Source organism: Zingiber officinale, chromosome 5A (genome assembly GCF_018446385.1).
Source record: "Zingiber officinale cultivar Zhangliang chromosome 5A, Zo_v1.1, whole genome shotgun sequence".
Lineage (NCBI taxonomy): Eukaryota > Viridiplantae > Streptophyta > Magnoliopsida > Zingiberales > Zingiberaceae > Zingiber > Zingiber officinale.
The window spans coordinates 127,129,983-127,190,930 of NC_055994.1; the positions used below are offsets into that span (position 1 = coordinate 127,129,983).

Genomic DNA, 60,948 nt, shown 5'->3' on the forward strand with positions numbered 1-60,948 from the left:
TTATGCTCATTCTTTTATCTTTCTTTAAAGATTGGTTTAGAGTGATATCTCTTATTGTAAATATATATTCTATGGTGTGCACCTTTTGGATTAATCAACTTAAGTAAGATGACCAATTCATATCAGGGATATTTGTTTTTCCACTTTGAAAAATGTGTTTATTTGGGCCGGGAGAATATAAAATACATATAATTATCTCACAATCTTATATTTACGTGGGAGGTTTCAAGAGATATTTGATATTCTTTAAAAATATCCCTTAGTTTACAATTATACTCTTGGTAGCATTGCTCTTTTCTTTATTTGAATTCTACGGTGACATTTGATTTAGAGATTTGGGAATAAAAAAATAAAAAAAATAGAAATATAAAATATTTGATTAATGGGTTTTGGAATAATAATTTTAGAATCATTCCTAAATAATCAGAAATAGACAAAACCCAATAAAAGTGATGGATTTAGAATTCATTTTCGTATTATTTTTGTCACTCGTTTCTCTCCGCGCAAACAAGGCATGCCTCCGCCATGCCACTGTCGCACATGTCGTAGAGGTGATAGCAGGCCGATCAACCCCATCAATCGCAAGTGCATGCAAAATCCTTTCCCTTCAATCTCTAGTTCGTCGAAGACAAACCAGTTTAAAGGAATGGGATACTTCAGGGAAGCCATTGGAATCCATAGGCCGAGTGACTTTAGCTCCCAATCGACCTCCGAGTAGGTCACCAACGACATCGACGCCTCTGATCGCACCGTCATCATCATCGGTTCCCCTCCCATTCCCTCTGATTTCCCATCGAAGTCCTTAACTATTCCATCAAAAGCTCAAGCTTTTCTGACTCGGATTTGATCGATTCCAGGTGGGAGCAGCGGGATCAGAGCGGAGAAGGCGAGGGTGATGGCCCTCCACAACACCCACATGATCATTACAACGAGCAACCTTAAGGCCGATGACACCGCCAAGCAGTGCATCCTTCAGAACACTCCCTCTGCTACGATCGACATCATCAAGCTTGAACTCAACTCACAGAAATCAGTGTGTGCCTTCACCAACAAGTTCCTCGTCATGAATCTTCCCCTCAACATCTTCATGTAAGCAATTCACGCAACTTCAATTTTGTCCTAAAATCTTATCTCTTTTTTTTTTCTCGGAAACATTGTAGAAATTATGAACTGCCTTATTTTGCCCTAAAACCTCATTTTCTCCTAATTTTTTTTTATCAGAAATAATGCTAAAGTTATAAATTGTACTTACAATCGTTCATAAGATGGAATAGAGTTGCAGTTGCCACGAATCATATCGATTTAGGTGGCAATTTGGCAAGCATACCTAATCCTAGTTTATAAACCAAACTGTAGTATTAAAATGACTAAACACATTTTTATTCCAGTCTCCTATCAAATTTATTTTCATTCTGATTCCTACCTCCAAACCAAACGCGACGTAAGAGTTCTGAAATTTTGACAATGTTAGTTGATATATATATTCATGTGTAATTTTGATATTAAATTTTGGCAATGTTGGTTGATATATTCATGTGTAATTTTCATATTAAAATTTTGATCCTCATGGTTGATGCCTAACTCTAATTTATTATCTATTATTGCGTGGAAACTTATAATAAAAAAAATCACTACTATAGTGTTAATTAATGTTGATAAAGTGTAGTAACCCAAGCTACTATAGTGTTTTGTTTGGCATGTGCAAACCTAAATTAAGTACTATTTTGTTTTCCTATTTATTTTTTTTATTTTTATCCCCGGCCCGGGACAAGATGTCATGGTTAGATCCTCCAGTAATAGATCAAGAATCTAGCATATTGTTAAAAAAAAATTCATAATGACTAACGGACTTGAGAATGTTAGCTATCAGAATGAGTCTTCATATGTACTTTTTCGATTTATGTTAGCGGTCGGTGGAAAATTTTCGTAAGATCAAGTTCAACATTACCTAACCTGTTAATGCTTTTTTTTAATCCAAGTTGGAGACACTAAAATAAAGATTGATTCAAGCAAGCGAATAGATAAACAAAATCCGAGCAAAGTTTTCACCAAGTGGAAGATCAGAAAATAGTGATGACAATCATGCTAAAGTCGAAAGCCCTCAGTAGTACTTTTAAACTTCACATTGCCATTAACTACTGCTGCATGGACATCCAAGAAACTTAAAAATCTTCAAAACTTGTCGCCAAAAGGATGCTGGAAAGCAAAATACCTAAAATAAAGATTCCAAATAACAGGGCAGTTGAGCAATAATTAGTTGTGGATTGTGGTGGTTTCTCCCGTTTCAGTCTATCCCACATTAAGAATGAGTTTGAAACTCATGAGTAGATAGGAAATCGAACCTTTGTAGACGATGTAGAATGAGTTTGAAACTCTTGAAGCCTCCCACATATATGTATTTTATGATCACCAAAGTTCATGTACCTATGCTATCTGTTTCATGTTCTGGTAAAATAGAGGCTAAGGTCTTTGTATTAGTTTATTTAGCTCTTTGTTTAGTGGTTTTTGTGAAAAGTAGAAGTTGAATAATTTACTCGTTTGCAGAAGAATTTTCCTAGAACTACATATTGGCTGACAGTTATGTAGAGGTATATTAGTTATACTTTTGTTACTGCCTCATTGAATCTACTTTAGTTGTAATGGTCGTTCTTATAGCCACTTAGTTTGGAAAATCGAATATTTTATTTCTTCTTATATAATTGTTTTCTTCTATAATATCTTTCTGATATTATATGTGTATTTATTATTTTTAATTAAGATTACATGTGTTTCTATTATATTGTTATTATAAATTTATTTTAATTTTTCTTATGACAATATATGAGAGATTTGATGAGTTATCACATAGAAGTTCAGTTGCTAGTGATGATAATGACGAATCTGAATCCTCTGTTAGTAATAATATAAGTCTATAAATCGAGGCTACTAGAGAATCGAAACGGGGAAGAATAGTTGGAATGAGTTGTTTGAGTAGAAATAGTAGAGTCGCTAGTGCATCTCTTCCACCCACAATAAAGACACAAACAAATTAATTAAGTGAATAAGTTAGTTGTTTGAAGGAGTTATTAATGCAAAAGGACAATGAAATTCAAAAGGTCCGTACAATCTATAGGCAAAGGAATAGTGAATTTCAAGAGGTTCGTACCTTGGCTTTCCATCAACAATAGATGTTGATAATGCACATCTTCAATTATCTCCTCTAGGTGATGCTTTATTTATTATGATGATGATGGTGATGGTGATGGTACTTCTTGATTTTAGTGTATGAATGTTATTTGATCATGCCCCCATAGGTTGATAAAGTTGGCAAATATATGAGTGATTGTTTCAATAAATTTTGAGGTCAATTTTTAACAGATACAAAATGTTCTGTTGGATGCCAAATCTCATTCATGCAAAGAGCCCCTATACTAAGATAAAATGTCCCTCGTAATTTATGTACCTATATCTAGTAGGGGTCGATGATATTATACTGCTTTTGAATATTTATTATTTGATCGAGTTGTGTTTTTTTCCTTCATCTTTGTGTTTTGATTAGTACTTTTAATTTGTTTTGAACATGATTAGTGAGACCAAGGAAGATGGTGAAAAATGGAAATCTATGTCAGAAGTAAGTGTTTACATATTTAGTTTCGTGTTAGTTTAGAGGATTTTCGTTCTTGTTAAGAATTCAATTTTTTATTTGTTTATTTTCTGACGTAAGAAAAGAAGAAAAAGAAGTATGGAAGGAGGAGGAAGTGGTGCCAAGGAAGAAAAGGACGATGATATCTTTTTGTAAATTTGAATAAATTCAATTCATAGTCCTCTCCTTTTGAGACATTTGTTTATAGGATATTTTTGATATGATGACCTGTTAAACTTGAAGAATGTTATTGGATCTTTTGTTTGTTATAAGATATTTGAATTTGTATCTATTGTTAGATTATTTAAGTGTGTTTGTTTTGAATTTGTGTGTTGTATATGATTACATGAGAATATATGTATGTATTTAAACTTGAATTATGTGTATGTCTATATTGGAAAAAATCAGTTTTATGACAAATTTAATGACAAAAATTTATGACAAATTTTGCAAATCTACAACGAAAAAAGCTTTCATCTCAAATCTGGGACGAAAACTTTTCCAACATGAATATGCGACGAAATGTTTTTTTCATCGTTAATTTGTGTTTGGGACGAGTTGAATTTCGATGTAAATTTTATGATGAAATGTATTTTAGTCATAAAATTACAATAAATTTTATGACAAAAAAATGTTTTGCTGCAAATTTTGCGACAAATCAATATTTATTTGATGCATAAATTTGTGACAACCTATTTGTAACGAAAAAATCATCACAAATATTTTTTTTGATGAACTTTGTTTTGTAATGAGTCCGCTCTTGCGAACGGAGGTATATTTTTATGCACGTGTTCACAATTATATGCATCTACTTCTCTGCACTGTCGTTTTCTCGATTTTCCCCTTTTGTCGCAGACTGATTTGAGTATCGAAGTGGCTAAGTCAAGGTACTCCCTATCCTCCATTTTGACCCTCTTCTTCTCATTGTCCCTCTTTTAGGTTTTGCCAAGTCTCACAATGATACTCTTCCTTGAAGTTCGACGACTTTGTCAACATCCAAGATAGTTCACCGGTGGTTTACCCGTTGATGATCTCAGGCAAGAATATATATGTTAAAGATCTTTCAAGGCTTTCAAATACTAGGATGAAGTTTGATGATTAAATTTCAAACAAGAAAATCAATAATATGGGGACTATTAAAAGTTACCACAGGTACGAAGAAGGTCAATTGGCATGTCGAGCTGGGTTAAAGTCAAGGGAGATTAACGAGACCCTCTCTTCTCGACCGAGCCAATATACTAGTCAGTCCAGTCAAGCCAACCTACCGGTCATTCCAACTGAGTTGATTCACACTCTTCCCCACCAAAGCACAGCTCTTCCCGGTCGAGTGAATTGTCGCTCTTCTCGGCTGAGCCAATCCATTCTTCCCAATCAAGCCACAAATCTTCTCGGCCGAGCCATTAGTCATTCCGCCTGAACTGACCTACCAGTCATTCTAGCGAAGCTAACCTGCTAGTCATTCCGTCCCAGCCGACCCGCAGTCATTCCGGTCGAATTGACCCACCAATCATTCCTACCGAACTGACTCACCACTCATTCAACTGCTTATTCAACCCCTCTCCGGTCGATCCTATACTGACAAACTCTTCAATCTCATCCTCCCGACTGACTAGCAGCACGTAGGCCCCCATGTGGGTTTTCAGAACCCCAGCTGGTCAATAGCACATGGGACAACATGTGGTACCATAGCACGTGGAGTAGCTTGATTAACATATCATTGTGGCAAAAGGTGATTTGCTCGCTCTCAGCGCATCCGCCAATACGTCTCTAGGCCAACAAGGTGGAGGTACATCACGGGGCCTACTAGCCCAGACAATGACTAGTGCATAGGGGAGGGCAGGAACCTGGCTACTAACCAGGATTTGACCCCCAAACCTCATTGTGGCAACATCCCATGTACTAGCCACTAGTTCATCCCGAGGGGACTTGATTAACATATCATGATCCCACAAGAACTTCTACAATACAAGACGTGGGGCAACATGATCTTTTGATACTTTTGACATGACATATTCTTTACTGTGGATATGACATCTTTTCAGGAATACTTCTCATAAAAGACCCGCTCCTACGGGTCAAGGTATATCGGATCCTCATTTTTATATCTTGGGATATCTGACTTGAACATCAGAGTGGAAGGACGAGACTGGTCTGCATTTGAATCCTCTCTCTTTCTCTTTTACCCTTTGCAGACTCTCCATACGATTTAGTCTAATCCACGACAACTTAGTCAACCTTGAGAATAGCTCACCGACATCTTCGGCAACCCTACCTTCCTCTTGGTCATGGAGATTTGATCAACATTAGCAACACCTCACGTGTAGTCCAACTTTCACCAATTGAAGACCAGATCAACAATTAAACATCGATTGAAAGTGAACGAATTAAACTTTTGAAAAACAACTATTTTTTTCTCTGTTTTTGGCAAAAGTCATCGTTCTAACTGAGCTATTTTGGCAATTCGGGAAATGAACGACTTGAAGGCGCATTCAGGGCCGGCCCTGGTTTTTGTTGATTGATTCTTGGGAAATTAAAGTTTTTTCCCCTGAAAATTAAGAAACTGCGTGATTAAATCAAGTAAAGTACACGAGAGAGAGAGACTGAGAGAGGCAGAGAGCTGCTAATATGGTTGCTGTACAAATCTGTTCCGATTTGGTAATTGCAAAATCTAAAGATAATTTTGAATTCGGTCGCCAAGATTTGATTTGGTGGATCGCCGATCGATCAAGCGGCGGCGTTTTCAGATCCGTCAGACCACTCGATGTCCTTGAGCGCTGGCCGAAGCAGGTCGCAGCAGAAGTTGAGGTACTCGAGTGTGTCGCCGCCGGCCTTCGTCACCTCTACCAGCCGCACCGATGGTGCCACCGTGAGGATCTCGGCGGCCACTGCCAGCTTCCCCTTCCGCCCGATCTCTTTCTTCTCCATCCGCACTCCTGCCGCGCCGCTCCGCGTCACCAGGAACCTCCCTCCCGTCACATCCTCCAGCTTCGCCACCACCCCCTCGGCGGTCTCCCGCGTCGCGAATCGCATTCCCTCGCTTCTCCGCCCTCGGCCCTGCTCGAACAGGGGCGACAGGTCGAACCCCTCTGACAGCGAGATGAGGTGGAACGCGTTGAGCGTTTTCTCTTCCTCCTCCGCCGCCACCGGCTCGTCATGCTTATTTTCCCCCTTCGACGACGACCCCACCACCGGAGTACGGAGGATACGGGTCTTCTTGAACCAGGGCATCTCCGCCAGCCTCGCCACCGTGAGCCGCGTGGCGGGGTTGGGGTCGAGCAGCTTGGTGACCACGCGTCGCGTTTCGGCAGAGAACCACGGCGGGCACCTGAAGTCGGCGCGGTGGATCTTTTGGTACATGGTGATGAGGTTGTCGTCCTGGAAGGGGAGATACCCCGCGAGCATCACGAACAGGATAATGCCGCAAGACCAGAGGTCGGCCTTCGCACCGTCGTATCCCTTTTTCCTGAGGACCTCCGGCGCCACGTACGCCGGCGTGCCGCACGCGGTGTGGAGGAGCCCGTCGTCAGCGCTGGCAAAGGCGCTGAGCCCGAAGTCGGCGACTTTAAGGTCGCCGGCCTCGTCCAGGAGGAGGTTCTCCAGCTTGAGGTCGCGGTGGTACACGCCACGGCTGTGGCAAAAGTCGACGGCCGAGATGAGTTGGCCGAAGTAGCGGCGCGCAGCGTCGTCATGGAGGCGTCCGTGGCTGGCGATGCGCGCGAAGAGCTCGCCGCCGCGGACGAGCTCCATGGCGAAGAAGATGCGGGAGCGGGTGGCCATCACCTCGTGGAGCTCGACGATGTTCGGGTGCCGGACCGCCCGCATGACGGCGATCTCGCGCTTCAGTTGCTCTTCCATGCCGGCGCGGAGCACCTTGTCCTTGGCCACCACCTTCACAGCCACCCCCTTACCGCTGCGCACGTCCCGCGCCAGATAGACCTTGGCGAAGGTGCCGTAGCCCAGCACGGGCCCGAGCTCGTAGCGGCCGTGAAGGGGACGTTTTCCCTCCGGCGACGCCGTCTCCGGAAGCAGCTCCTCCATTGAATTTCTCTCGTAATTAATTCACAAACAAAGGAATCAAAGTGACTAGGAAAAGTAAAAGATTAAGATAGGCGGCTACCCGCCTTCGACTTGCTTGCGGTGGCAGCTCCGGCCATCGTGCTGCTTGCGGTGGCCGGCGAGATCAGGACTCGTTCTCCTCGTCGTCATGGCGACGACGGCGCTGCGACATTCCCAGTTTGGAGTCACTTACTCTCTCACTCTGCCCAACGAACCTTATAATTCACAGATGAGTCTGCTCGAACAGTAGCTAAAACACTTGTCGCCATCTCCTCTCTGCTTCACACGTTTCTGTATTTCGATCCAAGAATGTAATCGCAAATTAATTTCTGCAAATTACTCGTTTATGTTTCATATTATCCAGATCGCATATTACTTTGAAAATATTTAAATCATGAATCCAATTTATATTTTACCCTCTGCTCATATGTCATTTTTAGCTTTCTAGAATTGATTTGGATCAAAATTGATTGATGGACTTATAAAACTTTGAATAACATGAAACAATTGATTTCTAGTTCTTCTAATTATATTCATACTTTTAAACATTATATTCACATGCATACAGCAATAATTTTTTAAATACAAATAAGATTTTTTTAACAATATATATTTATATGACCATGAATAATAATTTTAATTAATTAAATTTTGTTTAAAAATAATTAAAAAGATTTTATAATTAAACATTTACTATTATAAATTGGTATATCGAATTGATGTTTGAGTACATAAATATAATTAGAAAAATTAGATGAGTAGAACTTAGTTGCATATCATTCCGAGTTTTTTTACGTACATTGATCAATTTTGATCAAAACTAATTGATAGATTTAGACCGTTTGATCCTAAATGATATAAATCATGTACTATGTATTTATTAAAAAATTTTATTCTATTTACATCTTGAAATATTAAGTTGATGCACTTTATTGGGATCCATACATTTTTTTGTTATTTATTTTTTTAAATAAAATTAATCTATTGTTATAGTATAATAATTAATTATGTTTTTCTAAAAACATACCGAATTGATTGCTATGCTCTAGTAATTTGATTCGCGGAGTGGAACTAATGAATGAGTAAAATGAGTATCAAGCATATGATTTGGTATTTTTAAAGTTGCTTGTGTAATTTGAGTTATGTAAAATTTTAACTACATTGTAATTTACTCGGCAACAATTTTTATTTTTATTTTAAATTTTATTTTTATTTTATAGTTCACATAATGATGATCTTACTTCTTAGTCTCTGTGTACTTGTTTTTTTAGTGTCGTTGTGGTAGAGGGTTCGATGGTATTCCTACCATATGAATAGTGATAGTGCCTAACCAAACAGTCACGGCGAGTAACAACAGTTGTTCGTATCACATCATCTGTCACATCACACACTGCATAATTGAACACTTATTTTCAATTATTGCGGTATTTTTATGCATTATTATTCCTCGACAAAATCCTCCGCCACAAAATAGCGATTTATGTCGATGTGACAGAGTGTTTTTATTAAGTTCAGTTGTTTGTTAAACTTAATTTCACCTGAATAAATTGAATCTTATTATTAAATTAAATATTGAAAATAAAAGAGCAATAAGAAAGGATGTTTTTTTTTTTGAATTATGAGATGGTGTATCTTTCTTTATTTTTTATTATCAAAAGGCTTTCCACCTATTAGTTGATTGTAAAATTATACCCATCTTCTCAAGTACATTTTCCAGTATTATATTTTTCTGTTAATACGTTAAATTCTTAATCTGTCGGACAGTTATTTGAATAGAACAAATCCGTCCACATGGTAATAATTATGAACCATAGTTATTCTAGATATTAGAGTAGTTATAAAATCGTTTTTTTTTGGAGATAATAATACCGAATAGTTTGTTTGAAGATAACTATATAAAAATATGTAGGAGAGATGGAGTGCGTCTTCTCGTAGCACATGAGATGTTGTCATATGAAGTCATAGGATCAAAGTGAATCATCTTTTGTCACGTGAAATGAAGTGTCCTATAATAATAATAATAATTAATAATAATAATAATAATAATTAATAATAATAATAATAATATATGATGATTAATAGAAATAGAGATACCCTGCCCAAATAAAAAACAATCAATAAAATGATCCTCCTCCTTTATATTTTGAAATAATTTAGATACTTAAAAAAGGATATTAAAGATGTATTAATATAAAAAATTACAACGATATATCTTTTATGATAAAACAGATCTCCATATAAAATTGAAGGACGGCGATGACTAAGCCAGCGGTACTTAAGTTCTGCGCACACTCAGACAAGTATACAGAACGTTAGAGATCAGATACCAAGCAAAAACTCCTCGGCGCAGGTCCTCCGACGCTCAAGTCAAGTATTTTTTTCCCTGAAGAACAGTGTACGAAGGAAAAAATAAGTGTAAAGGACAAGTGCGAATGTGTGAGAAAGCGTCCCTGCTCAAGGGAGAGAATCTCCCTTTTAATATGACCGTGCGTACCTCTAGAGCATGACCGATGTCAGAGAATGTCGGGTGTTAGGATCTATCGGGTGATGGAGGACGCGTGGCACCCTCTCATGGACTGGAAGAAGGTTCCATTCGCAGATGACCATCGACCGTTGAAATATTCTCTGACATATAGTAATTATTCTCTGATAGGTGGTTATGATTCTCTGATCTTGTCGTCGCCTAGTGTCTTCTGTCTCGCCCGGGTGTGACTAGGGGTAGCTCGGGATGATCTGTCAGGTATAACACCTGGCTCGAGTCTTGATGAGAAGGACGAGTTGTGGCAAGAGCCTCATCTTACCTTTTGGATTGCCCAAGAGTCGACAAGGAGTCGGCCTACCGAAAATATCAGGTCTAGATATGTAAACCGTGCTGAGGAAACCCGACTAGTTAGAGCAGGTCAGGCATTACCCCTGGTCGCACCCCATGTCTCAGATTTGGGATCATGATCTGTAAGCACCCGACCGGGCATCATGCGGTTGATGAGGTCAGGCGGCCCGACTTCTTCTTTCCCTAACGGTTGATTATCGCGTCCCCTTGACTTCTAATTGTTACATCCTGACTATCACATCTACTTAACTCCTGACAGTTTGACTTTTTCAGACTCTACTGTTATGCACCGTATCACTTTACATTTAACAAAATAAAATAAAAATACATTGTTTTTATAGCCCTGAAACAATGCATATGAATTTTTTTTTTAAAGAAAACTTATGCTCACTAAAATAAATTACGAGTTTTTGAGACTTGAAAATTGAAAAGTCACATGGAGAAAATGAAAGAGGTAAATGGATTGAAAGGGATCAAGCTTGATAATATTTTTAATAAAATGGTTACGAATTAATATCTCAAATTAATTCTTTCACCAAACTGAGTTTTGATAGATCCCAAGCCTCTCATATTATTTAAACATGTTAATTGAGTATTCTTCGTTACGTTTGCGATAACAATCAATCTTAATAATTAAGGAATCTTTTCTGTTTCTTTTGTCAAATCCTTCATATCCTATGCTGTCGTTTAATTATTGGTTGTAGAGAAATCATTTTGAGTGCTTATCGCAACTGCTATTGCAAAAGTATTCAATATGGAATAATTTGTAGTACCTTTTCTATTCACATGAGCGATTGGAACTGGAAGCTACTGTTTAGGGTCATGAAAATATTCAGGACAAAGAGAAAGTAGACCATGAACAAATATGTGAAAATCATGAATGTGACTCACCAGCTCCATTATTGAAGGAAGAATGTGCACTTGTATTACAAGCCTCTGCTACACCATGCAAAATGACAAAACTCAGATACGTACACCGCCAACCTGTCACCCTACGTTATATATATTATATATCAAAGAAATGATAACATGCACATCCCGTCTGTAAACGACCATGGACAATTGAGTGTGTCGTGGGATGCCTGGATTATTTTTGGACATCCAAAGTACTTGAAATTGACTTCGGGTGCCCGAATGTACACTCATTCCATCATGCATGCTTCGCGTATAGACGGTTGTGTATATTATCATTTATATATATATATATAAATAATATTCTTGTACATTTTTACTTGAGCGACTATGGATGATATCCAATATAAGAGGGCGTTTGGTTTAGGGTAATAGGAGTGGGGAATGGGAATAGGAATCATTGATTCCCATTGTTAATGTTTGGATTATAGGAATAGGAATACAAATAAGGGAATGAATCCTTGAAATTGGGTAATAACTCATTCCCATGTAACTCCCCTTCAATGAGCCATTACCCTATTTTCATCAATCAAAATATTCCTTTATTCCAAAAATACCCTCAACTTAAAACTAAAATTTTCTCCATTAATATCAAATATCAAAATATATTTATTTATTTTTTCTTTCATATCACTTATCTCTCCTTATTCTCTCTCATTATATTTTCTCTCTCATCATAGTTTCTCTCTCATCATTTTATCACGCACTTTCTCTCTCCTTAATCTCTCCTATCACACTCTCTTTCCTCTTTTTTTCTCATTACACTTTCTCTCTCATCGTACTTTCTCTCTCCTCAATCTCTTCCATCACACTCTCTTCCTTCTTTTTTTCCTCATCACACTTTCTCTCTCATCACACTTTCTCTCTCCTCAATCTCTCTTATCACACTTACTCTTTTTGTCCTCAACACACTTTCTCTCTCATCATACTTTCTCTCATCATACTTTCTCTCCCATCATATTCACTGTTCTCTTTTTCTCTCACCATACTTTCTCTCTCCTCAATCTCTCTCATGACACTCTCTCTCCTTATTTTTTTCTCACTATATTTTCTCTCTCTTCATCCTCTCCTATCATACTTTCTCTCACATCATATTTTCTCTCATCATGCTCTCTCCAATCACTCTCTTTTTTCATTTTCTCTCATCAGACTTTCTCTCTCTTCATTCTTTCTTATCACACTTTCTCTCTCATAATATTTTCTCTCTCATCATTCTCTTTCATCATATTTTTCTCTCACATTCATCTTTCTCTCACATCTAATTTTTTCTCTTATTTTCCTTTAAGGATAAAAAATGAAACTTTGATTTATTCCGATAGAAGATATACAACTAACCAAACATTACTTTTAAGAGTGATATCCATGCTCATACCCATTCCCATTCCACAATACAATGATTCCCATTCCGATTCCTATTCTTAGGAAAGAACCAAACACCCCCTAAATGATTTAACAGGGTTAAAAAAAAAATTTCCTCTTTTAGTTGTATGTAATATTTTTCTCTTTTCTGTCAACGTTAGTACTGATTCTTAAAATTCAACATCAATGTTGATTTGAAATCAGTATCATGTTGATATTGACTTCAAACTAGATTTATATGGTCTAGATTATGTGTTGATCTTTAAAAACTAGCATCGTGTTCGTGTAGTATTGATTTGAAATCAGTATCAACCAACATTAATGTTGATTTTAATTTGTACAAATTAATATCATCGTATATATAAGAGAGAGAAAATTATTTACTTATAGAGAAAAAAATAAATTTTAACCGCATTAAATCATTCCGGATGTCGTCTATGGTTGCTCAAAAAAGAATGTATATGATATCAGTCTTTAATTGATATACTTGCTATTGATGCATTTATGAGCCCTGCATAAGCACTTCCTCATGTGGCAAATTGACTTAATTTTGTGTGTGAAGGATTTACAGTTTCACGTTTAGAGAAGAGATTTTGTCTATATCTGAATTTCAATTCGTATTGTAGAGAAAGTGAGGATTTTTTAAAAAACAAAAACATGTATCCATAAATTATCCATAGATGAATGAGTAGGGTAAGTTGCGGATCCAGAAATTTAAGTATGGAGGAACGATTTTTACATGAAACAAGGGATGATATCTTTTATCTCTATCGATAGAACCTCATAATACTAGGGGTTTCACTGCCGACAAAGGTCAGTGGCGATGCCCCCCTGTTGGATCCGCCCCTGAGTAGGGTAATATATATCCAAATTTGAAATGTTGTTCGATAGCTCTTGCGCAACTATAGGTGACATCCAATGTAAGCTACTTGATACGGTTAAAATTTAATTTTTTTTTAATCTCTCTCATCTGCATGTTATAATTTTTCTCTCACGTCTGCATACAACAAGTTGACTTAAATTAAAATAAGTAGCAAATGTTGTGTTGTAGTAGTTAATGCATCATTGTAGCAGATACTACATAGTTATAGCAGATACTGTACCGTTATAGTTGTAGCACAATTGTAGCACCTACTGTACAATTGTAGCAGTTATTAGTTGATTGTAGTAACTACTATATCGTTATAGTAACTATTATACAATTGTAGCAGCGACATCAAAGTTATAGTAGTTACTATATCGTTGTAGCAGCTACTACATAGTTATAGCAGCTACTGTACAGTTGTAGTAGCTACTACATCGTTATAATAACTACTACACCGTTGTAGCAACTACTACATAGTTATAGCAGCTACTATACAATTGTAGTAGCTACTACACCGTTGTAATAACTATTATACCGTTGTAGCAGATATTATGTAGTAACTGATATAACGTTATATCATCATTACCATAATGATTATTATATGTAATAATAAGAGAGAAAATAAAATTTTATTTGTTCCATGTAAATAAGAGAAAGATTAAAAAAATTAAATTTTAACTGCATCATATTGTCCATATGAAATGCCGCTATATATATATATATATATACAAACAAATAAATAAGAAATTGATGTAATGACAAATTGATGTAATGTGTCAACCGTAAGGTTCAGTGTATATTCTTTCATCATTCTTTCATGTAGGATTTTATAATTATTATGATTGAGATTTCTGATGTGACTTGATTGTAGTCCTCCAAACGATGAATTTGACTCTAATTATGCAAAACATTGTAAGTTCACGAAATAAATAGATAGCAAAAAATATAATTGATGTTTTGGTAGTGTTTTTTTTTTTTGGTTGAAATTTATTTCACAATCTTATAGATATTTGTTGGAGTTACCGGGAATGTGCTTAATTGAAAATTATATGATTTTAATTTCAAATTAGTCTGTTGATCTGATTAGGCCGATCTGCTTCTTAGTCCATGTGATGTTCACTCGAACTTCGAACCCGAGTGAGTTGTCACGAGTAGGAAGATTATTTTGAGGGTGAATTTGATTCAAATTATCATTTATAATCTTGATTATATAATTATCTGATAATCATATAACTAAGATTATAAGGAATAAAACATAACCTAATATTATTTGGTTCAATTCTAAGTAATGTAACACAAACTTATTTGTTTGGAGGTTTTAATGTATAACATAATTTAATATTTACTGTATTATCCTTTATTCCACCTAAGGTATTTTATAACTAAATTAATTTAATATTTGATTATTTTTTAAAATAAATTAAATTATAATATTAATATTTAATAATATAAATAAATAAAATTAGATAAAATTTTATTTTTTATTTTATAATCTATTTAAATAATTTATTAAAGTTAATAATGAAGTTTTACTTATAATTTATTTTAATTTAATGAAGTTTTAATTAAAATACTAACATTTAAATTAAAATAGTAAAGTGAAAAAAAAAGGTCGCAGATAATAGTAAAATTGGTTCTTCTCCCTCGCGTTGCCCACCGTCGCAAGCCACCTTCGCTGCCCACCGCCCGCCCATCTCCCATTGCCTGCCGCCTACCGCTGACCTTCGCCCGATCTTTTCCCGTCAACCTCCATCTACCGCCACCTCTCACTGCCACCATCCAATGATCTGTTGTCATCTTCGACGACTTCTACTGTTGCCCGTCGACCGCTGCCAGCTGCTTGTTGCCGCCATCCAACGATCTGCTGCCACCTCCGACGACGCCGACCGCCGCTCGCCGCCTGTTGCTGCAGCCTACCGCCACCTTCGTGCTCTGGTCATATATCACTTCAAGAATAATTTCGAAAAAAAAAATTCTTAACTTCGGGAATCAACAAAAACCAAGGCAGCCGAAGGTATTTCTATTCCGGGTTGGATGCCCTAATTGATGACGTGTGTTGACGTTTCGGAATCGAGGAAAACTTAGGAATCCAAAAAAACCTCGAACCAAACATGGTTATTGCGAATAACCATAGACAGATAACCAAGGCAGCCGAAGGTATTTCTATTCCGGGTTGGATGCCTCAATTGATGACGTGTGTTGACGTTTCGAAATCGAGGAAAACTTAGGAATCTAAATAAACCTTGAACCAAACACGGTTATCGCGAATAGCCATAGACAGATAACCAAGGTTATCCACGATAACCCCGAACCAAACACGCCCTGAGTGTTTTCTTGTGATATCTGAGGTGCCCAAGTTCTTCTCAAGTCTGAGTGGGAAGTCAAGTTCTTGCCCTACCGAGTGGGGATGCCAAGTGTCCGACCTACCAAATCGCCGAGTGCTAAGCTCACTAAGTGCTCCCGAGTAGAAGTTAAGTGCTCGAGTGGAAGCTGAGTCGAGGCACAAGTCACCCGACTGTCGAGTCCGATTGGATTGTCCAATTGGAAAAAAGAGATGCCGAAACTTACGTTTGATTTACTAGGGAGAGATGATGCCACCTGATGCTCCTTTCAGCTCATTTTTGCACACATTTGAAAGATCCAACATATCGTTAAAGTAAAAAAATCAGAGAAGGGGCCCCTAATGTGGGTCCTTCGACGTTCAAGTTAATAGATGACCAAACGAAAAGTGGAGAAGAACTATATTAAAATTGAGTGAGCATAGTAAAGAGTATGTTGTTAGTAATCTGTAAAAACGCACCTCTTCTATAGAGAGAATCCCCTATAACTCCGTAATAATGAGGTGACAAGAAATATTCGGTGACAGAAGATGTCGGATAATGGAAGATATACAGTCTGGAATTTGTACAGTTATCCTCTGAAGAATTTTCTGTTACACGTATATAAACAGTCTTGTATAACTTCTTCAATAATGATAAAAGTTGTATAGTCACCTTCGTAAGAAGGTTCCATTAAATGCATATGTGGTAACCAAAGAATATTCTCTGACGAATAGCTATCATTTTGACAATCTGTTGTGATTCCGTAATAATGCTGTCTTCTGGAATATAGCCTAGCCGGATACTTGGATGGATAGAGTATTCTGATTGTCTTTATATTCGACTGGATTTGTAATGAGAATTACGTTATGCTTGGAGTCGAATTACATAAGTTCGACCGGATATAAATCCGGTTGGCAATATACTTGTAGGCTCATTCTGAAGAGCTGATAAGTAATAAGGAGCGAAACCTTGTAGGTCTGGTCATCTATAGAACCGACCGATCGTATAATGAAAAACTGCCTATTAGATATTAAGGCGCTTAGACTCTTAAGTACAACCGGTCTTATGACAATATGATTTATACTGAAAGTTGTATTACACTGTAGGATTGAATATGTAAGCTGAAAATAATATTGTAGAAGTGGGGAACTGATCAATCACAAGGGCGTAGCTAGGGTTGGGCTTTACTGGGCTCCAGCCTAGTGCAACTCAGCAAGCAACCCAGCAATTTTAGGCCTCAACTTGGCTATGCTGGGATGTGCTTTGTTGGATTCAGCGTTTTTAGCCCAGGGCAGTACAGCTAAGCAAGCAACCCAACAATTTTAGGCATCAACCTGACTACCTTAGGCTGGGTTTTACTAGGCTCAGTGTTTTTAGCCCAGGGCAATTGTTCAACCTAGCTACGCCATTGATCAATCTCATATGCTCAATCAACTCTGGGGCCGTTAGGATTTAGTGTCTATGTCTTAGTATTAAATGGAGAGATGAGTCTATTAAGCACGCCTGACTCTAATGATGTTCAGTAATTTATTGAGAACGAACACCCAACTTAAATATGCTCGGCCGACCTTTTGGTCGATCAGATATATAACAGAGTTATGTTATACGGATTATAATTCCGATGGATCTTTATGCCAGCCATTTAATCATAGGTGGAGCATTGAATCTTTCATGTATGACTGACTTTTAAATCAGTCGTCCTTATATCGAAGGATTTAGCGCCAAACGGAGAGCTAAACATAAGTTTGTAAATTGAGACCATAACCCTTATTTATAGAAATATAAGTTTACTTATATTTAATTTGACCTCTCAACAAATTAGAAATTACACATGGTATCAATATTAATTTACTCATAACAATTAAATCCTTAAGTCATATTTCTTAATAATAAATTTAATCACATTAAATTATAACTTATTTAATTGATGATATTAAATATTTATAATTAATTAGGATCCAAAATTCTAACGACAATTTACCAAATCACGCACTTAAATATCTTAATTGACCAAAAGGCGTATGTTACTTTAGTTTTTACCAAAGGACGCATTTTTTCAAGTACACTTCCCTTTTTATCCTTCTGACAAATTAAACCTTTTTTTTGTCATTTTTCTTTTCTCTCTCTTCTCTTTCCTATTACCTCTTTCATCAACGAAATGTAAGATTTAGTTATTTTTTTGATAACATTTTAATACATTTAGAGAAGCTAAAATAAACAATGGATAGCATAGTTAAACTCCTTGCAACATCAGGAATCCACAGGAACTGAAATGAGTGTAATCTGAGGTCTCTAGGTCCATCAGTGGGTTTTGGTCAAAACCCACTGATGGACTTAGAGAGCTCCGATTGCACCCATTTCAGTTTCTATGGATTTCTGGTATTGCAAGGAGTTCAAATATGCTATCCATTGTTTATTTTGACTTTTAAAAGATGTTAAAATAGTAGAAGAAAAAATCAACAAAAAAACTCCAAATCAGGCCCACGTTGGGCCTGATATGGAACCATATCAGGCCCAACGTGGGCCTGATATGATTCCATATCAGGCCTAACTTGGAGCCTTTTTGTTGATTTTTTATTCTCCTATTTTAACACATTATAAAAGTCAAAATAAACAATGGATAGCATAGTTAAACTCCTTGCAACATCAGGAATCCACAGGAACTGAAATGGGTGTAATCTGAGGTCTCTAGGTCCATCAGTGGGTTTCGGTCAAAACCCACTGATGGACCTAGAGAGCTCTGATTGCACCCATTTCAGTTTCTATGGATTCCTGGTGTTGCAAGGAGTTCAAATATGCTATCTATTGTTTATTTTAACTTTTAAAAGGTGTTAAAATAGCAGAAGAAAAAATCAGCAAAAAGGCTCCACGTTAGGCCTGATATGGAACCATATCAGGCCCAATGTGGACCTGATATGATTTTTCCTTGAGCTTCATACAATGTAGAGAAATTAATTTGATGATAGAAAACCAAGAGTTCTGTTAGTCCTATGATTTAATTGTCTTTTTCTCAAGCATGTTGTGCAAATTGATTCTCTGTTCCTCTGAACATTGTTTTATCAGTATATTGCAATATCTGCTAATACCTTTGCCTTAATACTGCATCATATCTTCTGTATTCTCAACATTACCCTCATGATTCACATTACAGATCATCCTTGGCTGCAGAATGCCAATAAGGCACCCAATGTAAATCTTAGTGAAACTGTTCGAGCAAGACTCCAGCAATTTTCAGTGATGAATAAATTTAAAAAGAAAGCTCTTAGGGTGAGAATATTTTCTTTCATGATTTCTTTCTGTGTGAATGCTTGACATTTGTCCAGCTGATTATTCCAAGACACACCTAGTATTATTATGTTCATTCTAAAACTGTGTTAATGCAGGTGATAGCTGAACACTTGTCTGTGGAGGAGATTGCCGACATAAAGGAAATGTTTGAGAATATGGATATCAACAAAAAAGGGCAGATAAATTTTGATGAGTTAAAGTATGGTTTGCGCAAGCTCGGACACCAGGTTGCTGATTCAGATGTCAAAGCATTATTGGAAGCAGTAAGTTATTGCTGAAGATGCAATCTTTTTTTTTAAAGTAAAAAAAATTGACTGTGGGTTATGGCAATCACACCATTTCCATTGGCATTACACAATTATGGGGTGACAAGGGAAAACAAACACAAAGAATTAGGCACAAATTCAAGCCACAACCCTACTAGATCCATCAAGAAATTCATCAAGAGTTGCTGACCAAACAAGATCCAAAGATGGACCTATCAGCAATATACTGATAAAACAATGTTCAGAGGAACAGAGAATCAATTTGCACATCATGCTTGAGAAAAAGACAATTAAATCATAGGACTAACAGAACTCTTGGTTTTCTATCATCAAATTAATTTCTCTACATTGTATGAAGCTCAAGGAAAAATCATATCAGGCCCAACGTGGGCCTGATATGATTCTATATCAGGCCTAACGTGGAGCCTTTTTGCTGATTTTTTCTTTTGCTAATTTAACATCTTTTAAAAGACAAAATAAACAATGGATAGCATATTTGAACTCCTTGCAATACCAGAAATCCATAGAAACTGAAATGGGTGCAATCGGAGCTCTCTAGGTCCATCAGTGAGTTTTGACCGAAGCCCACTGATGGACCTAGAGACCTCAGATTACACCCATTTCAGTTCCTGTGGATTCCTGATGTTGCAAGGAGTTTAACTATGCTATTCATTGTTTATTTTGACTTTTATAAGGTGTTCAAATAGGAGAAGAAAAAATCAGCAAAAAGGCTCCACGTTAGGCCTGATATGGAATCATATCAGGCCCACGTTGGGCCTGATATGGTTCCATATCAGGCCCAACGTGGACATGATTTGGAGCCTTTTTGCTGATTTTTTCTTCTGCTATTTTAACATCTTTTAAAAGTCAAAATAAACAATGGATAGCATATTTGAACTCCTTGCAATACCAGGAATCCATAGAAACTGAAATGAGTGCAATCGGAGCTCTCTAGGTCCATCAGTGGGTTTTGACCAAAATCCACTGATGGACCTAGAGACCTCAGATTACACTCATTTCAGTTCCTGTGGATTCCTGATGTTGCAAGGAGATTAACTATGCTATCCATTGTTTATTTTAGCTTCTCTAAATGTATTAAAATGTTATCAAAATAATAACTAAATCTTATATTTCGTTGATGAAAAAGGTAATAGGAAAGAGAAGAGGGAGAAAAGGAAAATATCTTTTGATCAGTTAAGATATTGAAGTGCGTGATTTCATAAATTACCAAAATTCTAATACTAAACTCTAATAAAGGTGACGTTTTGACTATGATCTTCTTTTAACTTTGATTCTGATCTCTTTTTATGTTTAGCTGTCATATCATGCATAGGTCATTCGTGACATCCCGTATTTTATATATATATATATATATCATAAAAACAATATTAATGGTTGCTATGTAACAATCATCTTATCGATGTCAAAACACTATTTGTCCTTTGATTCTCAAGGCAAATTAAATGCTTCACCTACGTCACTTTTTTGGTAAACCAAATATTCAGTTTAAATGCAATGAAGCAAGTCAAGAATTCAAACCTTAGAATAAAATGGAAAAAGAAAAAATAAAAAAATAATAATTTACTAAACTTTAATTATTATGTCCAAGATACAAAAGGAAGAATAAATTGGGGAGGTCCTCGGATAATGGTGCGAGATGGTGTTTTTGACAGATTAATTAAGTTGTTTGATTTTTAATTACGGCGTACTGGATAATATTTTTCTTCTGATAAAAAAAAATAAAACGTTGACGGCTAAACTAGGAACTAAGTGTGCAAATGAATTGAGCTTAAAAAAAAAAAATTGATTTATATTTAAATTTATTAAATTTGAGCTAAACTTAAATATATTTAATTTTTTTTCCAAATCGAACGGAGCCTAAATTTTATTATTCGATAGTTCATGAATCACTTGTGAGTTTTAATATTTTATTAATATAAATTAAATATATATTAAATAAATAAATTTTGAGTCTTTCGAATATATATTTTCGAGTAATAATTCGAATAATTCGTGAATATATTTGAATCTTTCGAACCGAACTAGAACTCGAATCCTCATTCAAACCGAACTTGAATAAAAAATTTTAAAATTTTTAAACTTTGTATCAAGCTCAAACTTGAATATACCTATTTCATATCAAATTTAATTTTTTTATTTTTCTATATATTCAACTTGATTTAATTGGTTTACACCTCTACGAGGAACCACGGGCCGTCACCTAGAGTACTAGGCGAGGAGCTACTGTGCCCTTGCTTCCGAAACTTAGTCGGTTCAAGAACAAAATAAATAAATCGAAGACGTCCAAATTTGTTTTCTAAATCACGACTATATATATATATATTTTTTTTTGTGATATTTAAGTTTATTAATAAGGTAATCGAGCTGAGTCTAAAATAAATCAAGTCGTTAAATGATTGTTTAAATTTGCTTTTTTTTAAAAATAATAATAAACTTGAGCTTGACTTAGTTAGATGTTATCAAACTTTCAATTCAAATTTGTTTTAATGTTTAAAACTTTTACATTTTAAACTAGTTTGATTAATTATTTAGTTTGATAATATAAATGTGAGATCTTCAATACCTCGTGCTTGTAGTCACTTTACGACTGTCGGTACTGTCGGGGAGTGCCACCGAGAGGATGCAAACTGATATTGAATATCGTCGAGGCTAGTGTTCAATACTATCTCCATAAAACGATATTGCTCTACTACAGGTGCTTACGGATAGTAGCAATTTATTTCCCAAAATACAACGAAATTATCTCGAAATAGCAGCACTTCAAATTTCGAAACCGACGAACCTTCTCATAAGCTTTTTGGACTTCGAATGCAGAAGATGAGATGAATGAATTGATTTGTATTTTTCCAACAGGAGGGTTCTCACAGGCTTTTTAGACTCTGAATGCAGAAGATGAGATAAATGAATTGATTTATTTTTCTGTGTATTTTTCTAACATGAGTTCTATTTATAGAGGAGAAGAGGTTCTTAGAGTGTATACTAAAAGCCTAGCTTTTGTAAATATTTATTTTTGAAATAAAAGAATTACATTGGTCAAATGTCTATATTTATTTGTTAAATATAGTTGTTCAATTAATTTATAAAGTAGATAACATGGTGTATGGTGTCACAAACAGAAGATCATGTTATCAGCTCTTTATAAATTATAAACAGTTGCTCACGACTAAGATGGAAAGGAGCAAACCATTGGTATAGCCGTAGTGTAATTAGGTATTAGTTTATCTTGACTAATAAATTATACTAGTACACTCTAAGTGTATTGACTATGACCATTTTAGGTAAGTTCTTTTTATACTGACTTAATAAAAGAACTAGACCTTGGTTATTATGGAAGTGTGAACTCTTAATCCTAATATAATAACAAGCATATATATTTAGTATCTATTTCTTTAACTTATCAAATGGTGAGATTTATCTTGATAAATCAATAGGCCCGATAAGTTGAGAAATGATATTATTTATAGTATATGTTGTTGTTTATAGAAGGAAATTGTGTCCTAGTTATCTAGGTTGAGAATGCCCCCAAGAGGAGCTCATAAGGATTGTCATGTTAAACCCTGTAGGTGGACTTAGTCCACATGACAATGAAGTTGAGTGATACTACTCTTGGAGCTAGATATTAATTAAGTGAGTTGTCAGTAACTCGCTTAATTAGTGGACATTTGTTATCTTAAACACAGGGAGACTAACATACTCATGATATGAAGGAGCCCATAATGTAATTTGGGATTAGTGCGGTAGTGCAACAATAACTCTCTAGTGGAATGAGTTATTGTTGATGAACTTGAGTTGTGTGTTCGGGGCTTACATGGGATACTCAAGCTCATTGAAGGCCAAAACCAATTTCTCCTCTAGGTCCCTGTCGTAGCTGTTGGGGTTGCAAGGTTGCAAACATAGTCCCACATTGAAAACACATGGGAAAGATCATGAGTTTATAAGAGAAAGATATCTTCATTTGGTATGAGGCCTTTTGGGGAGAGCCCAAGAGCAAAACCATGAGGGTTTAGGCCCAAAGTGGACAATATCATGTAATTATGGAGATATCTAAATTCTTTTCGATCTTACAATTGGTATCAGAGCCCGGACTGCCAGAAGGTTTAACCGCTGACTGTGCACAAGAGCTATGGTCTGATTGAGCCATGTGAGTACAATATTGACCTCAAACAAAAAAAGTGGGGGCTCCTATGTTTGGATCAAGAGGACCAGACACCAGGCAGGAAGTCATAGTTGCGACTAGGCAAGGAAGTCCTAGTAGGTCGGGTGGACCAAGGGGCAGGAAGACCTGGTGGGTCGAGGATCGGACGTGGGAAGCTTATGGTCCTTTGTTTGAGGGGGGATTGTTGGGGTTGTAAGGTTGCAAATATAATCCCACATTGAAAACACATGGAAAGATCATGGATTTATAAGAGAAAGATATCTCCATTTGGTATGAGGCCTTTTGGGGAGATCCTAAGAGTAAAACCATAAGGGCTTAGGCCCAAAGTGGATAATATCATGCAATTGTGGAGATATCTAAATTCTTTTCGATTCTACAGTAGCCTCATTAAAGCCTCAAGTCCAGCCAAATAGAAGCTCTCTTGGTGTCCAAGAAGGGGGCCGACCCAAGGCTTGGTGACCAAGCCAAGGGCCGACCACATTCTCTTTTAAGGGGGTCGGCCCCTTTGCTTGGTGACCAAGCAAGTAGGGGTCGGCCATAATAAATTCAAATAGGAGAGGTGTTTTGAATTTTTAAAATCTTCTCTTTGAAGAAAACTATAAGTTTTAAAAGAGAGATTTTAATTTTAAAAACTTTCCTTATTTGAATTAGGTCACATGGTTTAATAGAGAGTTTTAAAAGTTTTAAAACTTTCCTTTTTTAACCATCTTTATGGTTTTAGAAAAAAGGAAGAGAAGTTTTAAAAATTAAAATTTTCTATTCATGTTAAAAAAAGAAATTTTTTAAGAGAAGTTTTAAATTTTAAAACATGATTTTATTTTTTAAAACTTTCCTTTTTAACATCCACTTTAGCAAAGAGAGCTTGTAAAATTTTATAAGAGGATTTCTTCTTGTAAAATTTTATAAAAATATTTTCTTATCCTTGATGAGGTGGCCGGCCACCTTGCTTGGTGCCCAAGCAAGGGGCCGGCTAATCAAATTAAATCCTCAATTAATCCATGATTGGTGATTGATTCAATCAAGAGAAAAGAAAAGGAAAAAATAAAAGGGAAAAGGAAAAACTAGAGGAAGATTTTAATTTTTATAAAAATTCTTCCCTTATTTGCCTTGGGCAAGTAATATAAAAGAAGGGGTGAGGAGGCCTCATGAGATACAATTCTTATTCTCTTGCTTGGTGATCCTCTTGGTGTGGTCGGCCCTCTCTCTTCTCCCTTTCCCTTTACTCTCTTTTCTTTTGTGGTGGTGGTGGCCGAAAATTATAAAAAGGAGAAGAAGGCTTTGGGTGGTGTTCATCTTGGAGGATCGTCGCCTACACGACGTCCAAGGCGAGACGAGGAATACGACAGAAGATCTCGAGGTCATTAGCATACAAAGAGAAGGTATAACTAGTATTTTTCTTTCGTATCATACTAGTTATTTTGCTTTGTAAGGATTCCAAACACAAGAGACATTAGATCTAGTTTTTCGAATTAGTAATTCGTGTTTGTGTTTTTCTTTGTTTTTCGAATTTGTGATTCGATTGTTCCTTTTGGTTAAACCTAGAGTTATATAAGGAAATTAAATATTAACTTTCCTTAAAAGGCTTTGTCTAGGCGGTGGTGGATGCTCCCATACCCAAGAAGGCCATGTGCCTCGCCATGCAGTCCTGGAAGCCAATTTTGGAAATTAATATTTAATTAAATTTATAACGTAGGTGGTTTTGGATCAATAGTGTTAAGTTCCGCTTGCGATCCAAGTCTAAACCATTAAGAACAGATAAGTTAAATTTGAAATCAATGATGTTAAGTTCTGTCTGTGATTCCTAATTTAACTTCTAAAGAACACAATAGGTTATTTAAGGAAAGGTTCGACACTTGTATAAAATTTTTATACAGTGGAACCGGTACGATTTTCCTAGGACTAACCAATAGAGGTGATGTACTATTTGGTGAGGATTCATCTGTTTAATCTAGAGGGTCGTATCTATTCAGACAGCCCTTGATCTAAGCCTTCATATTTGCAGGTTGTGACCTTTTATATCGTCTTTTGATCTCGATCATCAGATTAACTCATTCAATCTAACGCTTCATATCAGATCTGGGCGCCAAAGGTCAGATTACGACTCTTCATGATTAACACTCCAGATTGTATCACTTAAGATCGATCACCTTCTTTTATCCAATGGTTGTTGTTTGTTTTGCCCAGTTATATCTCCATCTCCCGTGCCACCAAGGCACATGACATGTCATCTGAGTGTGTCATGTCATCATCACCTAGAGTATAAATTTAAGTGCAAAGTGCGCCAACAAAGCGCTCATTGCACACAGGCTGCTCACCCATGGGAAGAGAGCACCTATGCATTTTGTATTAGCTCCAATAACACAATCATGCATATAAGGAAACAATCTCTCTTAGAAATTTCGGACGTGGGACTATTCTCCATCTACTTCCTTAACGCTATTTTTGGATTTAACTTTAAACAATTAATTTCTCATTCACCTATACTCGATTTTGAGTAAATTAATAGTCTAGATTCATCTACGCGAAACGTATATTTCGTTTTAAAAGTCGATTCTGACTTTCATCGATTGATGACACCTCGATTTTCCCTTGAAAACCCGTATTAGTCATTTTAAGACCCAATATCTAACAATCCCCACATGAATGGAAATTAATGCATGTATGCATGTTGACACTTTACAGGAGTCCAATCGATAAGTCAATACATTGGGAGAGATAGTTTGTGGGTTTGAACCTTCGGTAGTGGAATGCTATCGAGTATACTAGGTTGCATAGTGAACGTGATGTTTTGAACTGCTCAGCTGTTTGTGTATACTAAGACAATAACACTCACACAGAGACTTATCTCAACTACTTTTGGTTCTCATGGTTGGTTCTGTTTTGGCCATGGACCATCTTAGATTCATGAGTGTTTCATTGAAGCGACCTGTCTTCACACTCACATAGGTGACACTTCTATCCCAAATTTCCTACCATACTCCATCTTATAAAGGTATAAAAGTCATTAAAAGCATATGCTTAATCTCACTACATGTGGTAGGATAGCACAAGTTCATTCTAAGATTAGGATAGAGATAATATATCTCGTGTGCTATTACACAACTTCTGTAAGTTTGTTATCCCATTGAACCAAAATCTTGGGATTTACAGTCAACAAGGTTGGGTTACTGGTACAGTCGTTTTAGTTGTAGATTTTTAATCTCATTCCTCTTAATGAGCAATATACTTGATCTTGACTTAGCCCCTTCATAAGAGGGTTTGCCAAGTTATCTTTTGACTTGACATAGTCGATTACAATCACTTCGTTCGAGATCAACTGCCTAATGGTATTGTGTTTACAACATATATGTCAATACTTACCATTATACATACTACTATGTGCCCTTCCAATTGCTGATTGACTATCACAGTGTATAAGTACAGCGGACACAAATTTCGTGTAACTCGAAATATCTTCCAAGAAATTCCTTAACCATTCAGCTTCTTCTGTTGCTTTGTCTAGTGCTATAAACTTGGATTCTATAGTTGACTGAGCAATGCATGTCTGCTTTGTGGATTTCCAAGATACCGCTCCTCCACCGATTGTAAACACATACCTATTAGTGGATTTGAAATCTTTTGTATCTGATATCCAATTAGCATCACAATATCCCTCTAAGACAGCGGGATATGTTCCATAATGTAATTCATAGTTCATAGTATATTTTAAATATCTAAGAACTCGCATCAGTGCTTTCCAATGAGTGTCGTTTGGATTACTTGTAAAATGACTCAGCTTGTTTACTACATAAGCAATATCTGGACGTGTGCAGTTTGCGAGATACATCAAGTTGCATATTAACTGAGAATATTCCAATTGCAATATAGACTTACCATGATTTTTTGATAAGTGTTGACTTAGATCCATAGGTGTTTTTATTGTAAAGAGATTGTACGCATTGAACCTTTTCAAAACTTAGTCTACACAATAGGATTGTGTCAAAACTATCCCATCGGATGTTTTGAAAATTTTATTTCCAAATATAACATCTGCTAAACCCATATCTTTCATATCAAAATTCTTGGTCAACATTTTCTTTGTACTCATGATTACCTCATGATTATTGCCCATTATAAGCGTGTTGTCTACATATAGACAAATGATTACATGACCTTCAAGTGTGTGCTTGACATAAATGTATTTGTCACATTCATTTATTTTATATTTGTTTAACAGCATTATTTTGTCAAATTTTTTGTATCATTATTTAGGCGCTTGTTTAAGTCTGTACAACGACTTAACAAATCAACACTCCTTTTCCTCTTTTCTTAGAGCTATGAACCCCTCGGGTTGCTCCATATAGATTTCTTCTTCCAACTCACCATTTAAGAACGCAGTCTTAACATTCATTTAGTGTATTTCAAGGTTAAACATTGCTGCGATAGTTATCAGCACTCGTATGAATGTAATTCTTGTCACTGGTGAGTAGATATCGAAGTAATCGATACTTTCCTTTTGCTTTTATCCTTTAGCTACAAGTTTGGCTTTATACTTGTCAAGCGATCCATCAGCTTTATACTTGCATTTTAGTATCCACTTATAACCTAATGGTTTAGTACTAGAAGGAAGATCCACTAATCCCCAAGTATAGTTATTTATAATGGATTCGATTTCATTATTGACAGCTTCTTTCCACAATGGGGTGTCGGGACTAGAGAGAGCTTCACTTAATGTTCTTGGGTTCATTTATGACATAAAAGTCATAAAGTCCGACCGTAATGATTTCTCAACTTTAGCTCATTTGCTTCAACGTGACTCTTCACTTTGATTATTGATAGTCCTTTTATAACAACTAAGTTCAGAAACGTCATTTTTGTTAGAACTTCCGTTGTTATCACTTTGAATGTTTCCCTTCTTATTCAGAAATATGTTTTCAAAGAATATTGCATTCCGAGATTCTATGGTTGTTCCCACATGAATATCAGGAATGTCTGATTTGTGAACTATGAAACGATATGCACTACTATTATGAGCGTATCCGACAAATATCGCATCGAACGTTTTAGGTCCGATTTTTACTTGCTTTGGGTACTTCGACCTTTGCTAAGCACTCCCACACTTTTAGGTATTTGTACGATGGATCGTGGCCTTTCCATAGTTCATATGATGTTTTATTTTTTTTTCTTGTGAGGGATTTTGTTGAAAATATGAGTTGTCGATAATATAGCTTCTCGGGTAAGCCTGAATTTATTAACAAGACATTCATCATTTCCTTTAGTGTCCGATTTTTACGTTTTACAACATCATTTGATTGAGATGAATAAGACGCCATTGTCTGATGGATAATGCCAGATTATGAACAAAACTCATCAAACGGTGCATCATAATCTCCACCTCTATCGCTACGAATTATTTTAATTCGTTTATCAAATTGATTTTCAACTTTTGTTTTATAGGTTCAGAAAGCTCTAAGGCTTCGTCTTATTTCTTAAAAGAAAGACATAACAGAACCTCATGCAGTCATCAATAAAAGTAATATCATATTTTGTACCTCCTCTAGTTTGCACGAATTTTAAGTCACATAGATCACTATGTATTAACTCTAGAGGAGTCGTTGACCTTTCCATTGAATGAAAAGTTAGTTTCGTCATTTTTGCTTCCACACATACTTCACATTTGTGTGTTTTGCCCACATTGACATTTGGTAATAAATTTAACTTAACGAGACGTTTCAGAGTATTATTATTGACATGCCCAAGTTGATCATGCCATAAATTAAAACACTCAACAACGTAGTTGGAAGCTTTTATTTTATTACCATCAAAATCACGTGATCCGGTAGTAAGAGCGGGCCCTCCCCCCCCTCTTGCAAAGCCAACGCCAAGTGGAAGTCATCGGAGCAGCCGTCCATCCGGGTAGAGTGTGGTCCGACCGGACGGACGGCTGTAGACGGCTGGTCCGACCGGACTGCCGGCAGGCCGATGGAATCGAATACCCGGATGGGTCCGGCCGGCTCGCACTTATGGTGGGGAGGCACCCTGTCAAATCGGGGTTCCGACGCTCAGTTAAAAAGGTCATGAACCGAGCTGACATTTTGATCAACCACAGTCATAAAGCACCCCTGTTTATTAGTCTCCACAAAGCACAAGTAAACCACCGCGGATGTCCGGTCGGATGTTGAGGGATCTGTCCGCTCGGACGACAAGTTTGGAGCAAAGGAAAAGGCCAGAGGATTTCTTTCTCTGACAACCGGTAGGTTTCACGTGCGTGCCATGCTCCAAATCTTGTGACAGGGGATTCAACTGTCCCATCGAGGGCATGCTTTGACTGTAGCGATATGGGTCAGGTAAGCTTTCTGACAGCCGCATACCTAGGAAAGGACAGGTAAGCTTTCTGACAGTCGCATACCTAGGAAAGGACAGAGGACACGTATGCACATCGGTACGCGTGCCCAAACCCTTCACAGCTCTATATAAAGAACCTCAGGTTTCGCCGGAGGTAAGATTGGCTACGTATTCTGAGACTTTGGGGAGCCACCTTGTTCATCGTAATTTACCTGACTTGAGCGTCGGAGGGTCACCGCCGGGAACCCCCTTCCCGGCTCGACTTCTGTGCAGGTTAGCCGGAGCATCGCGCCACCCGTGGGAGATCTACATCAGTGAGCCGGAGAGCGCCACGTGCCCAGCGTCTGTTGACTTCTGGTTCGGACAGGATCATCACGGTATATAGTCATTACAATCGTTTTGAATAGACTATGTCCTAAGTACCTCTTATCTATGAATACATCATTCTTCATAAGTACAAAGTTGTTTGATTGGAACGCTAGTATGAAATCAGTCTTAACAAGTGCTGATCCAGAAATTAGGTTTTTCTTGATGTCGAGAACATGAAGCACATCAATGAGCGTTAGCTCTTTCCCAGATGTTATTTTTAGAACAACTTTCCTGAGTCCGACAATTGGGGATGTCGTGGAATTATCCATATAGAGTTTTTTTCCACTTATCGGAGTATACTTGGAGAACATTGCCTTATCAGAACAGATATGATGTGTTGCTCTAGTATCGATCCACCACTGCTTCGGATTGTCCATCACCATGTTGACTTCAAACATGACCACAGTGAGATCCAATTTCACGTTGTCAGAAATTACGACATGGTTCGTAGCATCCTTCTGACTTTTGGTTGGTTTCTTCGGGCATCTTCAATCTTAGGACATATGCCCTGGCTTTCCGCAGTTGTAGCACGTGCCCTTGAATTTCTTGTCTTGAGCCTTCTTTTTGGATTGCTTCGACTTTTTATCTTCCTCTATTCGTAATCTCAGGATTAGGTCTTCAAGTGTCATCTCCTTTTACTTATACTTCAGGTAATTTTTGAAATCCTTCTATGACAGAGAGAGTTTCTTGATTATCGTTGCTACTTTGAACGACTCATTCAGCTTCATGCCTTCGACATCCAGATCATGCAGTATCAGTTGCATGTCTTGGACTTGAGACGTCATGCCTTGGAATGCAACATCTTGAAATCCAGAAACCATCCGATGATGAATTTCTTTAGTCCGACATTTTCGGTTTTGTATTTCTTTTCAAATGATTCCCATAGAGATTTTGCCGTTTCCATCGAACAATACTCGTTATACAATGTGTTGTCGAATGCATTGAGAACGTAGTTACGACACAGAAAATCTCCATGCATCCATGTATCGCATGCAATATTATTATCAGACTTACCTTTCGTAGGGTAGGTCTTCATGCAAAAAGATTCTCATGTACCTTTTAATGAGGATTTAAGGTTAAATTGTATCACTTATGATCATGCCATGTTATCATTACTGGAGCATAACAAAGGGCCCACAAGTGCAAGTACTTGCTCACCCATGGAAAGAGAGCACTTGTGCTTTTTTTGTTCGCTCCATTAACACAACAATACATATAAGGAAGCAATCTCTCTTGAAAATTTCAGATGTGGGACTATTTCTCATCTACTTCCTTAACGCTATTTTTGAGTTTAACTTTAAACAATTAATTTCTCATTCATCCCTACTCGGTTTTGAGCAAATTAATAGTGTAGATTCATCTACGCGAAACATAGATTCCGATTTAGAAGTCGATTCTAAGTTTCATCGATTGATGACATCTCGATTTTCCCTTGCAAAATCATATTGATCGTTTTAAGATCCAATATCTAACAATAAATTTATTTATTTATTTATTTTATTTTTTTATTTAGTAAGTTGATAAGAATTTTCTTAATGACTATTGTTCATATTATTTACAAATACTATTGATGAATATTATTTACAAATATGTTCATAAACAATTATTTCTTTAATTAAATAAATTATTTAAAATCATTCATGTAATTGATCCTATATATTAAATAAATATAAATAAGTTTTTATCAAATATACCACTAACATTTATTCTGTTCCTTTACAATCCTGTGCTTAATATGATATTAATAAACATTTAATATTTTCTGATATCAGTTAGGAGAATTTATGGCTAACAGTTAATATTTAGTTGTGAAATCAAATGATGGAGATTAAGTGAAATGTAAGGCATTGGGATCCACTGTCTTCACGTCTCTCGCCGATTAGACAAGTTAAATTATATCTCAAAAATATAATACACATTATGAGAATATTATAATCATCCGATAGATGATAAAAAAATAGGGACACATCATTTTTTTCCAAGTGGCAAAAGACGAAATCGCTCGTCCCCAGTACCCCTACCGTACCCGACCCAAGGTCATCACGAGAGAGGTAAATCATAGCATCCTGAGCGAGCATGTGGCAGATGAGATGAGTTACACAAGGATCGAAAATTTACACCCTGATTATCCCAAGTTTCGACCCCACAATCTCATGTGGCAAGTACATATCATTTTTTCCAAGGATCTCAACTAGGGCCGGAGCCAGCATGATAATACCCCTCATCAAGTCAGGTCATGACAGGTGTCAAGCAGATGCGGATGACTTTTTGATCTATGCTGATGACGTGTTGATGGCTGAGTGGCTGATAAGTGTTCTTGTGTGCAAGTAAAAAGAGCCACACTGATAGAAGCATGGAGCTCAATATTCTTGTCATCCAAAAAAGAAAGAAATTAAGATAGAAAAATCTAGTCCGTAGTATTCACAAATGGTTCCTCACAAGTCACGACTTCGTTAATCAAACTAGAAGATCATTGATTAATGTACAACGTAGAATTCATGTCACTCTTCACCGCCGTCGGCGACGTTGGTGGTGCCCTGCCACGCCCACACGATGTCCTTCAGCGCCGGGCGGAGCTCCACCTCGCAGAGCGCGGTGAACTCGGAGGATTCGCCTGAGTCCTTGGAGAGTTCCACCACCGCCACCCTGGCCGCCGCCTCGAAGACCTCCGCGGTCACTTCCAGCGGCTGCCTCCACCCCTCGCCGTCCTTCCTCTCCATCTTGACCTTGTACGGCTTCGCTCTTCTGACGTCGAACCCCAGCCCCCGCCCCTCCCTCTCCAGCCGCTCCACGATGGCGGCTGCCGGAGAGCTCGACGTGAACACCGTCCCTGCAGGGCGCCGATTGTTGAACAAGCTTGAGAGGTCGAAGCCCGACGACAATGAGGAGATGAGTTCGAAGGCGTTGTAGAACTTGGGGCTCACGGCCTTTTGCTCGTCCTCGTCCACCGGCGGGGGAAGAGGCGGTGGAGGGGTCGGGAAGGGAGGAGGATTTTGGCTGCAAGCTCCCTTTTTGAACCAAGGGTGGTCCATGATGGCAGGGATGGAGATGCGATTCTCCGGATTGGCGACGAGGAGGCGGGAGATGAGGCGGCAGGCGTCCCTGGAGAACCACGGCGGCGTTTGATACTCCGCCTTCAGCACTTTGCAGTACATCCGCATCATGTTCTCCTCGCGAAAAGGCAGGAAGCCGGCGAGGAGCACGTAGAGGATGACACCGCAGGACCAGAGGTCGGCCTTGGCCCCGTCGTAGCCCCGGCGGCGGATAACCTCCGGCGCGACGTAGGTCGGGGTGCCGCACTGCGTGTGGAGAAGCCCGTCGTTGCGCCGCTGCTCCGGAAGCGCGGAGAGGCCGAAATCGGACACCTTGAGGTTGCCGTCGTGGTCGAGGAGGAGGTTTTCCGGCTTGAGGTCCCGATGGGAGACGCCGCGGCGGTGGCAGAAGTCGACGGCGGAGATGAGCTGGCGGAAGTAGCGGCGAGCCTGGTCCTCCGGCAGGGCCCCCCGGGCGACGCGCGCGAAGAGTTCGCCGCCGCGGACGTACTCCATCACGAAGAAGATGCGAGATCTGGTGGCCATCACCTCGCGGAGCTCCACCACGTGGTGATGGCGGACGATGCGCATCACCGAGATCTCCCGCTCGATCTGCTCCACCATTCCGGCTTCCCGGCGGATTCGGTCCTTGTGGATGACCTTGATGGCGACGCTCTCCCCCGTGCGAAGGTCACGGCCGAGATACACCTTGGCAAAGGTGCCCTTTCCCAGGACTCGCCCCATCTCGTACTTGCCCAGTACCAGATTCCTCGTCTCCGCTTCCTTTCCCATTCCTTGCTCTGCTTCTGCCTAAAGGGCAAAACTACCAATCGCCATGGACGAAAACGTAGAAACTTAACTCACCTTCTGAATCAAAATATACAACTTTGTGCCAGAATCTTGGGCAGAGGAAGGACGTTTAACGTCAGGATCTGAATACGATGAACTCGACGTCTCCATCTTAAACCAAGATAAGATTTTGACACTTTCCCCTTCTTCCTGCAATTGATTGGTCGCTTATACTTTGAAGCAGTAGAGAAAGCGGCGCTTTCCTACTCTCACCTCGATCGCTCTGTTTGCCGACAGATGAAAGGTGGGATTTTTAAGCTTGTGTCGGAATAGAAGCTTATTATAAGCAAGGACAAACGGATTGGCGGCGGAACAGTGAGCAGCCGGAGAAACAGAGATCCAACAGCGGAATCGAAGGGGGGAGCGAACCTGGTTTTCGAGAGGAAGCGAGGACTCGGTAAACGCGAAAGAAGCCGAAGTTCCTGCGAAATTTAATCGCGTATGCGGAGATGAGCCAACTGGAGGCTGCCACGTAGATCCGCTTGTCGGGTTGTGGAGGGACCCCCTGGGACATGGAGGCGGCATGGGCGAAAATGATGCCCAGCCGTTGGGTTGGATAAACCTTGTGCTGGTTTGTCGGGTCGGGCGCTTAAAAAATATAATAAGGCCCAGTTTAGCAAGTAGGCATTTATTGATCGAACAAGTTTCCATATTATATTATGAAAATTAAATACCTTATTTATGGTTGCCACCATAAATCAGGTAACCATAAATCAGGTATTTAATTTCCATAATTCTTAAATTGCGTACTATATTTTTTTCTTTTCCCTTATAGTTCGATAGATAATTTTAAATGAACCTAATTAATTAATCTATGCCATTTAAAAGTTTAAAGTTTTGATAATTTTTTTAAACAAGAGAATCCTAAAAATTTATTAGTGGTATTAATTAGTGAGTATATTATAAATCTTATAAAGGGTTTGTGACAAATTTTATAAAACTTTTATAAATTTAAAAATTCATTAATCTCAATTTATGTTATCAAATTAGATCTGAAAGTATGAATATATTAAGGAGATTTTCAGGAGTACAGTAATGATTTTTAGGAGTACAGTAATTTTAGTTTAAAATATTTTAGAGTTCTTTTGGGTATATCAGTTAATTTTGGATGAAAATGACGGAGACTTATAAGAAAATTTAATATTTTTTAAATAAGGAAAATTCTATGGCATTATAGATGATGTTGGTTAGTAAGTATAATTGTCCTCCTATATCTTATAATGATCTGTGATAAATTTTATTAAACTTTTATAAGTTTAAAATTTTATTGCTCTTAATTTACACTATTAAATTTAGATGAGGGTATAAATATATTAAAAAAGTTTTTAAGAGTACATGAGTTTTGATCTGAAATTATTTAAAATTTTCTAAATTTTATAGATAAAATTTACTAATAGAACAACGGAAATATGATACATAATTCAGATATTAGAAAAGTTAAGTAAATAATACCGAAAGTTAAGTAAAATGGCTAAAGACAAATATTTAAATATGAGAATTCGCATAAACTCGAGGCAATTCAGTGGGAATCGTCGATTATTGGGCCCAATCCAGTGGGATCGCACTGCGTTTTGTTAGATTATTGAAAGCAATCCAGCATGGGCGGCCTATCCATGCGTGCACGATCCGTTTAGATGCGTTCGCGTATATATATATATATATATATATATATATATATATATATATATATATATATATACAGATTCCCCTGCAGAACAACTCGTGGGGAACGGGTGCGGACCTGCTCCCGTGGACTTTCCGTGTCAAATTTTTTTCTTTGGTCCGCGTCAATTTTTTTCCCGTGGGTTTTGCCCTAACGCTCACAAGTCTTCTCCTCGCGACCGGCACCGTCGCACCCTTGCCCTCCGCTTCCCTCCCTCGCAAGTCCTGCTCGCGACCTCGCCTTGCTCATCTTCTCGCTTTTGCCATGAGCAGAACTCCGCTTCGCTCGCGGGTCCTGCTCGCGACCGGCGCCGTCGCGCCCTTGCGTCTCCCTTTGTTCTACAGTCCGACTCCGTCGCCTCGCTCATCTTCTCCCTTTCGTCGCGAGCAGATCTCCGCTTCGCTCGCAAGTCCTGCACGCGACCGGCGCCGTCAGGTTATCTTGAACTATTTTCGAAGATTTCAAACTATCCCTCAACAGGTTATCTTTTTTTTTTCTTAGCTTATAAGTTTTGAACATTTTAGCTCCATAAATTGATTACATATTTCCACAGATGACATCTTAGGAGTATTTGTTGCTAGTGAAAAACCAATGCGTTGGATTCTTAGATGCTATAAAAACCATAAATAGTTTGTGAAAAAATGGTTTAAATTTGGATTCACAGATTTATCTTGAACTTGCAGTTTTGATTTTATAATAAGTGCATGATCAATGTGACATCGATTAAGAATATCAGTGTAGATGAATCTGTGATTTGTTATCCGACATCACTTAAATTTTTTTTTTACATTGTATCATCAAGTCAAATAACTTATAATCTGTGATTTGTTATCTGCGTTTTCTCTATTAAATTGTTTGCAAATTTGACTTTATAAAAAATAACTTATGTTTTTTATTTATTTATCTACTTATATATTGTCAAATGTAATGTGAGGAGCTTCAGAAATGGAAGAAAATACAGTTGATGATTAAGAATTTATTCCCCAAGTTGCAGATGATAGAAAGCCAAAAATTGGAATGGAATTCTCATCACTAGAGGAGGCATATTCATACTATAATTAATATGCACGAGAAGCTGGATTTAGTTCAAGGATAAACACAAGCAAGAAAAATAAGATAACAAATGAAGTGACATGGAAACAATTTGTTTGCTTTAAAGAGGGTCATACAGATCTAATGCGGTCGAATAAACAATCAAAAGTTGATCATGTATCAAGGGAAAGAGCGCGTGGTGCAGTTAGAACGGGTTGTAAGTCGAATATTACATTTATCAAGAAACAGGCCGGACCTAATTGGGTTGTCAGTAACTTCATAGAAGCCCATAATCATCCACTATCGACTCCATCAAAGATGCATTTGCTACGGTCACATCGTAATATTTCAGCAGCAAAGAAAACATTGACAAAACAGTTTTCAGAGGCCAATGTACCAACTTGTCAACAAATGCGAATATTGGAGATAAAGTATGGAGGGCCTGAGGGAGTCGGTTGCACAGAAAGAGATATTAGAAATTTGGAGAAAAATCTAAGAGATGAACAAAAGGGTATTGATGCTGAATCACTGATAGAGTTTTTTACATCTGAGCAAGAGAAAAATTCAACTTTTTTCTTTGATTATGAGACAGATTCAGATAACAGATTTAGTAGGTGTTTTTGGGCTGATCATGTATCAAGGAGGGCATACAGTGTATTTGGTGATGTAGTTGTATTTGATACGACATATAACACCAACAAATATGGCTTGATTTTGGCACCGTTTGTAGGGGTTAATCATCATCATCAGACAATTCTTTTTGGTTGTGGGTTTCTTAGTGATGAGAAAACTGAGTCTTTTATTTGGTTGCTTACAAAGTTCTCAGAAGTCATGCCTAAAGGTGCACCAAACATTATCATCACTGATCAAGATCCTGCTATGACAAAGGTAATTGCACAAGTTTTCCCTCAAACGGTGCATCGATATTGTTTGTGGCATATATTGAATAAATTCCCAGATAAATTAGATCCTTTGACTTTTCGAAACCACTATCATAGCATAAAGAACGTCATTGTAAATTCTACAACACCTGATGATTTTGAGAAGTCATGGGAAGAGACTATCAAGGATGCTAACTTAGAAAAAAATGATTGGTTATCCTTGATGTATGAATTGAGACATAGATGAGTGCCAACATATTTTAGTCATGTATTTTCTGCAGGAATGCCAAGTAGCCAGAGATCTGAAGGCTCACATGCATTTTTCAAGAAATATGTCTCAAATAAGAACTCATTAATGGATTTTATCACACGTTTTAATAGAGCATTGAGGCATTAAAGACACAATGAATTAGTTGCGGACCATATTGATATGAATGAGCAACCCAGGGTTAATACTACCTGGCCAATGGAAACTCAAATGGTTAAGCTGTACAAAAAAAAATGGCTGGAGTTTCAAAGTGAAATGACCGAGAGTCATAGTTATTATGTGCAACAGTCATTTATAGGAGTTGCCTCAGCGGTTTACCACGTGATGAAATTTCAAAGTTCTTCTTCCTCAAAATTAAGAGTGCTCACGCATGACAAATAAAGAGATTACATATCGTGCAGTTGCACAAAATTTGAGTTTGAGGGCATTCCATGTAGACATATGTTAGCTTTTTTCCGTATCAACCAAGTGTTTCATTTGCCTAATACATATATACTCAAACGATGGACACGAGATGCAAAAGTTGGAGCAATATATGCTTTAGGGGAGCAAAATGTCAATGATGATCCAGATTCAGAAAGGTATTTGATGTCGAGGCATTCGAGGTTATCCTATAAAGCTTCCGTGGTAGTTGATGATGCATCTTTGAGTACTGAAAGGACAACCTTCTTGGATGAACAATTCGATTGTATCTACAATAAAATTCAAGAGACGTCCATTAGTACAACATGCAGTGAAAGAAGTCAAATAAAAAAATCCATTGATGAAAGCCTTGGTATTATTGATCCTTCTATAGTAAGAACAAAGGGATGTGGGAAGAGATTAAAATCATCAAAGGAGAAATCTACATCAAATTCTAGGCTTTGTCGTGGATACGGACAACGAGGAGTATCACATGACAAGCGTAACTGTCTCAATTTGCAACAAGGGTTTGTGTCGATTCATTTTTTTTCATTTTTATTATATGTTTTCTTACAAATAAATTTATTTCGGATAATAAATTTATTTCCCAATTTATTTCTTACAGATCGATTGAAGATAATAATCATATCAGTCTTGACGACACATATGAATTTGATTTCGGATCTATAGCAGGTACTATGAAAGTTTTAATTTGTTAAATTATAGTGATTTATTGTTTATTGAGAAAATGAGATTAATAATTATCTTTATTGTTACAGGTTCTAGTAACATGCGCTAGGATGTCGTAATCAGTGAGAGGAACCAATGCACACTTGTATCAGTCACAATCTGGAGGCTATAGAGATCTATTATGCATCTTATGCAATTCTCATATGTTGCTGGCATTAATTGATAGCATGTATTTTATTTGGATTTAGTAGATGCAATTGAGTTATTTTGTTTGTTTAGATTGTAAACTATCATCAGTCTCTTGTTGTATGTTATTTGGATTTAGTAGGTGCAATTGAGTTATTTGGAGTTATTTGCCTGCTGACTTGCCATGATTTTGTGCATGGTTTGATATATTTTATTTTTATTGAATCTTGATCCTTGATGTAAATGTAATTGGAGTTTTAAAATGCTTTGAAGACCCATCGTATATTAGAAGATGTGTTCAAGTTGGTGATAAACTTATCTCTAGTTTGACTGGAGTAAGAAGTGAGTCAAATTTCCCACTAATTTCTTTCTTTGATGAAGTCGGTTGTGACCATTTGATTACTTAAGCTTACCTTTCAACATTTCAGGAAGTGGGGGAACTTACAAAATTTTTCACCAAGCTGTTGGTGAAGCACTTAGGTAGTTTTAACTTTTGAATTTATGAAATCATCTTTTTCTGGTATATATTTCTTTTGTTCTGGATTTTACCATTATGTTATTTATTCAGGGAGATGCTTGTAGCTGAACTTAAAAGTAAATACAAAAAGTTATCTACAATTGAAAAGGCCAACAAAGGATGACAAGATGAATATGAGGTGTCTTCTGTGCAGGTATTCCATTTAACAAAGGATGGCAAGATGAATATGAGGTGTCTTCGTTGCACATTTTTTCTGCCTATCCTATTCTTTCTACAGTTCCTTGTCTGACATCTGTGGTTCTGCAGGTCTAGTTCATGAGGACTGCATTACAAAAATGAGGTTAATGTCACTGCTAGATCTCAGTTCCAACAAATCTGGAACTGTGATTTTTGTAAAATTCTTTTCTTTCAGCGCAACATTGCAAATGTGATCAACACACTAATTTCTTTCTTTGATGAAGTCGGTTGTGACCATTTGATTACTTAAGCTTACCTTTCAAGAGGTCTAGGAAGATTTTGTCTAAACTAGTAAACAGAATGAAGCAAGAATAAGGCAGAGAAACATGGAAGCTGTTAACCTTTATCTAAGACTAGCAAAGCATCCACAAACAATGTAGATTGGGCACCAAAGTTAGGTACTCGGAAGCATGAAATTACTGTGTATTATTTGATTCAGTGTAGAAATATAGTGAACTTAAACCAGTTACTACTTGAGACTAATAGGATGGTTTTGGGTTAGATGTAGGGATATATATGTCTTAGCCTCAGTGTGCACATAGACTGTATTTCAGCTGCTTTATATATCTGAGGTGCAATGGAAAACTCCACTATTGAGCATTTTTGTTCATTGTTTATCTATTTTTTCCCTACTAGATACTGTTTTATCTTTTGCTGATTTGATACTATCTAGATTCTGAAAATATTCTATGCATGTGCATTTCATATTTCTTTCATGCTCAAATGTTAAACCTGAGTTTCACTACTGCAGCAACAAAGCATGCCTCTGTTAACTTGTAGATTCAAGATATTGCTCAGAACAAACAGTGGAGGACTTGTTGAGGGAGTATACCAAGAAAAAATAGTTCAGTGGAAATGCTGGTGGTGGAAATTCCTTTAGGGGCGGTGGTGATGGTTCAGGTGGGCCGGAGGGCGAAGGATTCTCAACACAATACGAGGAACTCCTTCAAGTGATTTTGGCAACTATTGGTGTTATATTTCTGGTAGGCATTACATATCTTGCTCCTCTGTTAATTTGCGATGATTTTTTTTTTAAATCCCTCAACAATATGTACTGACATTTGTTCTTATTCGCATGCAGTATGTACTCATAAATAAAGGTGAAGAACTGACTCTTCTATGTAGAGACTACATCAACTATATCTTTGGGGCTAAAGCCAGTGCCAGATTGATCCAGACCATGGAGAAATGGCGCCAGTAAACAGAAGCAGCATCCGGAAGGGATCATGAACAAGGATTGGTTATTGTCCAATCTGAGAACACCTCTAGAGAGAGTTCTGAGCAATGTCTTTTCCAGGGTTAAGCCGATTGATCTGATTCGTCTTAAACATTATTGTCGTCAAAATTGAATGATCCTTTCGGTTATTTCGAAAATGTACATTATCATACACCAAAAAGATTTGATTATTTATACATTATCATACATACTGTGATAAGCTTATCCCTGAATAGCAAGCAATTCAACATCACTTTAAAGGGTCTTTAATTTTCTAATTCGATCTAGATCCTCATTCTCAACATCTGGTAATGTCCATCTTGCTATTTTGCACTTATTGCAAACCCTACAAATTCCGGTCTTGATATTGCCAGGTGGTTATGGTTTTTGTCAAGCTACAAATTTTTTCCTGAGAGTTTTTGTCAAGCAAGCAATACGAATTTTTTCCTGAGATCAAAATAATATCTATCTGCCTTTGTTTGCTAATCTCTACCATGAAATCAGATGGCCATCTGATTATCAATTACTGTAAAGTGAGCAGTAAATACTACTAAGCAAAAAAATTTGAGAACAAGCCATGGGATGATGGTTTAAATGAATAGGTGTTCGTATTAAGTTCATGGAAATAAAAAGACAAGAATCTAACTTGATTAGTAAATAGATAGGAATCCAATACCATCAATACATACAATTACTACGATTTCATCCCAAAATTCCCAAAGAAAAGTTAAATGCAAGGTTGTCAAAATCTCATTTCACAATGTTAGAGTGAATAATGTTAGTGGAATCCAAACTCAATAGCACAAGCTTCATTCAATCTGAACAAGTTCAAGAGACATGTTTACAACATAAATTTTGGCAAACAAATGTCAACATCATCCATAAATTAAAAAAATCAAATGTCAACATCATCCATAATTATATTTTCTTTATCACATTACAACACTAGTACTACTTAACTAAGCCAACCAACAAACAAAACAAGTATATAGCCAAAAGAATTAAGTTCACTATCACTAATATCCAGACCATAAGCGGTACATTCCAATTTCCCATATTATGGCCAGGATAAGCAATGTGTTCACTCCCCACCCTTGACTCCGCTCTTGGCAACATCCTAAAATGTATATCATTAGTGTCTTCATTTAGTCAAGTATCAGACCTCACCCACTTTAACCATCCATGATGCTTACATCCATAATATAGTCTTCCTGGGTTCTTGATCGATCTAGAGACTAGCACCAATGCTATTAGTCCGCAGTCCCTGCATCGCACAGTTTCATATTTGGAATGGTTGATGCTGCTGTTACTTGATGATGCCATTCAAGCACAACCTTACAGCACAAAAATACAACACAATAATCATAATGTATAATATGATACAATTAATTTAAATTGTACAGTGTAACAAAAAAAAAATTAAGTGATGTCGGATAATAAATCACAGATTCATCTACACTGATATTCTTAATCGATGTCACATTGATCATGCACTTATTATAAAATCAAAACTGCAAGTTTAATTCAATTAAATTCTCTTACTTGCGAGGGATGGGAACCCTACAGTCTAAATAATCATTCTAAAGAACTTTGGAACTTCATCTGAGAGGTCTGTGCATTGCTGAAACTATATGAACTTCATGCATTAATAATGATCTGCTCTAAACATAATGGCACTCCTTTTTCCTTCCTAAAATTTAAACCATTTTTTCACAAACTATTTATGGTTTTTATAGTATAGCTAAGAATCCAACGCATTGGAAATGAAACAAATACAGATAACCAAATATAGAATGTATTAGAAAGAATTGAACTTGGTCTTAATACTTGATATTTAATAGAATAGGAAAGATAATTAAACTTCTTATCTATTAGTTACTGTCACAGTTTTCAGGTAATTGAACTGTCAGAAGTATTCCATTATTCATTCCTTGCTTTACATCTATATTAGTATATTGACACGAAGCTTTTGCTAGTGCAAAAGAAATTTCATTTTCACTAGCAACAAATACTCCTAAGATGTCATCTGTGGAAATATGTAATCAATTTATGGAGCTAAAATGTTCAAAACTTATAAGCTAAGAAAAAAAAAAAAGATAACCTGTTGAGGGACAGTTTGAAATCTTCAAAAATAGTTCAAGATAACCTGACGGCGCCGGTCGCGTGCAGGACTTGCGAGCGAAGCGGAGATCTGCTCGCGGCGAAAGGGAGAAGATGAGCGAGGCGACGGAGTCAGACTGTAGAACAAAGGGAGACGTAAGGGCGCGACGGCGCCAGTCGCGAGCAGGACACGCGAGCGAAGCGAAGTTCTGCTCTTGGTGAAAGCGAGAAGATGAGCGAGGCGAGGTCGCGAGCAGGACTTGCGAGGGAGGGAAGCGGAGGGCAAGGGCGCGACGGCGCCGGTCGCGAGCAGGACTTGCGAGGGCGGCGGAGGCGAGAAGGAAGGCGAGGAGAAGACTTGTGAGCGTTACGGCAAAACCCACGGGAAAAAAATTGATGGGGACCAAAAAAAAATATTTCGAGAGAGTTGATATACTGCGCGACGCGCACAGTCGCGTGTGCAGCATATCACAACTCATATATATATATATATATATATATATATATATATATATATATATATATATATATATATATATATATATATATATATATATATATATATATATATATATATATATATATATATAATCTCACTATTTTTATATAAAAATTATATTTGTCATGATTCTCTTTAGTCTCATATCTTAGTATTGATAACATCATGAGTAGAGAAGCTTCTATAAATATCTTCGCCGACGACGTTAGAAAGCATATCCTTCTTTACATTTTGGCTAAGATCAAATGTAGTATATGTTCTTATCAGTTTAATATTTAATATAAAATAGAGTCTACTATAATAACTTACTGTTGAGGTTCTCGAGACACACCATACTGCAGATGCTTTGTCGCTTGTCCATGCGCACCTACCTGTCTAGGGGCGCAGATCCTCTGGACCCGTTCTTCCCTAGTCCCTCCCTGGACCACGAAACCCATATAAATTGTTGCATCACGTGTAGCTCATGTGCAGAGCCCACGCAGAAACGTAGATCGCAAAAAGCGTAGAAATGCAGACGCGACGGAGCCCTAACCTCACCTTGCGTGATCCGACGCCTCCACCGGCGGTGCGTCGCCATTCTCCCGCGCTCCTCCTGTGATCTCCCTGAGCAAAACCCAGCCGGCGACCCTCCGCCGGCGACGCCGACGACCTAGTGCTCGTACCACGCAAAAAACGTAGAACTGCCTCTTCTGAGCAGTTCTGCGACTCCGGCTCCGCAGAAAACGCATCAGGCAACGACCTAGTTCTCCTACTCCTCCGCAGATTTGCCTCCTCCGAGCCCGAGCCCTGTCTCAAGATCCTCAACCTCTGCTGTTGTTAGGTTGAAATTGCGGTACTATTTTGGTGTAATCTCATCCTCAGATTTGGTTGCCTATAGTTTCAGATTGCTATTCTAGCTTGTTGTCTTCTTCTTCAAGGCAGTCTAAAATGCAAATTTTGGTACTTCTGCCACATGCTTAAAATCTGTTGAACTATCAAGTATCGGTTGAATTGCTTGATGAATGTTGTCCATTTATGCTTGTTTGTAAACTCAAGTCACATACAATTAGGTTATCAATTTTTGGGATTCTTCAATGCATAGGGATCAGCAACATCAACCATGCAAAAAGAATCAACCAAGTGAAGAAACATTATGCTTGCTATAATAAAAAAGATCATCTTTATGCCATTTTGAACTTTTGGATGCTTCTTGATGTCTTGGACGTCAGATGGTTCCACTTAGAGATGAGTGGTTTCTTGGTTAAGTCAAAATCCCACTTGAATGCAAATAATGTACTCATTATGCCTCAAAATTTCCTTTCTAATATCGTTAAGAAGGGTTCGATGGCTCATATGAGGTATTTATAGAGTTTAATGTTGGATCAAGAAGTGCTAGAGGGGGGTGAATAGTGCTCGCGGCTATTGTGTTTGATTATCGGAATCGTAAAAAAGATTCGTTCAGAAATTAAAGCAGCGGAAATGAAATAATGAAACACAGACACGAAGGATTTTACTTCGTTCGGAGCCTGTGACGACTCCTACTCGAAGGCCCGCGATCCTTAATCGCTTTTGATGGGCAAAAACTATAAGCACGATTATTACAAACTAAGTATTACAATAAGTGCGTTAAATAAATCTATACCGACGACGGAAAATGAGATCTCGGAGCTCTGGGTCGTCGGGCACGAGTAGCAGCACTTCGAAACGTCTTTTGGAGCAGCACGTGGCAGGAGAATCACTTGTAATCAGATGAATTGAGGTGCTGCTCGAAACCCCCTTATAAAGGGTGTTCAAGGCGCCTTGGAAGCCTCCGAAGGCGCCTCCATACCGCCGAGTCACCCGCGTGGATCAAGCTTGAACTGGTCGAAGTTCATCTGCTCAAGGCGCCTTATGCCCCATTCAAGGCGCCTTCCAAGGCGCCTTATGACTCCTTCAAGGCGCCTCCCAAGGTGCTTCGCAGCCAACTCCAGCTTTTCACCCGAGGCGCCTCCAAGCTCCATGGAGGCGCCTCGGACACTGTTCATCCGAGGGAAGACTTTATTATTTTGTACCTGCAAGACATGTTAGTCTCAAACAATATCCTGCGACACAAAGTTAGCACATAAAGTCATAAATAAGGTAACAAAATATTATCGATAGTCATCAGACTATCGGGGTCTGACTTCGGATTTCCGTCTGAAAATCCTAGGTCGACCCGACGCCTACTATTCCCTCTACGGGGAACGCGTCCTCACCTACTCCACTCAGGAGATTTACCTGTTGCCAGTGCGATCCTCCAGATCGACTGGACTTTTGCTCAGCACTCGACGCTTCCGGACTTTCTGCTGGACATCCGCTTCCCGACTAGTCCAGTCTTTCACCTGGTTCGCGACACCAGGACTTTCCACCTAGGGTTACCACTCCCTAGGACTTTTGCCTGAAGCCATCGACCTGCCAAGACTTTCCGCATAGGGTTACCACCCCCTATGACCTAGGGTTACCACCCCCTAGGGTTTTCCCTTTGCCTAACCGCAGCTAGGACTTTCCTGAAATACTCATATAACATGTTAGATAACAACAAGACTTAACTTTGAATCCTTTGTCATTATCAAAACTTAGGTTCGATCGTCGGATGCTTCCCGCACCAACAATATCCCCTTTTTTGATTATGGCAACCCAAATTCAAAGTTAAGTAATACAAATGCATAAGTATATTAAAATGTTTTTAAGTGAGCAAGCTTAAGTATATAAATTCAAATGAACGCCTAACTTAAGCTAACACTTAAACTTTTGTGAAGCTCCCCCTTAATACAGGGTTTCCTTTTTGAATTTTTACTTTTTACTGTTGAATTTTCCTATTCTCCCCCTTTGCCATTTATAAAAAATAAGCAAAAATAGACATTTTATTAAACAAGATTTTGAAAGCACTTAATAGTTTATACCTCTCATTTCTTACTTTTAGTTAAGGAGAAGAAGGATATTTGCTCTTGGAAAACTTGGTTGAAATTATAAAATTTTCTTAGTAACACTATACATAGAGGAGTACTTTGTTGGAAAATTTGTTGGAGAAAATATTTTTGAAGTCGCTTTTTAATTTTTGAAAGCGATGAGTTAAAAACTGTGCTTTGCTTAGGAATTTACAAAGTTAGAATTCAAAGTACTTAATTTGAAAATAAAGATTGGTACTTAATTTTAAACAATACTTATAAAATTTTACGGCTGGGAGGGAGCAAAGTAGCTAAAAAAATTTGGTTTAGGAAGTCAGTTGGTCCTTAAGTCCAAGCATGAGTCAAGTTTACTAGATTGACTTTAAGAGGTATCAGAGCCCTAAAGACCAAAACATGCTTAACCAGAAAACTGAGTGTCCACTACCAACTGTCCAACCTTTAGCTACTTGCTAATTGCCTACAGGGCAACAACTTTCACATGGTTGGTAAAGTTAAGTTAATTTGGTCCAGTTAGATTTGACTAGAGCTGGAAAACTTGACTTGATTGATGTATATTACGTGTTTAACGCCCAGACTCATATTGATGCACAGATATAAGCATTCTTGAGTCCAGGCTGTACCCTATGCATCTCACACCGTTCTATGTCTTTCAAACACAATCAAGGTATACCTAGGTGTTTGTGAGATGCTCTGGCTTAAGTCTAGGGGAACATGATTTCTAGGGGGTAAACTTAGGCTAAGTCCAATTTTTGAAAAATCTAATAAATTGGAATTTTGAAAACTATTTTTCCTAGAATTAAAAAAAACAAGATAATTAAATAAAACGAGACACCTACTCTACCCAACACATTCCTATTTGCCTTCTAAGTGCACCGAACTCAAGTTCAGGTAAGGGTTTTGTAAAAATGTCAGCTAGGTTTCATTTGGACTCAACATGGTTGAGTGCAATTTCACCCTTAGCTACATGATCCCTTACAAAATGGTGTTTTACCTCTATGTGTTTAATCCTAGAATGGTGAATAGGATTTTTGGTCAGATTAATTGAGCTGATATTATCAATAAAGATTTTTGTATTTTTATATTCTAGTTGATAGTCTTTTAATGTATGCATCATCCACAACAGTTGAGATGCACATTCTCCTAGAGCTATGTATTCAGCTTCTGTAGTGGATAGAGCAACACAATGTTGCTTTCTGCTTGACCAACTTACTAGGCACTGACCTAGAATTTGGCAGCTACCACTTGTACTTTTTCTGTCTAGTTTGCACCCGGCATAGTTCGAATCAGAATAGCCATAAAGGTCAAAGGTGCAAGTTCTAGGGTACCAGAGTCCTACATTTAGAGTTCCTTTAATGTACCTAAGTATTCTTTTAACATATGTTAGGTGTGACTCTTTTGCACAGGATTGGTATCTTGCGCACATTCCTACTGCAAACAATATATCGGGTCGGTTTCCAGTTAGGTAGAGTAAACTACCTATGACACTCCTATAGTACTTTGGATCTATTGGTTTTCCTTCAGGGTCAGAGTCAATATTAATGTTGGTTGCCATTGGAGTATTTATAATTTTTGAATTTTCCATACAGAATTTTTTAATTAATTCCTTAGCATATTTAGTTTGATAAATGTAGATTCCATCTTTGGTTTGTTTTATTTGTAAGCCTAAGAAAAATTTGAGTTCCCCAACCATACTCATTTCAAATTCATTTTCCATTAATTTAACGAATTCTTTTAAAAACTTAGAGTTAGTTGAGCCAAAAATTATATCGTCAACATAGATTTGGGCTATAAAGATATCTTTCTCTATAGTTTTTACAAATAGGGTTGAATCTATTTGTCCTTGGTTAAAGCGTTTGGATATTAAGTAGTTAGATAATCTTTCATACCATGCCCTAGGGGCTTGTTTTAGTCCATATAACGTCTTTTTTAGTTTAAATACATGGTTTGGGTAGTCTAGGTCTTCAAATCCTAGGGGTTGGCTTACATAGACCTCTTCCTTGATGAACCCATTTAAAAAGGCTGACTTAACATCCATTTGGTATAACTTAAACCCTTTATTTGCTGCATAGGCTAATAACATTCTAATGGATTCGAGTCTAGCTACCGGTGCATAGGTTTCATCATAGTCTAAGCCTTCAACTTGACTAAACCCTTTGGCTACTAGTCTAGCTTTGTTTCTTATTATATTACCCTGATCATCCAACTTGTTTCTAAAAACCCATTTGGTGTCTATTATTGATTTATCTATGGGTTTAGGTACAAGGTCCCAGACTTGATTTCTTTCAAATTGTGCTAATTCTTCCTGCATTGCAATGATCCAGTCTGTGTCAGGTAGGGCTTCTTCTATAGTCTTGGGTTCAATTTTAGAAATAAGGGCAATCTGACTAAGATTTCTATAGGAGGATCTAGTTCTGACTCCGAGGTTTGGGTAACCCAAAATTTGGTCAGGTGGGTGAGAGGTACTTACTCTAGTTGGTCTTATGTGTGGATCAGAAACTGGTTCTTCTGGTTTATTAAGGTTAGGTTGGATTTCATCATCTTCTATAGTTCTTGGATTGATGTCAATATTTTCAATTATATTAGATGGGTTGGTTTCTTCATCAAAGATAACATTAGTTGTTTCTTCAACTTTTAAGGTATTTTGATTATATACTCTAAAGGCCCTACTGGTTGAGGAGTATCCCAAGAATATTCCTTGGTTAGACTTGGGTGTAAATTTTCCTAAGTAATCTTTAGTATTTAAAATGTGAACTTTACAACCAAATACTTTTAAATAGTTTAGGTTGGGAATTTTATGGTAATAAAGTTCATAGGGTGTTTTATTGTGAGGTTTGTTAATTAAAATTCTGTTTTGAATATAATTTGCAGTATTTATTGCTTCATCTTAAAATTGATGATTTAAATTATATTCGTTTAACATAGTCCTAGCGGCTTCTTGTAGTGTTCTATTTTTACGTTCCACTAGACCATTTTGTTGGGGGGTTCTAGGACATGAAAATTCATGTTGGTATCCATTTATTTTACAAAATTGGGTAAACCTATGATTTTCAAATCCGCCCCCCCGGTGATCACTTCTTATTCTTTTAATTTTAGTATGTTTTCCATTTTCCGTTAATTTGCAAAAATTACTAAATATTTCATAGGTTTCATCTTTTGTTTTTAGGAATTTTACCCATGTGTACCTAGAGTAGTCATCAATTATCACTAAGCAATATTGGTTCTTGCTTAGTGATTTGGCTCCATGTGAATCAAATAGGTCAAGGTGAAGGAGCTCAAGTAAGGAGTTAGTTCTTTTTAGGTTGGTTGACTTGTGAGTTGACTTGGTTTGTTTTCCTTTTTGACATGCATCACAGATTGAGTTTTCAATAAATTTTAATTTGGGCAAACCTCTAACTAGACCATTTTGACTCATTTTTGAAATGAGTCTAGTGTGAGTGTGACCCAGTCTTCTGTGCCACAATTGGGTTTCCTCTTGTTGTGTCAAGAGACACTTTATTGAGGATATTGATAGGTCAATTGTGTAGATGTTATTCTTCCTAAGTCCCTTAAGTCTAATCTCAGGGGTTTCGATGTTTTTAACTAGACACCCAGATTTATCAAAATTGACTAGATATCCACTGTCACACAATTGACTTATACTTAGTAAACTAAAGTTAAAATTTTCAACCAATAAAACATTTCGAATAATGAAATCGGAACTAAGTTCAATATTACCTTTTCCGATTACTTTAAGCTTACCGTCATTACCGAATGCAACCGATCCTAAATTCTTGTACTTGAGTTTAGTAAACTTCAATTTATCTCCTATCATGTATCTGGAGCATCCACTATCCAACATCCATTGGTCCAATTCCTACACATGAAGTAGTTGAATTAGTTTAATGGATTTAAAGATAGCTTAATTGAAGTAGACTCTTTAGTTTTCCTATCTCACCCAATCTAAGTTAGCAAGCAATTAATCCTATGGTTGTTTTTAATTAACATTTTGAAAAGTTTTTGAAAAGGTTTTAAATAAGATTTAAAATAATTTTGAAATTAAGTTTTAAAATTATTTTGAAATTAAGTTTTAAAATCATTTGAAATTAAGTTTTAAAATCATTTTGAAATTAAGTTTTAAAATTATTTTGAAATTAAGTTTTAAAATTAAGTTGAAATTAAGTTTTAAAATCATTTTGAAATTAAGTTTTAAAATTATTTTGAAATTAATTTTAATTTTGAAATTAAGTTTTAAAATTATTTTGAAATTAAGTTTTCAAATCATTTTGAAATTAAGTTTTAAAATTATTTTGAAATTAAGTTTTCAAATCATTTTGAAATTAAGTTTTAAAATTATTTTGAAATTAAGTTTTTAAAATAGTTTTGAAATTAAGTTTTAAAATTATTTTGAAATTAAGTTTTAAAATTATTTTGAAATTAAGTTTTAAAATCATTTTGAAATTAAGTTTTAAAATTATTTTGAAATTAAGTTTTTAAAATAGTTTTAAAATTAAGTTTTAAAATTATTTTGAAATTAAGTTTTAAAATAGTTTTGAAATTAAGTTTTAAAATTAGTTTGAAATTAAGTTTTGTAAATAGTTTTGAAGTTAAGTTTAAGTCAATTTTAATTTTTTAATTTCTTAGTCATCTCACCCGATCTAAATTTTCAATCAGGGAACCCTATAATTGTTGTGAGATGAATTATGGTTGAATTTTAGGGTAAGGTTTAACTTTGTGCTAGATTCAGGTTTAGCTTTGGGTTCAACAAGTAAGCATTCTTTGGATAAACTTCTGGGCTATGGTGAGTCACAAGGAACTCATTAAAGTAACCATGCCTTCGAGGTTTTCCAAATAGTCCTACCCATTGAACTTAATACTAAACCTTGGTCTAACTAGTTATGATCCATTTAAGGGTAGCTTCGGTCAGTTCCACTTGGCCAAATGCACCAGGTCGAAGCCATATCTTCCTAGAAATGCGATGCCCAAGCTTCCCTAACGTACTATCATCCAAAAATTTCACCAGTACTGTGGGTCAAGTTAAACCTAGCCCGTTTTAATCTAACCTTAATTACCCTGCCGGGTAATCTACTCTTGTTTTACCCATTTAGGGTAGATTAAGTTCAGTTACCCTGTCGGGTAGTTCAGATGAGGGTGCCAGCTATTCTAGATCCTCCATCTATATTTTATTTGATTTGAATTCGAATTTGATTTTGAATTTTGAATTTATAATTTAATTTTTAATTTTTAATTTGATTTTGATTTTTGAATTTATATTTTTGAATTTTGAATTTATAATTTAATTTCGAATTTTTAATTTGATTTTGATTTTTGAATTTTGAATTTATAATTTAATTTCAAATTTTTAATTTGATTTTGATTTTTGAATTTATAATTTAATTTTGAATTTTTAATTTGATTTTGATTTTTGAATTTATAATTTAATTTCAAATTTTTAATTTTGTTTTATTAAGATCGTTTTTTTTTTAACTCCCCATGGATCATAGCCTCGATATGGTCTATCGAGGTAGTGTATTTGATCCTTCGGGACCCAGTATTGACCAAGTCCAACTTGATTGACCAATTTGGACTTGGGGACCCATGCTTGGACTGATTTACTATTTTGTTTGTTTATTAAGGATAAATAAGATTTATATTTCTTTTTAGTTTTATATCCTAGCCCAGTTCTATTGTAAACGACTCTTTGTGTCCCATGAATTAGGTCAAGATTCTTAGAGCCCAAAGAAAACCGTTCTAAGGTATTTTTTAAATCCTTGACCTGATTTTTCAAACTAGAAATTTCTTCCTCAAGTTCTTGGGTTGAATTTCCAGTCTGAACTTGATCAGGTAAGGATTTAGTGTTAGTCACTCCTTTAAGGACAGCTACTTCCTTTAGAAGTGACTTAATCTTAAGGTTTGACTTAGGTAACTTGCGTAATAAGTAATTGACTAAATTATTAAGTCTAGGAATACTTACAGTGGAGTTTGGCCCTTCGGAAACGGATGCGGATCCGTGGCTTCGCTCGGACTCGGCCTCTGACTCGCTCTCGGATTCGACGATTTGGTCCCGGGCCATCAATGCGAGTAAACTCATCTGATCGAGTTCGTCGTCGTCGTCCTCCGAAGAAGATTCATCCCACGTCGCCTTCAGGGCCTTCTTTCTTCTTTACTTTTTGTCTTCCTTTTGGTTTGGGCAGTTGGCTTTGATGTGCCCCTTTTGGTTGCATCCGTAGCAGGTTACTTCAAATTTTACCTTCGAACTCGGTTGGGCCTCCTTGGATTGTACCGCCTTCTTCAGGTCTTTCTTGTTGAAGCCCTTCTTCTTCTTGTAGAGCTTCTTTATGAGGTTCACGAGTTCGCTGGTCAGTTCGTCTTCTTCATCTTCTGAGTCGGGTTCGTCTTCTGATTCCGGTTCAATTTTTCGCCGTACTCTTGGTTCCCGTGTTCGACTAGTACCTGCAACCAAAGCAATACCCTTCTCGGTTGGCTGTGCATTAGTTTGTTCATGAAGTTCAAATTCACTAAATAATTCATCTAATTTTAAACAAGACAAGTCCTTGGAGATTTTGTAGGCATCTACCATTGATGCCCACAATGTACTCCTTGGAAATGAATTAAGAGCGTACCTTATTACGTCCTGATTTTTGACTTTCTGCCCGATCGCATGTAGAGAATTGAGAATGTCTTGAATCCGTGCATGGAGCGAACTCGCTGTCTCTCCTTCCTGCATTTTTAAATTGTACAGTTTATTAAATAACAAGTCACGCTTACTTACCTTGGTTTCTGAGGTGCCCTCGTGGAGTTCGATCAGCTTTTCCCAAAGCTCCTTTGCTGATGAGAATGGACCGACTCTGTTGAGCTCTTCTTTGGTCAGTCCACACTGGAGGGTGCATGTAGCTCTGGCGTTGGCTTCCACTTTCTTGATAAAGAATGGTTCCCAGTCTTCGCAGGGGGTAGGTTTGCCATCAGTGCCAGTTGGTAGTTGAAATCCAGTTCGAATGATCATCCACATTTCGAACTGGATTTTTAGAAACGTCTCCATCCGTCCCTTCCAGTATCCGAAATCTTCTCCGGAGAAGAGTGGGGGACGGACAGTGTTGAAACCCTCTTGATGGGCCATTAAGAGAATATGCAAAAAAGAAAAAGAGAAATATGTCTCAAGACTACGTCTTGGATTAGTAGTGCAGGAGTAAAAAAAAATAACTCGAGTGGTGTTGCACCAACTTCAAGCGAGATCGATACGAGAAAAAACTGGAATGTAGTAAGAATACTAATTTCAGTTGACTCCGAAAAATTAAAAACACCGCGAAAAGAACTGCGTGATTGGTGGTTGCACCAGATCAACGCTACCCCGCTCTGATACCAATTGTTAGATCGAGAAGCGCTAGAGGGGGGGTGAATAGCGCTCGCGGCTATTGTGTTCGATTATCGGAATCGTAAAAAAGATTCGTTCAGAAATTAAAGCAGCGGAAATGAAATAATGAAACACAGATACGAAGGATTTTACTTCGTTCGGAGCCTGTGACGACTCTGTTGGTGCAATATCCCTCAGGTCAAGGTTGACCTGGGTAACCAAGCTGAGTCTTGGTTTGGGTTTAGATGTTTGACAATAAGATATTGATTGAAGAAGAGTCAAGTAGGTCAAGGATGACTGGATACTTGACTGGGAAGTCCTAACTGGGATGTTAGGCAAAATGAAAGTCCTGGTGAGTGAAGTCAGGCAGAAGAAAAGTCCTGGTGAGTGAAGCTAGGCAGATGGAAAGTCCTGGTGAGTGAAGCCAGGCAGAAGGAAGTCCTGGTGAGTGAAGCCAGGCAGAAGGAAGTCCTAGTGAGTGAAGCTAGGCAGATGGAAATCCTGGTGAGTGAAGCCGTAAAGTCCTAGTGAGTGAAGCTAGGCGATGGAAAACCCAGTGAGTGAAGCTAGGTGAAAGTCCCGTGAGTGAAGCCAGGAAAATCCGGATGGATCAAGGATGATCGGACATCCGGTGCTGAAGTCCAAGTAGGTCAAAGGATTGACTGGATACTTGGCATGAAAGAAAAGTCCAAGTAGGTCAAAGGGATTGACCGGATACTTGGCACAGAGAAAAGTCCAAGTGGGTCAAAGGATTGACCGACACTTGGTAAGGGAGTCCTAGCAGGTCAAGGGAGTGACTAGATGCTAGGCATGACATACCAACAGGTCAAGGTTGACCGGATGTTGGTTTGGGAGGTTTAGGACTTGGTTTTGGACAAAACCGCGTCGATCGATCGATGGATCGATCCAGCCCGGATCGATCGGATCGATCCGCACTGTCCCAAATGGTCAGAAGCTTCGGATCGATCCGTGATCGATCAGAGGTCCCAATCGATCGCTGGATCGATTGGGACGCCAGCGCGATAAGCGCCGGATCGATCCGTGGATCGATCCAGCGCTTTCGAAAAGCGCCTGGATCGATCCGTGATCGATCCAAAGCCTCCCGATCGATTGGGAACATTCGAATCGATCGGGATCCGACCGCTGGCGTCGTTTATAGCTGGCGTTCGATGGCTTCACCGATTCACTCTAGATCACTCGGCAGCTCCTCCACAGCGCTCTCAAAGATCAGATCGCCAGTTCTTGAAGGATCTTGGAAGTTTTCCAAGTCAAGAGGCGGATCAAAGGCAAGAAGAGAAGCTAGGGTTAGGGTTTTGTACTCATTGTAAGCTTGTAAGCTTGTATTTTGTTTCCCTTTCCTTTCTTCTTGTACTGAGAGTCTTGTAGGGCTTCTCCGCCCTCGGTAGTTACCGAAAAGGAGTGTTTTCATAGTGGAGGGTGCGTGCGTGGTGTGGATCCTTGGACTAGTCATCTCTTGTGAGGTGGATACCAAGTAAACCAACCGTGTTAGCGTTGTTTGTGTTTGTTTATGTATTTTCCGCTGCGCATTCTTGAAGAAACAAGCAACACCGAGCACCGAGCGAACGCGACGAGCTATTCACCCCCCCCCCCCTCTAGCTACTTTTGGTCCTAACAAGTGGTATCAGAGCAAGGTTGCTCTTCACCGGAATCATCGCCGGAAGGGTCAAGCATATCAAGAAAAGCTAGAGGGTGAAGAAGTTGGAGCAAATTCTTCAAGTTCAAGACTTTATCAAGCTCAACTTCAAGATGCAATTCCAAGATGGACTTGGATTTGACACAAGGGTGGCTCCACCATATTCATCTACAAGCTTCGATTCTTGGAAATCAAGAATCGAAAATTTTCTTATGATGGAGATAGAGCAATGGTTTGCTCTCATGGAAGGTTTTGAAGCTCCCACAAATTCAAAGGGCAAAGTTCTAAAGAAAAGCAAATGGAGCCCGGAGCAAGTCCAAAGGTGCGAGGCAAATGACAATGTGACCAAGCTTTTGGTCAATTTATTGCCAAGCACCATTCTTTGCAAAATTGGAGAATTCGAAGATGCCAAGGAGCTTTGGAGCAAATTGGCCAAGCTTCATGAAGAGATCCCCTCCACTGTACAAGATCATGAAGAATCCAAAGAGGGTGACTCTTTGGAGCAAGACCAAGAGGAGGACCCCGAGGTTGAGAGATACTCAACCTCCGAAGAAGAGGAGATCCAAGAAGCTTCATCCTCAAGGGAATGCAACGAAGGGAACAAGGAGGGAGCATACTCCTTGTTTCATGATCAAGATGATGAAGCCTCCACCTCTAGGATTGAGGGGGAGCAATCCTTGGTGACGCCGGATCAAGAAGAAGGAGAAGCTTCTACATCCGGGGCAAGTGAAGAAGAAGAAGATGGTGCCACCTCCGAAATTCAAGAAATAGCAAATGGAGGAGCAAGTGCCATCCCTACACAAGAAGGTATAAATGTTTCAATTAAAAATAAAAATCATATAATATGTTTTGAGTGTAGGGAAAGTGGGCACTACAAGAGCAAGTGTCCCAACTTGGCCAAGAAGAAGGGTCAAGTGACGCAAAAGGGCAAGGAGAAGCCCGAGGAGACCATTCCCGGAACAAAGAAGAGCAAGGAGCATATCATATGCTTCTCTTGCAATCAAAAGGGGCATTACCGGAGTCAATGCCTCAAGGGGAAGAAGATGGTCAAGGCTCAAGGAGGCACTAGTCAAGGGGGAGCCCAAGGTAAAGAAGAAGGTAACATTTATTGAGCCTACTCCTTTACATTATGGTAAAAAGCATGATAGTTCTAATTTTTATCATTTTAATGCGATTTACCATAAGAATAGGAAGCATGAGGGCTTTAAGGAAAAGCATGTAGCCCTACATGCCAAAACTACTACACCTAAGGCTAGGAATGTAGGTAAAAGTCTAGGCAAGAACTCTAAGGATTGTAGCTACAAGCCTAGAAACAAAAATGCTCATGGACTTAATGGAAAACCAAAAACTAAGGACTTAGTGATGGAAAATCAAGTCTTGAGGTCAAAACTTGATAAAATGGAAAAGACCCTAAGAAGGATGGAAAATATCCTATTAGGCCAAAATGAGCATAGCCTAGGTCTAGGAAAATCAAAGCCATCCAATGGCCATAAAGGTTTGGGATACAAACCAAAAGCTAAGAAGGATGTGCCTAGTTATCATAGGGTTCCATATAGTTATGGAACAAACCCTAGGTCTAGTGGTCAAGCCAAAAATACTAGGGAAGTCATCACTAAGAGTATTTTTGCAATAAATGTGACTAAGACTTCTAAGAAGTCTAAGAAAGTCACAAACAAGGTCACAAGGGAGGTTATCCCTAGAGTTGACCTAGAAAATGTGACCAAGGCTTCTAAGAAGCCCAACAAGGTCACTAGGAAGGTATCTAGGGAAGTTATCCCTAGTGAGTACCTAGAGCATCCAAGGAGCACCAATAGGTGTTGGGTTCCTAGGAGCATCTTCTCTACCCCATAGATGGGTTAGAGAGTGTCAACTCCGATTAGAAGGGTAGTTAACCCAACTTTGAGGAAATTGACACTCAAGGAGCATTTTCAAGGTTTAGTTAACCTTTGAAAATGAAATGGACCTATTGATTACTCCTTGAAAGAGTAAAATGTGCCTAATGGTGGAAGAATTGATTTTAATCTTAAATGGCACATATTGGGAAATTCATAAGAACTATCAAGTTGGGAGTTTGGTATGTTCTTAGGCAATTTAAGGCAATCCGGGCCTTAAATTTAAAAGTGCTACTCTTGAGGAAAAATGGATTATGCCAACATTTGAGGACATGTTTATTTTAATTGGCATAAATTAATCAAGGGAATAAGAAATGCAAACTTAGGCTTTGGCACTCTCTTGAAGCACTTTGGGCAATCTAAGGTTTTAAGTTTTAGGATTAGCTAAGATTAATGATACTTAGATAGGTAATCTAGGTATATTTTATTTATGCTAAACCTTGCCATGATTGTTTGCTCATAATATGCCATGACAGCATATTTTATCTTATTTGTATTTTGCATTCATGACTTATCATGAAAAATCCAAAAAATACCATGTCATGACATTCATACATCATGTAGCAATAGGATATTTTCTTTTGAAAATTATTTTCTTCTGATGTATGCCATAACATAATCATGCATTCAGTTTAATTCCTTGTAATTAAGGACGAATGGCATTTAACGACACTTATTGACAAGTGACATCCTAGGTGGAGGTCTAACATTTCTAAAATGCCTAGATAAATATGCATGATCCCTAGATTAGGGCAAAAACCAAAATCTACATCTCACAAAGACCTCTAAGGTGCCTTGTATGTGTTTTAGTGCATATTATATACAAGTGAGATGTTAGGATGATGAACAACACTCAAGATGTTGATTTAGTGCATTCTTTTGAGTTTTAAATTCATCAAAACACATAGTTATGTGTATTCCCATCATTGGGAAAGCTAATGTACAAGTCATGTGCATTATGCCCAAGGAACGTGATGGGATATTGGTTTTGAAAATGTTTTAAAATGTTTTTGGAAAACCTTGGTGAAGGCTATCTTTTGATAGTAATCACCATTGAATAGTTAGACACAAACTTGAAGAAAAACACTGAAGTTTTTGTAAGTTTTCAAGTTTGTGTCAATCTTTGAAAATATGATGTATTTTCATAGAAAACTATTTTTCCATGATTAAGTATGCCCTAAATAATGTCTACACGAAATTTCATAATTTTTAGATTTTTGTAGAATTTTCTAGGGGTTTCTGAAGTTGACTGAAATGAAATTTCAGCAACTATCAGAGCTCCGATCGATCCATGGATCGATTGGAGTTCCATGAATCGATCCATGGATCGATTCAAACGGCAATTCCCGTGAGCAGAAGCTCGCTGGATCGATCAGCCGATCGATCCAGGGAGTCTGAATCGATCCGTGGATCGATTCAGAAAGGTTCAATCGATTGGAACCCAACTCCAATCGATCCAAGTTGCTGATTTTGGCTGGGAAGGCCTGATTTCAGCATCTTTGAACCTCTTTGAGTCTAGGTAACCATTCCAAACCCCTTAAATACATTTGTATACATACAAAGGGTGTTTTCATGTTGAAAACAAGGATGGATTGGTTAACGAAGACTAAGTAGAAGTTTAGGTTGAGGTTGTTTCAAATTTTGAATATTTGAACCTCAAAACTTCTAAATTTGGGTTTCCTAAAGGTTTAGGGATTCCAAGTCATTGTTGGTGCAATGACAGAAGTTACCACCATGTCTTTAGGGGGAGGGACTCTTTAAAGACATGAAAGTTATTTTTCATGAACCTTGGAAGGTGGTTAACCTTCTGTTGTGAACTTGCTCAAGGTTGAGCATTTAAACTTGAAATGGGGAGAAATGGGGAGTGGATATCTTCATTATTTCAAGTGGACACTCAAGTGGTAGATAATGCTCAAGGTTGAGTAGTTGTCTACATTGAGGGAGACGTTAAGGATAAATGAAGGGTATGGGACCTTCGTTATCGTGTTGATCACAACGAGTGATGTTGTGAACAACGATGAGCAACTCTTCAGGGGGAGAGTCTTCAACAAATGGATTTGTTGAAGTGTGCCCAGAATTGGAGCATACGTTGATGTGTGTCCAACGATGGGTTGATGTGTGCCAATATGGGGAGAATGTATGGTTAAGCTTAGTCCTTCATTACCTAAGGGAAGGTCATAGGGGGAGAATGAAAGGACTCATGAAAGGGAGTAAGTTAGGCTTTCATTACCTAGAGGGAGTTTGCCCTCTTAGGGGGAGAATGAAGAGCTTAATTTATGCTTTCATTACCTAGTGGCATGAAGAAGGAGGCTATGGGATTAGCCTAACTTACATATGGGATTGTAAGTGTTATTGTGGTATTGTCAAACATCAAAAGGGGATTGTTGGTGCATATCCCTCGGGTCAAGGTTGACCTGTAACCAAGCCGAGTCTTGGTTTGGGTTTAGATGTTTGACAATAAGATATTGATTGAAGAAGAGTCAAGTAGGTCAAGGATGACCGGATACTTGATCGAAGTCCTAACTGGATGTTAGGCAAAATGAAAGTCCCGTGAGTGAAGTCGAGTAGGAAAAGTCCCGTGAGTGAAGCTAGGCGATGGAAAGTCCCGTGAGTGAAGCCAAGCAGTGGAAGTGAAGCCAGGCAGTATGAAGTCCTAGTGAGTGAAGCTAGGCGATGGAAAATCGTGAGGAAGCCGTAAAAGTCCTAGTGAGTGAAGCTAGGCGTATGGAAAACCCTAGTGAGTGAAGCTAGGTGAAAGTCCCGTGAGTGAAGCCGGGAAATCCAGATGGATCAAGGATGATCGGACATCCGGTGGGAAGTCCAAGTAGGTCAAAGGATTGACCGGATACTTGGCATGAAAGAAAAGTCCAAGTAGGTCAAAGGGATTGACCGGATACTTGGTACAGAGAAAAGTCCGAGTGGCTCAAAGGGATTGACCGGACACTTGGTAAGGGAGTCCTAGCAGGTCAAGGGAGTGACTAGATGCTAGGCATGACATACCAACAGTCAAGGTTGACCGGATGTTGGTTTGGGAGGTTTAGGACTTGGTTTTGGACAAAACCGCGCCGATCGATCGCTGATCGATCGAGGGACTCCCGATCGATCCGCACCCCGCCGGTCAGAAGCGCGGATCGATCCGTGATCGATTCAGAGGTCCCAATCGATCGCTGGATCGATTGGGACGCCGTCGCTTGACAGCTACCGGATCGATCCGTGGATCGATCCAGCGCTTTCGCGATAAGCTCTG

General features: G+C 37.8%; 4 protein-coding genes and 1 pseudogene across 4 annotated transcripts; 3 read left to right on the forward strand and 2 right to left on the reverse strand.

The window, feature by feature from the left end:
* Nucleotides 1-840: 840 nt before the first annotated feature.
* LOC121979989 (short-chain dehydrogenase TIC 32 A, chloroplastic-like) lies at nucleotides 841-3,646 on the forward strand. Its single transcript, XM_042531960.1, has 2 exons — nucleotides 841-1,089; nucleotides 3,568-3,646. The coding sequence occupies exons 1-2, from the start codon at nucleotides 896-898 to the stop codon at nucleotides 3,644-3,646; spliced, it is 273 nt and encodes a 90-aa protein (XP_042387894.1). The 5' UTR covers nucleotides 841-895.
* A 2,528-nt stretch (nucleotides 3,647-6,174) lies between these two features.
* On the reverse strand, nucleotides 6,175-7,913 carry LOC121981664 (CBL-interacting protein kinase 6-like). Its single transcript, XM_042534293.1, has one exon. It carries the CDS (start codon nucleotides 7,658-7,660, stop codon nucleotides 6,347-6,349), a length of 1,314 nt encoding a protein of 437 aa, XP_042390227.1. The 5' UTR covers nucleotides 7,661-7,913; the 3' UTR covers nucleotides 6,175-6,346.
* An 11,172-nt stretch (nucleotides 7,914-19,085) lies between these two features.
* On the forward strand, nucleotides 19,086-19,548 carry LOC121983222 (calcium-dependent protein kinase 20-like). Its single transcript, XM_042536176.1, has 2 exons — nucleotides 19,086-19,232; nucleotides 19,349-19,548. The coding sequence occupies exons 1-2, from the start codon at nucleotides 19,101-19,103 to the stop codon at nucleotides 19,529-19,531; spliced, it is 315 nt and encodes a 104-aa protein (XP_042392110.1). The 5' UTR covers nucleotides 19,086-19,100; the 3' UTR covers nucleotides 19,532-19,548.
* Nucleotides 19,549-32,781: 13,233 nt separating this feature from the next.
* LOC121981665 (CBL-interacting protein kinase 16-like) lies at nucleotides 32,782-34,684 on the reverse strand. The gene has a single exon (XM_042534295.1). It carries the CDS (start codon nucleotides 34,211-34,213, stop codon nucleotides 32,891-32,893), a length of 1,323 nt encoding a protein of 440 aa, XP_042390229.1. The 5' UTR covers nucleotides 34,214-34,684; the 3' UTR covers nucleotides 32,782-32,890.
* A 9,452-nt stretch (nucleotides 34,685-44,136) lies between these two features.
* On the forward strand, nucleotides 44,137-44,316 carry LOC121983413 (annotated as a pseudogene).
* The last annotated feature ends 16,632 nt before the right edge of the window (nucleotides 44,317-60,948 follow it).

Excerpts from the sequence above, each read along its gene's own strand:
- LOC121979989 (XM_042531960.1), top strand. The coding sequence starts at position 896 with ATGGCCCTCCACAACACCCACATGATCATTACAACGAGCAACCTTAAG. Across the intron at positions 1,090-3,567 it reads CTTCCCCTCAACATCTTCAT|TGAGACCAAGGAAGATGGTG; the intron begins GTAAGCAATTCA and ends GAACATGATTAG.
- LOC121981664 (XM_042534293.1), bottom strand. The coding sequence starts at position 7,660 with ATGGAGGAGCTGCTTCCGGAGACGGCGTCGCCGGAGGGAAAACGTCCC.
- LOC121983222 (XM_042536176.1), top strand. The coding sequence starts at position 19,101 with ATGATTCACATTACAGATCATCCTTGGCTGCAGAATGCCAATAAGGCA. Across the intron at positions 19,233-19,348 it reads TTAAAAAGAAAGCTCTTAGG|GTGATAGCTGAACACTTGTC; the intron begins GTGAGAATATTT and ends GTGTTAATGCAG.
- LOC121981665 (XM_042534295.1), bottom strand. The coding sequence starts at position 34,213 with ATGGGAAAGGAAGCGGAGACGAGGAATCTGGTACTGGGCAAGTACGAG.